This window comes from Oncorhynchus mykiss, chromosome 5 (assembly GCF_013265735.2).
Source record: "Oncorhynchus mykiss isolate Arlee chromosome 5, USDA_OmykA_1.1, whole genome shotgun sequence".
Classification (NCBI taxonomy): domain Eukaryota; kingdom Metazoa; phylum Chordata; class Actinopteri; order Salmoniformes; family Salmonidae; genus Oncorhynchus; species Oncorhynchus mykiss.
The window spans coordinates 37,656,222-37,728,310 of NC_048569.1; the positions used below are offsets into that span (position 1 = coordinate 37,656,222).

Genomic DNA, 72,089 nt, shown 5'->3' on the forward strand with positions numbered 1-72,089 from the left:
GTTCGGAATTTAATATAGGCTTATAAAATCGGGGAGGTGTTCACACACTACCGCTGGGAGGCGTCTCTATCTTAATTTAGAATAGTCTGACAGCGAGATCTCAACCACGAACCACCTATTACGAATATCATATAAGACCTTAGTTTTCTATGTCATTTTCTTTGTTATGTTAAAATTATATGGGTCGATATAAATCAAGAGCACACTGCCAATGCCTATCACTAAATAATCAGAAACAATATGTTATGCTGTTCATCACATAACGTGCCTGAACTGCGCATTATCGTTTGTTGTTGGGATCATCCGTTCTATGTGGTTGTTGTCCCATGATGTGGGTTCTGACCAAAGAGTGCAGAGAAGTTCAGGAGCACTATGACCTCAGTTACCTTCTCACGTTCACTAAGAACACGACCGCGCGCGCATGCAGCTCCCTCTGCCCTGTCTTGTTCTATGCTGATAGAGAGGCGCATATCTTTGGATCCCCACCCTCACAAGCCAACCGGCAGTGCACTCATCTAGGATAACTCTACGTTGGAAACTAAACGAAGGACGGTTGGATATATGCCTTTTCCTAACCGTGGATTGCGTTGTGACTGCTGATGGTTTTAATTTTGTAGCCTATTGCCGTTTGGATTGCTGCCACCCGTGCGTTTATGTGGTCCATTTGGAGACGTTCCTTTGGGTTGCCTGTATTCGAATGTAAAAAAAAAAAGGTTTTGTTTCCCGCGCATCTCTCAAATGACTGAGCGCGGCGTGAAGAGGGGACCGCGTTCTCCACCTCAGTTCTATGTTAAAACCTTGGGCTAAAGTTTTCATGGACGGTGCCCTGGATTTTCCACTGCCATCTCTTTGACCGGGGTCTTTGTTTTTCAATCAGAGAACGAGTATTTTACCACGCACACAAGGGGTGCCTTTTGGATTCTATTTCCAAAATGAAGTCCGTTTTTATCCGAGGTATGTATGTATGGGCTACGTTTACATCAGATCCAAATGTGTTGTTTGTGTGTTTGCTTGCTTGTTTGTCTTTTACATAATGATTTTACATAATGTGATCCATTTGCGCAGTATTTTATGGTTATTTGGAGATTTTTTTTTTAGACCTGTCAGTGTTTACTACTGTAATAATATATAACATGTACCATTTAGCAGATGCTTTAATCCAACGCATTTTAAGGTCACGCATGCATACATTTTACGTATGGGTGGCCCTGGGAATCGAACCCACGACCCTGGCGGTGCCATCCTCTACCAACTGAGCCAATTTACTGACGTATATACATCTACTTGATTTACAGTTTTCTTGTTCAATGTGTTTTCTATTAGGTGCCATACTTTAACATGTCAATGTATTTTTTTTTTACATTGATCTTTTAAATAGGCTTATATTATCTTGTAATGTTACATAATAGTTACTTGGAACACATAAAACATGCATGGTTAACATGTCATGTTGTTTTATAGGTAAAGCCTGAGTTATTCCAGTTTACTCATGTGAGATTCCAAGGGTTCAATTTCTCAGATTTCTCAAAAAAGGGGTTCTGCGCAACGTTTGTTTTCCCTCTCTTTGCCAGAAACTTTAAGAATATTGTCCACCATGAGCAATCACCCTTGTCATGCTAAGCGGTTTTGATGGACACCAGAGCTCATGAAATGTATTTATCCACTGCACTGTTCACTGCTCATGTTGTAAGTCAAATTGGATCTAGTCACGCAATGGGGAGTTGGGGATTGGGCAGGGCATGTGTATTACCTGATAGCACAACCTGGTCTCAGAGCATTTTGTATTATTATGTATGTTAATCCAAGACACTCCATTTAGTATGATATGTTATGTTTCATATGGTATTTTATGTATTAATTTGTAGATGTCCATCACCCATTTCGTATGATATGCTACAAATTACAATTCTTATTATATTTTAAGAATTTGCAAAACGTTCAATATGTTATGAATTTGCAAAACGTACAATGTTACCAATTTGCAAAATGTTCAATTTGTTACGATTTTGCTAAACGTATGATATGTTACAAATTCTAGCTTGGTGCTGAGGTGGCTAACGTTAGCTAGGCTAGGGGTTAGGGTTAAGGTTAGAGTTAAGTTTAGGAGTTAGGTTAAAGAGTTAAGGTTAGGGTAGGAGAAGGTTTAGCTAAAAAGGTTAGGGGAAGGGTTAGCTAAAACGGTTAAGGTTAGGGGAAGGGGTAGCTAAATGGGTTAAGATTAGGGGAAGGGTTAGCTAAAAGGGTTAAGATTAGGGGAAAGGTTAGCTAAAAGGGTTAGGGTTAGGGGAAGGGTTAGCTAAAAGGGTTAGGGTTAGGGGAAGGGTTAGCTAAAAGGGTTAAGGCTAGGTGAAGGGTTAGCTAAAAGGGTTCATGTTAAGGGAAGGGTTAGCTAAAAGGGTTAAGGTGAGGGTTAGGTGAAGGGTTAGCTAAAAGGGTTAAGGTGAGGGTTAGGTGAAGGATGAGCTAAAATGGTTGAGGTGAGGGTTAGGTGAAGGTTTAGCTAAAATGATTAAGATGAGGGTTAGGTGAAGGGTTAACCAACATTTTAAGTAGTTGCAATGGAGCTAAAAAGTTAGTTGTCAAGTTGCTAATTAGCTAAAGTTGTCAATGGTGAGATTCAAACTCGCAACCTTTGGGTATGGGAAGGGTTAGCTAACATGCTAAGTAGTTGCAAAGTAGCTATAATGCTAAAGTCGTCTGTGATGAGATTTGAACTCTCAACCTTTGGGTTGCCAGACATTTATATGTCTACCCATCCAACCCAACCAATCACCCTACTTTCATTTTTGCCTTAATTAACCATCTGTCTTATGTAACCATGCCAAATGAATCATAAACTAATTTGAGTGTCTTGGATCTATGTTTACTATGTTACATTTACTTTATGAGACCAGGTTGTGTTGCTTGTTTTGTATGAGTGATTACATGCCTACTTTTACCTTGTCTGTCCATCTGTGATGCCACTGTACGCCTCCAAAATATGAATTTAATATACATGAAGTATGATTATACATAAAGTATGATTCACCACCAGGCCCAGGGAGTGAGGCTGGACCCCTGTCTATCACACCAGGTAGAAGAGTAGAGAAGAACAGACCTGAATAATTAATAATAATCCTAACCAAATGCCCAGTGTGCTGAAAATACATCAAACGATCCATAGCTCAAAGGAAGCAGAGAGAGAGGGAGAGCAGAGAGAGAGGGAGAGCAGAGAGAGAGGGAGAGCAGAGAGAGAGGGAGAGCAGAGAGAGAGGGAGTGCAGAGAGAGAGGGAGTGCAGAGAGAGAGAGAGAGAGAGAGAGAGGGAGAGAGAGAGAAGGACAGCAGAGAGAGTGGGAGAGAGCAGAGGTTGGAAGTATCTAAGTGTGTGCTAGAAATCTAGGCAGCGAGAAACCAGGGTGCAAAGTGTGCGTGAGTGTGAGAGAGAGACATTTAAAGTTTATTCTCCACATGCACAGAATAAAACATCTATATAATAATACAGAAAAAAAGCATAGAATTATAAAAAATGTAGTACACTATAATGAGTTGAAGAAACAAGAAATGCTAGTAAATACAGGTCAGTACCAGTACCTTATTCAATATGCAGGGGTACTAGAGTGGTTGAGGTAGGTTTATACATACAAAGTGACTGGTAGTAGAATACATTATACATGTAAACAGGGCTGAAAAGTGACGGGTAGCAGGAATATATCAATATTTATGGTAATATACTTTTGTTTTTATTTAACCTTTATTTAACTAGGCAAGTCAGTTAAGAACAAATTCTTATTTACAATGACGGCCTACCCAAATGCATAAGGCCTCCTGCGGTGACGGGGGATTAAAAATATATAAATAAATACAATATAGGACAAAACACACATCACAACAAGAGAGACACCCAAACACTACATAAAGTGAGACATAAGACAACCACATAACATGGCAACAACCACATAGCATGGCAATGGCATACTAATGGTAATATATACATGTAATATATTTTAGCTAACCCTTCCCATGACCCAAATACAGTAGATACTCATGGTAATTGCAATCAACAATCAATGAACAGCAGCGTAGGTTTGACGAGCTGTGTGCGTGTGGGTTTAAGTGTGTGGCTTCAGTAATGAGTGTGTGAGTGAGGGTGTGTGTGAGTGTGTGTATGTGAGTACGTGTGTGTGCGTATGAGTAAGAGTGTCAGTGAAGGTGTGTGTGTCTGAGTTGGTAGAGTCCTGTAGATTGGCGTGGATAGTTAGCGTGGATAGTCTATGGGAGAGGGAGAATAGTCATTTTTAACAGTGACATGGCCAGGGAGTCTGAGCCTTGATGAAACGGCACCACATGTCAGACAGGAGCATGGAGAACTGTCCATGTCTCGGGTGGCTGGAGTCTTGGCAATTTTTCAAGGCTTTCTCGGACACTGCCTGGCATGTACATCCTGGATGGCTGGGAGCTTGCCCCCAGTAATGGGTTGGGCTGTTTGCACCACCCATTGTAGGGCTTTCCTGTCGAGGGCGTTGCAGTTGCCATACCAGACGGTGATACAACCAGTCAGGATGCGTTCGATGGTGCAACTGTAAATGTTCCTGAGGATCTGAGGGACCATACCAAATAATTTCAGCCTCCTGATGGAGAAGAGGTGCTGTCATGCCTTCTTTACGACTGTTCTGGTGTGAGAGGACCATGTTAAGACCTCAATAATGTGGACACTGAGGAACTTGAAGCCCGCACCCCTGTTTCCTGTAGTCCACGATCAGCTCCTTGGTCTTGCTAACGTTGTGGGAGAGGTTGTTTTCCTGGCATTGTCCTGACATTGCCATGTCTCTGACCTCCTCCCTTTAGGATGTCTCATCGCCGTTGGTGGTCAGTCCTAGCACCGTCGTGTCGTCAGCAAACAGAGATCACTCAGTCCAGTGGGACGGTGGAGGCCCTCTTGCATGGCTCGGTGTTGTTTTTGTTGAAGTGTGCATGAAATGCATTGAGTTTGTCTGATAGAGAAGCATTCATCATTGGGCAGATCACGGCTAAGTCTTCCTTTGTAATCCGTAATGGACTGGAGCCCCTGCCACATGCGTCGAGCGTCAGAGCTTGTGTAATAAGATTACACCTTGTTCCTATATTGTCCTTTTGCCTGTTTGATAGCTCTGCGGAGGTCGTAGCGGGACTTCTTGCACGCGATCGTCTCCTCAGTTGTAACATTGTGGTTGGCTGTGATGTGTGCGGTAGCTCTGTCCTTTAGCTTAGCGTGTACCGCTGTGCTGCAAGGTCCACTTACTTCTCTAACAACAATGACTGCCACAGTAAGAACTCCCGGACTCTCTTCTCCACTGTCAGCAAACTACTTCAGCCCCATGATGACACCATCTCTACTCCCTCCACTGAGCTGTGCAACTAATTTCTTCAGTTTTTCAAGGACATGCTCACCAAAATAAACTCATCATTACTGACTGATCAATCTCCCTCAGCTGCCCCTCCCCCTGTCAACCTCCCAACCGTCACACCTGAAACCCGGCTCTCCGCATTTGTCTCCATTGACTCTCCCTACAGTATATCTCAAAACTCATCATGTTATCCAAGACTACAACTTGCTCCCTGGGTCCTTTCCCCAGTCTTCTCATCAAAGCCTGCCTGCCTTCCTGCCTACTCTCTGTCCATCACAAACATTGTCAACATCTCCCTCGACCACGGAACTGTCCCCTCCAACTACAAAACAGCTGCAGTCACCCCCATCATAATAAAACTGGACACCACCATCCTCAATAACTTCTGCCCCATTTCCAACCACCCCTTCCTTGCCAAGACTCTGGAACATACTGTTGCCTCCCAATTACAAACCCACCTGCTCATCAACAACGTGTCCGAACCCCTCCAGTTTGGTTCGTGTTGGGTCCCTTACTCTTCATTATCTACATCCTCCCTCTTGGTCAGATCCTCCATCACTTTATCCTTGACTTCCACTGCTATGCCGATGACACCCAGATCTACCTCAGCACCAAATCCCTCCTCAACCCGTCTATGACCCACATTGAATCCTGCCTCTCTGCAATAATAACATGGATGCAACAAAACTTTCTTAAGCTCAACAGTGATACAACGGAACTCTTCCCAAATCCACCCTCACCAAAGCTGGCAACCTCACCCTCCCATTGACGACACGACTGTTTCTCCCTCCCTTCATGCATGCAATCTTGCCATCATCTTGGACAAATCATAATTTTTCCACCACCGCAACATTGCCAAAGTCAGGTCCTCCCTCTCCCGTCCTGCTGCTGAAAACCTCATACATGCATTCATCTCCTCGCGTCTTGACTACTGCAACCCGACAACTCTCCAGCGTTAACCCAAGCTCCCTCCATAAGCGCCAGATGGTTCAAAACTCTGCAGCCCGACTTCTCACCCACACTTGGTCCTGACAGTGAACTGCACTGGCTCCCTGTCTCCCAACGCGTTGACTACAAGATCCTCTTTCTGACCTACAAAGCCCTTCACCATCTTGCCCCGATGTACCTCTCAGACCTTTTTTTCCCCCACCAACACACATGCACACTCCGATCCACCACAGCAGGTCATGCCCAGGTTGAAGCTCCATAGTTTCGGCGACATGGTCTTTTCCAGACTACCTCCTAGGCTCTGGAACTCCTTCCCTCCAGCCAGGCATTACTCTGACTCCATCACTATCTTTCAGTGCCTCCTAAAGCCCCACCTCTTTGACAAGTTCTGCCCTTAAGCTCCCCCTACCCAAATACACTCCTCTCTTCACCATACTGAACTGCACCTAAATCAAACCATTACCCTACCATTACCCTGAACCGGGTTCGTTTCCTAACCCCAATCACGCCTCTTACCCTATCCCTGGTTTGTATCCATATCCCAATCCCAGCCCTTACCCTAAACCGTGTTCGTATCCAGATCCCAACCCTTCCCTCCCCATACATCATACTCTTTCCATTCTTTGAGACTACTCTCTCTTTTGTTTATGTTTTGTTTAGTCTGATGTTTTGTTTTGACTACTGTTTTGCTGTTTTTCTTTTTAATTTCTACAATTGTAAAGCGACTTAGGGCCCTTGAAAAGCGCTGTATATTCGGAAAGTATTCAGACCCCTTCCCCTTTTCCACATTTTGTTAGGTTACAGCCTTAATCTAAAATGGATTGAAAAACATTTTTTCCTCATCAAGCTATACACAATACCCCATAATGACAAAGCGAAAAAAGGTTATTAGAAAAATAAAAACAGAAATACCTTATTTACATAAATATTCAGACCATTTGCTATGAGACTCTAAATTGAGCTCAGGTGCATCCTGTTTCCATTGATCATCCGGAGCTGTTTCTGATTGGGGTCCACCTGTGGTAAATTCTATTGATTGGACATGATTTGGAAAGGCACACACCTGTCTGATTAAAATACCAACAGTTGACAGTGCATTTCAAAGCAAAAACGTAGAGCTCCGAGGCAGGAAAGTGCCGAGGCAGATATCTGAGGAAGGGTACCAAAAAATGTATGCAGCACTGAAGGTTCCCAAGAACACAGTGGCCTCCATCACTCTTAAATGGAAGAAGCTTGGAACCACCAAGAATCTTCCTAGAGCTGGACGCCCTTCCACACTGAGCAATCGAGGGAGAAGAGCCTTGATCAGGGAGGTGACCAAGAACCCAATGGTCACTCTGAAAGAGCTCCAGAGTTCCTCTGTGGAGATGGGATAACGTTCCAGAAGGACAACCATCTCTGCAGCACTCCACCATTCAGGCCTTCATGGTAGTGGCCAGCTACTCTTCAGTAAAAGACACATGATAATCCCGCTTGGAGTTTGCCAAAAGACACCTAAAGACTCTCTGACCATAAGAAACAAGATTCTCTGGTCTGATGAAACCAAGATTGAACTATTTTGCCTGAATGCCAAGTGTCACATCTGGAGGAAACCTGGCACCATCCCTACGGTGAAGTATGGTGGTGGCAGCATCATGCTGTAGGGATGTTTTTCAGCGTCAGGGACTGGGAGACTAGGATCGAGGGAAAGATGAACGGCGCAAAGTACAGAAAGATCCTTGATGAAAATCTACTCCAGAGCACTCAGGACTTCAGACTGGGGCGAAGATTCACCTTCCAACAGGACAACGATCCTAAGCACACAGCCAAGACAATGCAGGAGTTGCTTGGGGACAAGTCTCAATGTCCTTGAGTGGCCCAGCCAGGTCCCGGACTTGAACCCGATCGAACATCTCTGGATCAACCTAAAAATAGCTGTGCAGCAATCCTCCCCATCCAACCTGACAGAGCTTGAGATGATCTGCAGAGAAGAATGGGAAAAACTACCCAAAGACAGGTGTGCCAAGCTTTTAGCATCATACCCAAGAATACTCGAGGCTGTAATCACTGCCAAAGGTGCTTCAACAAAGTACTGAATAAAGGATCTGAATACTTATGTAAATATGATATTTCCACCTTTTTCTGTTGGTACATTTGCAAAAAAATCTAGAAGTCTGTTTTTACTTTTCATTATGGGTATTGTGTGTAGATTAATGAGGAATAAAAACAATTTAATCCATTTTACAATAAGGCTGTAAAGTAACAAAATGTGGAAAAAGTCAAGGGGTATGAATACTGCACTCTCAGTCCCATGTACACTATATACAAAAGTATGTGGACAGCCCTTCAAATTAGTGGACTCTGTTATTTTAGCCACACCCGTTGCTGACAGGTGTATAAAATCAAGTACACACTCACGCAATCTCCATAGCCAAATATTGGCACTAGAATGGCCATACAGAAGAGCATACGATGCCTCCTTTCCAAAAAGTCAGTTCATCAAATTTCTGCCCCGCTAGAGCTGCCCCGGTCAACGGTAAGTGCTGTTATTGTGAAGTGGAAATATCTAGGAGCAACAACGGCTCAGACAAGAAGTGGTAGGCCACACAAGCTCACAGAACGGGACCGCCGAGTGCTGAAGCGTGTAAAGATCGTCTGTCCTCGGTTGCAACACTCACTACCGAGTTCCACACTGCCTCTGGAAGCAATGTCAGCACAAGAGCTGTTCTTTGGGAGCTCAGTGAAATGGGTTTCCATGGCCGAGCATCCGCACTCAAGCCAAAGATCACCATGCGGAATGCCAAGCTTCGGCTGGAGTGGTGTAAAGCTCACCGCCATTGGACACTGGAGCAGTGGAAATGCGTTATCTGGAGTGATGAATCACGCTTCACAGTTTGGCAGTCCAATGAACAAAGCTGGGATTGGCAGATGCCAGGAGAATGCTACCTGCCCCCATGCATAGTACCAATTGTAAAGTTTGGTAGAGGAGAAATAATGGTCTGCGGCTGTTTTTCATGGTTTGTGCTAGGTCCCTTAGTTCCAGTAAAGGGAAATCCTAATGCTACAGCATAAAATGACATTCTAGATGATTCTTTGTTTCCAACTTTGTGGCAACAGTTTGGGGAAGGCCTTTTCCTGTTTCAGCATGACAATGCCCCCTTGCACAAAGAGAGGTCCATACAGAAATGCTTTGTCGAGATCGGTGTGGAAGAACTTGACTGGCCTGCACATGGCTCAATGGAAGTGAGTCCCTGAAGCAATGTTCCAACATCTAGTGGAACGCCTTCCCAGAAGAGTGGAGGTTGTTATGACAGCGAAGGGGGGACCAACTCCATATTACGGCCCATGATTTTGGAATGAGATGTTCGACAAGCAGTTGTCCACATACTTTTGGTAATGTAGTGTGTTATTATTATTATTATAATTATTGTATGCTTGCTTGTGGGTTGAGTAAGTGGTCTAGGACTCTTTCGCCCCTAGTGACAAAGGAGACGTGTTGATAGAAGTTGGGCATTATGTGTCTTACATGCTGACCACACCACCTGTGTCTCGTGAAGAGACATCCCCATTCCTCACTGGATTTCCCTGAATCCAATGTCTTGTCCGTTCGGTAAATGGAGAATCTTTCGAGTTGGAGAGTCATGGGGGTTATCTTGTACGAAAGCCATCCTTCAGAAAAACAGAGAATATTGTAGTTATGAGTCTCGTTGGTAGCAAATCCACGATTGGAGGTCATCCATCTTTTTATCAAGTGACTGGCCAATACAATAGAATAGAGAGAAGTGGTAGCCGGTTATACCTTAACCTTATTCTCATCAGGATGCCCACTCTTCTGCCTCAGCATTTCCTATTGGTTAGTCCAAAGATTGGGTCGAAGGTACACATAGAGCCCAGGGCAGATGAGTCGAAGTTGAAGCCGGAATTTAGGTTATTGTTGATCATAAAAAATGATAGCGGACACATTTTGTGCAAAAACAGTCAAGATAAACACCAAAAGGATAACACAATATTTAAATTGGGTCAGAGCTTGCAAGAGGGCAACCATACAGTACGTCGCCATCTTCAGAGAGAGAGAGAGAGAGAGAGAGAGAGAGTGAGAGCGAGAGAGAGAGAGAGAATGTAAGAGAGAGAGAGAGAGAATGTGAGAGAGAATGTGTGAGAGAGAGAGAATCTGAGAGAGAATGTGAGAGATTGCTTACAGGGTGTTGGGATTAGAGGCATGTAGAATACTTGAGAGCAGATATTGAAAACCATGTTATGAAGTAAGAGCAAAGATGAGACAAGAGACAGAGGATTGAGGAAGAATGGATATCTGGAGTTATCTACAGTTTGTTGTGTATAAAAAGTGTCTGAGGCATTTTGCAATATGACAAGCATGACAGGTATAGCTAGTCTTAGTTCCCTATAGTGTGCACAGTTACACTTTGGTCTGTAGGAAGAGAGAGAGTAATTATCTGGTCTCCACTGACAATTGTTATAAATCGTATAAGTAGTCTTGTTCATTCTTATCTATTGGAGGGAAGACCTTGAGAACAGTCTGCACTGTAAATATAGCATTTTTTGCTAGTGAGAACAAAGCATGAATCCTTTCCTATCCAAGAAAATAATCCGAATTCCTTTGTTATGGCTCTGCTGTGTTTGTTCAGCTTTAAAGATCAGTCAGATGCTCTTACGATTTGTTATGTTTGTTATGTTGAGTGGAAACATCAGTGTTTTAACACCAGGAATGTAGCCAGCAGCTTAAAGGTAAATCCTTCCCTAAACCTATCACCTCTAAAAGGTTGAGCCGGTGGTCATAACACTCAGCAGAGCATGATATTCCTATAGGAGAAACACCTACGGACACGTTCACAGATCCTCCTGCTATAGTGCTCCTGTACGTCAACCACTCTCCCTCTACAGCTCAGCACACATAAATCAACATCCAAATTGTCTGGGGCAGCCAGCCTCATTTATTGAAATCCATTAGCTACGCCTTTGGCCTTAGCTAAGACGTAATTGAAGAAGGGTTAGATCCATTCCTGTGTGTGAGCATGGTGTGGGTGGGCCCCTTTCATTAGCTCGCTGGAGATTTTATGGTTCAATTAGTTGTGGACATGGAGGGGGCGGGATCTACCATTAAAAGGGGTGGGAAGGTGGATGGTTAGGTGGTGGTTTATTGGTGGAAGGCATGTGCTGCTCATTATTCTGCGTGTTGTAGAGGATGGGAACAATGGCTTGGTTGATTGATAATTGAGCCAGATGGAGGCAGCCATTTTAGAGAGGAAAAATGTGTGGCAGATGTGCATCTTCAACTAGATCACACAGACCTGCATGGGTAAACTTGCATTTTCCTTTGCTTGGATATTGTAGCGTAAAGCCACAGATCATTGTCTGTGCTGTAAATGGTTTCCTCATACACTGAACAGTGTGGATCAATGGATATTGAATGACACCGATGGGATTTACTGTGGTTAGAACTCATTTTGGTTCATGGTACATCCATGTTAATACAGGCAGAGCTCTGTGATGCAATGAGGCGTTTTGGGAGAGTAAACTGGTCTATGAGAGTGTTATGATGATTATGCCGTGATGATGATGATGCTGATGATGACATAGACGCATGTGCCAGTAAGCCAATAATCAGTGTTTCAATAAATAAGTAACGCAGCATTGAGACTAGCGTTCAAACTTGTAAGTGGCTTGCGAAAATATTAACCCCTTTGGCATTTTTCCTATTTTGTTGCCTTACAACCTGGAATTAAAATATGTTTTTTGAGGGTTTGTATAGTTTGATTTACATAACATGCTTACCACTTTGGAGATGCAAAGACAAAAAAACAGAAAACTTGAGCTTGTATAACTATTCACCCCCCCCCCCCCCCCCCCCCAAAGTCAATACTTTGTAGAGCCACCCTTTGCAGCAATTACAGCTGCAAGTCTCATGGGGTATGTCTCTATAAGCTTGGCACATCTAGTCACTGGGATTTTTGCCCATTCTTCAACATTTAAATGTTTCCCTTTAAACCACTCAAGTGTTGTTTTAGCAGTATGCTTAGGGTCGTTGTCCTGCTGGAAGTTGAACCTCTGCCCCAGTCTCAAATCTCTTGAAGACAAACAGATTTCCCTCAAGAATTTCCCTGTATTTAGCACCATCCATCATTCCTTCAATTCTGACCAGATCCCCATCCCTGCCGATGAAAAACATACCCACAGAATGATGCTGCCACCACCATGCTTCACTCGGGGTGATGAGAGGTGTTGGGTTTGCGCCAGACATAGCATTTCCTTGATGGCCAAAAACCTCTATTTTAGTCTCATCTAACCAGAGTACCTTCTTCCATATGTTTGGGGAGTCTCTCACATGCCTTTTGATGAATACCAAATGTGTTTCCTTGTTTTTTTCTTTAAGCAATGGCTTTTTTCTGGCCATTCTTCCGTAAAGCCCAGCTTTATGGAGTGTACGGCTTAAAGTGGTCCTATGGACAGGTACTCCATTCTCAGCTGTGGAGCATTGCAGCTCCCTCAGTGTTATCTTTGGTGTCTTTGTTGCCTCTCTGATTACTGTCCTCCTTGCCTGGTGTGTGAGTTTTGGTGGGTGGCCTTCTCTTGGCAGGTTTGTTGTGGTGCCATATTTTAAATGTTTTAATAATGGTGCTCTGTGGGATGTTCAAAGTTTCTGATATTTTTTTATAACCCAACCCAACTTCTCCACGACTTTGTCCCTGACCTGTTTGGAGAACTCCTAGGTCTTCATGGTGCCGCTTGCTTGGTGGTGCCGCTTGCTTAGTGGTGTTACAGACACTGGGGCCTTTCAGAACAGGTGTATATATACTGAGATCATGTGAAAGATCATGTGACACTTAGATTGCACACAGGTGGAATTTATTTAACTAATTATGTGACTTCTGAAGGTAATTGGTTGCACCAGATTGTATTTAGGGGCTTCATAGCAAAGGGGGTGAATATATACAGTATGCACGCACCACTTTCATTTGACTTCACCAATTTGGACTATTTTGTTTATGTCCATTACATGAAATCCAAATAAAAAAATCTATATAAATTACATACAGGTTGTAATGCAACAAAATAGGAAAAACGCCAAAGGGGATGAATACTTTTGCAAGGCACTGTATCCTTACTGATAGCAGAATAAAAGAATGCAATACTTTCCCACGTAAGATACGTTATAATGTCAGCTGAGAATATTTTATTTTCTGAGGAAAGGCACAGACTTCCAGGTTGCAACACTACTATCCACATTGTTTTTCTGACATGATGGGATTTTGAGAACAGCTTGAAGGTGATGGTTCATACCTCTCCTTGGGCATCATAAATGCATCGCCTGAAACATCCCACTGCAGAGTACTATATGTATCATACATGCCATGTGTTCTTACTCATGCCAGTAAGAACACTCGGTTGCATCAACCAGCATCCATACATTACATTCTCCCCCAAAAAATATCTCCCACATATTTCCAATGTATTTAACATGAATGACAACTACTCTCAGAATTTTCGCTTCACAATTAACATTACAATGATGGTGTGATTGGTGCAAACAAAGTGCAATTCTTGTTCAATAATTGCAAGCAGTACTGTAGACTACAAGCATTAAGAAAATTAGGATCCTGTCGGCGTGACTGTAGACATTCCATAGAATTGATCGATATAGAGACAATGCAGAGATTCAGCAATATTTCAGTGTTTTTTTTCCCTCAGTCTAGTTCATAACACCCTCAGCAAGTCAAACCTGTAGTTAAAGGGGAAATCTGTGATTGATACATCATTTTTTTAAACTTTTAAATAAATTGTATATAGCCATTAATTATTGAATAATGTAACTTATAAATGCTGCAAGAGCTTAGTTCAGCTGTCAGAATCCAAAATATAGGCTTGTTTAACCCAATGTTGGTAAACAATGTAAATGTGAACAGACAGTGTATAGCCTCAAAACATGGTTAAAACTAGAATGTTGGTGGTCAGTACTTGAATCCATGGCTCCGTCTTTGAAATTGGTTACATTCCTCCGGCCCCACCCCTCGGCTTTTAACCAAAACAGTGGCGGAGTGTTATTGATTGAACTGCAGATTGCCATTTTAAAGCAATCATGAGCTTTTTTAAATAAAGCCAATAACTATTGACTAGGTGTGAAAAAAAAGATACAATAGAAAAGTTATTATAAAAACAATAAAGAACTGGAGCTTGTACGTTATCGTGATTATTGTCCTGGCTGTGCATGTTGACGGTATTCAGGGATTGGAGCACAACCGACAATCATCATAATCAAAACACACACCCCCTCGAGTGCCTTATTGCTGTATTAACAGATTGCACTAATCCATCACACATTATGGGCGCATTGGCATAGTTTGCCTCCTACTTCCATATGAACAGATGGCGCCCATGCTGTTGGTGGACAATGTGAGTACAAGCAAGAAGACTGGAGCCAGAGCTCTTGTGTGGAGATATAATGTCCCATGAAAGTGCTCCTAAATCTTTCAAAGGTAAAAAAAAAAATGATGACCATCCCACTGGTCTCATCATTATATGCTGCAGTCCTTTACAACATATGGAGAGAAGGGAGAAGGGAATGAGAAGCAGATGAGTTAACGAACAGAGCTAAGAACAGTTAACTGTTTCACTGACATGGATCCAGTCAGAGTGCACCAAGCATTGCATACCCACTTACTATGGTAGAAAAGTATCCTTAATTTGATTAACTTAAAAAGAGAATAAAAACAAAGGTTTATAGCGATCAGTTTCACAACATTAAACTTGCACTTTTAAACAAGTGCAATAAAGTGTTGAGTTTCTTTGAATAATAACAAGTGAATACATTAATTCAGCGAGAGAAGTGAGTCTGTGAAAAGCCTGCACACGGACCGTCAGGTTGTGAGATTGTGCTGTATTGAGGCATGAAAAAAAGATGGCGTAGCCTTTCCTGAACAGCCGCATAGGCACGGGTAGGCCCACCTACCCACCCACCCACTGGGGAGCCAGGCCCACCTACCCACCCACCCGCTGGGGAGCCAGGCCCACCTACCCACCCACCCACTGGGGAGCCAGGCCCACCTACCCACCCACCCACTGGGGAGCCAGGCCCACCTACCCACCCACCCGCTGGGGAGCCAGGCCCACCTACCCACCCACCCACTGGGGAGCCAGGCCCACCTACCCACCCACCCTGACAAGGCCCACCCAAGCAAAAAGAAATACCCTCTCTACTTGTCAGTGTTCCAAACGGGACATTATTTGTATTTTTACCTAAACATGCAAACACCATCAGATAGAATTCATAGCAAGCAGTGCACTGGAACGACATTCACTCTCATGGGATTGGTGGCCAAAAATAACTAATTGTAAGCCCCACCCCCAATAAACCACAAATATGACCAATTGAGGCAAATTGTGCTTCTTTGGCTATATGCACCATGCCACTGCCTACTTAATATGTTCATTTAGCAAACAAGACAGCTCATAATCCATTGCCTTTATCACAGTTAACGCACCTACAGTATATTTTAGCTTTAATTAGCTTTAAAAATGCAACATGTTCTCTCAGCCTCATGGCAAAATGTGTAGAATAGCATGAGATTAGCTATAAAACGGCACATTTTCCTCTCTGCCCCATGGCAAAATGTGTGTTTGTTTTAATTTTTTTGGCCTACCCAAATTCCTGCTGGCCCACAAGCCAATGAATCTCTGGCTACGCTACTGCTGGCTATGCTACTGCTCCTGATAATACATTGGTGGCCTAACTGGCTAAACACAATAGAGCAGTAAGGCCACAAATATGGTTCATTCCTACGCCGTGATGATTCGTTAGCACACCAATAAGTTACCCAGGATTTTCATGCAGTGTACTCTATGTTAATGCAAGTATGAAGAAACTACAGAATGTCTAGTGGGAAAAGAAAAGGTTAGTAATCTTTTGCTTTTATCTCCATTAATGTAATAACTTCTACTAGACTTCTCCCCTGGAACTGAATCGGGGCTCCCGTTTCCAACCCTATTCATTTCCCAACCCCATGCAGAAGGAGCCCTACCAGAGAGTTCTGACAGGGCATGTTATAAATAATGCCAGAGCTTTTGTTTTTGAATTTAAAATGAATTTCCCCTTAAAGATACTGCACAAACGCACATCGAATGAGAGACTGGTGGGACATCTCAGGCCTCTCGGGAAGACAGGGAAATTTGGACGACTAGAGAACAGAGGATTCTCAAAAGCGCTCTCTCAAAAGGGAAATTCTGAAGAAGAAGAAAGGTAATAGAATATTGATGCCCCTCTCTTCATGCAGCCCACACTTTTAGCCTGGCTTTAACAAAAGCTGCAACTTACCATGACGGTTTAGAGGACAGAATGGAAACATCTCGAGATTTCAGCTTGCCTTTATAATAGCATAGTTTCAGTGATATCTATCCCTTAAATGCTGGCCGCTATACAGGCCAGGGTTGTGTCCCTGTCTATCATAGCTGTCTAGGTTAGGCTCAGCAGGCCTAGCAGGGACGACAGCGTATTAGGTCTTTGTGATGTCCTCTCTGTGGTCTGATTGAGGGTTTGAATCAAATCAAATTGTATTTCTCACATGCTTCGTAAACAACAAGTGTGGACTAATAGTGAAATGCTTACTTAAGGGCCCTTCCCAACTATGCAGAGAGAAAAATGTAGAAAAATAACACAAGGAATAAATACACAATGAGCAACGATAACTTGGCTATATGCATGGGGTACCAGTACCGAGTCGATGTGCAGAGGTACGAGATAATTGAGGTAGATACTGTATGTACATATATCTAGGAATAAAGTGACTGGGCAACAGGATATATCATAAACAGTAGCAGCAGCGTACAGTGGCAAGGAAAAGTATGTGAACCCATTGGAATTACCTGCATTTCTGCATAAATTGGTCATAAAATTTGATCGGATCTTCATCTAAGTCCAACCAGAAATCCAGGTAATTCCAAAGGGTTCACATACTTTTCCTTGCCACTGTACATCATTTTTCCATTGAGCATGAAAAGCCTGGATGCTCAAGAGTCCTGCTAAAGTGTGTACATGTGTACACCAACCAGCATTGGATTTTCTAACCTTCATCTTCCTCAGTAAAACATTTTCCATATATGAAATACAGCAAGCTGCAGTGAATCACTGTTACTGCCCTCTCCAAAATCACTGCTCTGTAAGATAATTTTTGTGGAATTGTGGATTAGGTCAGATATTATGAGATTTCCTACAAAGCACTCTACTGTATGTTAGCAGGCCCTATGGTAAACGTGATATCATGATAGTGATATCGCTGCTCACTTCTCAGTCAGGAACACTGAGATTGGATGGGGAAGAATTTGAGTTTCCAATGGAGTTCCAATAACTTTTAAAGTTAATTAATTACCTGGTAATCCAATAGACTGTGTTGATTGGGAGGAGCCCAGTATGGAGCACATGGATATGGTCAAGATATATCTGACTGGCAACAAGATCAATTTCACTTTACAGTGGAACTGGCTGCATTCTGCTCCTCTATTTATCCATACTGCCTATAGGACTCAAACCCCATCTTCAGCAAATCCTTTCTCATGGAAGGACAAGTCATCCAAACACAACCAATCTGCTTTGCATGTGGATTAATGCCACACAAAGGAATACATTTCTAAAGAATTTCAAGTCATTGTTTGTTTACTCCTTCCTCCTTTTGGGTTCAGTTTAAAAATAGGCATTCATCTCCTAAATTCTTCTTTTTTTGCAGTTTCCCTTCAGTGTCTTTTAGAAAGGTGCAAAAGCTACAAAGGGTTGATACGAGTTTGGACAGGCATTATCACCTGTAAATGTCAGATGATAGTTTGTAGGATTCATCTGTGTCGTGAGGATTTATTTTCTGGCTTTCCTTTTAGATAGTTATGGACTTTTTGTGTTTTGCTGACTGAGAATTATTTTTGCCGACTAACTGATCTTATTCTGACATCAGCTGTCATTAATGACTGTTTATGTCATGGTTATAACTGTGTTATGTAGGCCATCCTTTGTTGTACAATTCTGTCATCAGTACTCTGCTTGCTTTTTAAGCCTGGTAGTTTCAAGTGGCTTTTTTACTACGAACTCTGTATCTCTTCACACACACTCTTATTTCTCTCTCCATTTTAGTGGGATGACCCATTTGCTCTGCCAAGTGGAGCACAATGGCATTACTAAGTGAGTTTGAACTGCCAGGCAGGTCTGCCAGTGTTGTTTCAGGTCCCACTCACAAATCACTTGAGGAACAAAGACACCAGGTCACCCACAAATGAACAGAATCAAACATTATGATAGTGTAGCTTAATAAAGCAGATAGTGTTATTAATCCAATTTGCCCTTATCCACAGTCAGAAGCTTCTCTGGGGATTTTATTTTCCAAAAGTATTACCTACTCACTTTGATGGTTTCCCATACTATGGTTTAGAACTTCAGCCTCTGTATTTCAGTCTTTGCGAGAGACAGATCAACTGTATTTGAAGAGTTTCATTCCAAAATGATATATATCAGGAGGGGGTAGGGCAGATGATCGATGCTAGGTCAATGTGGGTGGGAATGAGAGAGCGAGCGTGAGAGATGCAAGGTAGAGACGACTTACAAAGGTAAGAAACAGAGGGTGTGAAAGACAAAGAGGGATGGAGAGAAGCAGGGAGAAATGGAGAGTGTGATGCTTATTAAGTTGATTCATTGATACAATTTAAATTCAAGCTGCCAAAGTACATAAAGGATTGTGTACAGACAGACAGCTTATTCATATCTGAAAATAATGCTGTTTGATCAGTATAACTGTACGATCGAACACCGGCATTCCTATTTGTGTGTGCACATGTGACAAAACACACAAGATATTTGAGATATTCAAATAGGCTAAGCCATATAATGCACTGTATGGATGATCTATGGCAGATATGCCAGGTTTTTATGAGGGCCATTAGGATGCAACATCACACAGCCCTTTTTTTCCCCCTGGCTGTCTTTGGCATGTGCTCTCTCCATGGTCTGCTTGCTGTGGCACTTAAATACGTCAGGTTGGATATCCGCTGTCATTTGACAGCCTGGTCACTATGCTAGCCAGTCACACCAGCAGGGAGGCTTGTGCTAACACTAGAGGGCATGCTAATGCTTTTCGCATCATTCGCCCACTCAAGGACCACCACACAGTCATGAACCAAAGCAGTAGCGACACAAAGTGTGACTCCCATACAAATCTAACTCTATTAGTAATGACAACATGTTGCTGAAGGCCCAGCGCAGTCAAAAACATGATTTCCTGCGTATACCTAAAATTCAGAACACCTTCCTAATATTGAGTTGACTGCACTGTGCAAGGCACTTTTGTCTTGCCCATTCACCCTCTGAATGGCACACATACACAATCCATGTGTCAATTGTCTCAAGGCTTAAAAATCCTTCTTTAACCTGTCTCCTCACCTTCATCTACCCCGATTGAAGTGGATTTAACAAGTGACATCAATAAGGGATCATAGCTTTCACCTGGATTCACCTGGTCAGTCTATGTCATGGAAATGTTTTCTATACTCTGGGTCCTGTGTGGCTTAGTTGGTAGAGCATGTGGCTTGCAATGCCATGGTTGTGGGTTTGATTCCCATGGGGGACCAGTATGAAGGAGATGTATGAACTCACTATTGTAAGTTGCTCTGGATAAGAGTGTCTGCAAAATTAGCTAAAATGTATTTCCACACTATGAGGTTGGAATAATACTATGAAATTATGATGATGCCCTTTTACTTTAAGAGCTGTTTGTTTGCCTGAAATTTCAGCCTGTTGTAGTGGGATGGAGTTTTGGCCTGCCTGGTTACATCAATGACCAATAAGAAAGAGAGTTCCGAACCTCTCTGCCAATAACTGCTAGTTTTCAATTTTCCCCTTCCCAGTCAGACCACTCTCAGACAGTCCTAGCTAAATTCTTGCTTGAGAAATTGCTCTTTGCTATGAAGCTATTTTTGTTTCTTTTTGAACAATTTAATTCAAAACAATCACAGTAAGGTTTTGTTACCCAGAAATGATTTGATATTGAGATAAAAAAAAAACTGCTGCATTGGAACGTTAAAGCATTTTGATAGAAAGCTGATGTAACAGGGATTTTTTTCTCCCATTTATGATTATAGGTATATGGGAAGGAGCTGTTGCTGTCACCGTTTGTGTCTACATCGCTTCGCAGTTTCTACTTCAATTGGCATAATTTGCCATGTTGGCCTGTTTCTGTGAAATTACTCAGGTTTGGCAGGGCTTTCATCCTTTGTTACTTCTGAGATGTTCTCTTTTATTGATAAAGATTACAGAGCAGGAACCTGCCTTTCACTGTGGATGGATTGGAAAGGCAAGCTCCACTTTTCTTGTGAAACATTGCTGCATAATGGATGCAATGTGAGACTATTTGCAGTACAGGTGAAGAAGACTGGTGCTGTATAACTCAACCTTTCAGCCTCCATGAAAAAAATATACATTTTGAGCTTTGTTCTATTATCAATGGGAGGATGGTGAGGTGAGAACTGGTTTGGCTTTCAAGCAGACTGACATGGGACCCAATACAATCAAACTCGTTTTGAAGTCTTCATGATATTCATGCTGGAGAGTGTACCCATTGAAAACGTCCAAAATAGGATGAATTCAAGGTGGCTCCTCCTTTTAACAAACAAAATTCCAGGTTGGGCTTACATAATCATAGGCTTAATTCCAAACGTATGAGTATTGGCACAGGAGTCACACATAGAGCCTTCCATATTTCAGAAGAAAGCCAGTGTGCGTGCACTGGCACTGTTGTAAAATATAAGCTGCTACATAAATATTGCTATGGCAAGTTTTAGGCAGCTGATTAATACTGTAGGCACAGTATTAAACTCCCGGAAATGGCCAAAAAGAGTAGAACCAGCTCACCTGTTTTTACACTATAATTTGACTATTAGATGTTCAATGTTGATTTTGGAAGAAATATTTTAAAAGGAATAAAGCAAGAGTTCAATTCCAGTAACAGGGTTGACCTTAAAATGAGGGACAGACGTACATGAATCACAAGAAATAAACAATCATCTTCAGAAAGAACTTTCTCAAAGTCACCTAAATAACTAGGGCTTTACAGTGATGGTGGAAACATGGAGTATTTTGGAGGTTTAATGGGTTAATATCTTCTTAGAGGGGGCATGGAGGGACATGTCAAAATGCTACATTTTTGCACTTTACCAAGTCGGTATTCCTATTGAAAATCAGATTTATTGATTTCTCCAAATCAAATCACATTTTATTTGTCACATGCGCATACGGGTTTACTGTGAAATACTTGCTTACGAGCCCTTCCCATTGATGCAGATTTAAAAAAATACAATAAATAAAAGTAACTCTATAAGAGGAATAAAATGCACAAGAACGAAGCTATATACAGGGAGTACCAGTACCAGATCAAATACGAGGTATTTGAGGTAGATATGTACATAGAGGCAGGGTAAAGTGACTAGGCATCAGAATAAATACGAATAAGAGTAAGAATAAAAAACAGAGTAGCAGCTGCATATGTTGAGTGTGAAAGTGTATGTGTGTGTCTTCAGGAAGTATTCAGGAAGTATTCATACCCTTTAACTTGTTTTGTTGTTACAGACGGAATGAAAAATGTATTAAATAGATTTTCTTTCCAACTACACACTATACCCCATAATGACAAAGTGAAAACATGTTTTTAGAAATGTTAGCAAATGTATAATAAATGAAATCCCACTTGCTGGCCAAGAGATTTGTTCGTGGAGTTTTCATTCACTTCATTTCATTTCATTTCAGTGCACTTATCTTAAGCCATCCCTTTAAATACGGTACACCTTTTAGTTAGAATGTTGTATATCGATCTTGTATAAATGAGGTATAAATATATGCATATTCGTCTCCATTTCAGCACCAATTGGTAGATTGAAAAATCCTCTGATCTTGTCGATTATTTAGGTTTAGGAAAGTATTTATGAACCATAAAAAAACAGGTTTGGAGAGCCTTTATGAACAAATGGAAGAAAACGGTGGTTTGATTCATTCTGAAAGTTGTCACATTTAGTTCTTCAACCCATGGTAATGTTGGAAGACTAGTGTCCATACTGTACAGTGCCTTCAGGAAGTATTCATACCCTTTAACTTATTTCACATTTTGTTGTGTTACAGACTGAATACAATTTTTATTAAATGCATGTTTTTCTCTCATCCATCTACACATAATACCCCTTAATGACAAAGTGAAAACATGTTTTTAGAAATGTTTGCAAATGTATTGAAAATGAAATAAAGATATATATAATTTACATACGTATTCACACCCCTGAGTCAATACATGTTAGAATCCTCTTTGGCTGCGGTGACAGCTGTGAGTCTTTCTGGTTAAGTCTCTAAGAGCTTTGCATACCTGGATTGTACAATATTTCCACTAATTCTTTAAGCTCCATCAAGTTGGTTGTTGATCATCTCCCAGTGTCTGTTGGAAAGCAGACTGAAGCAAGTTTTCCTCTAGGATTTTGCCTGTGCTTAGCTCTATTCCATTTCTTTCTATCCTAAAAAAAAAAACACTGTAGTCCTTCCCGATGACAAGTATACCCATAACTTCATGCAGCCACCACCATGCTGTAAAATATGAAGAGTGGTACTCAGTGATGTGTTGTGTTGGATTTACCCCAAACATAACGCTTTTGTATTCAGGACATGAACATAATATCTTAGCCAAATTGTTTACAGTTTTACTCTAGTGTCTTATTGCAAACAGGATGCATGTTTGCCATATTTTTTTTATTCTGTACAGGATTCCTTATTTTCATTCTGTAATTTAGGTTAGTATTGTGGAGTATTGTTGATCCATCCTCAGTTTTCACAAATCACAGCCATTAAACTATGTAACTGTTTTAATGTCACCGTTGGCCTCATGGGGACATCCCTGAACGGTAATCCCTGAACAGTATTATGTGTGAGGTACAGAGAGGAGGTACAGTAGTCATTCAAAAATCACGTTAAACACTATTATTGCACATAGAGTGAGTCTATTCAACTTATTAACTTATTACATTTTTCATCATGAACTTATTTAGGCTTGCCATAACAAAGTGGTTGAATAGTTATTAACTCAATATATTTCAGCTTTTCATTCGTAATTCATTTGTAAAAATGTCTCTAAATATATTACACTTTGACATTATGGTATTGTGTGTAGGCCAGTGACACAAAATCTCAATTTAACAAAATGTGGAAAAAGTCAAGGGGTATGAATACTTTCTGAAGGCACCGTATGTATGTGTCGGTATGCGTGTGTGTGTTATGTGTGTAGTGTTCGTATGTAGTGTATGTGAATTTGTGTGGGTTTTGTGTGAGAGTGTCAGTGAAGTGTGTGAGTGAGTGTATATATAGTCTTGTGAGTCAGTGCAAGATAGGGTCAATGCAGATAATTCAATGGTTACATGGACTATTTAGCAGTCTTATAGCTATTTAGCAGTCTTATAGCTATTTAGCAGTCTTATAGCTATTTAGCGGTCTTATAGCTATTTAGCGGTCTTATAGCTATTTAGCGGTCTTATAGCTATTTAGCGGTCTTATAGCTATTTAGCGGTCTTATAGCTATTTAGCGGTCTTATAGCTATTTAGCAGTCTTATAGCTATTTAGCGGTCTTATAGCTATTTAGCAGTCTTACACTGTAAAAAAGAAAACACCCATAAATGTAGTTAATAACTAACTTATTAAAAACTGGTTCCGCAGCCATTTTGTTTTGTTTGCTAAACTTTTCATTCCAAGTGTTACCTTTACTACCATAGCCAATATAAATGCACTGACTAACACATTCATAAATGGCAAAAAAGACAGTAACAAAAACAAAAAAACATAAAGAATTAGGTTTTAAAGTGTCTGTCCTATATCTTGGAGACCAGAAAATTCAGGAAATATTTTCATTTTTTTTTGGACACATATTTAACCCCTTATTTTTGTTGCCACAAAACTACCGTGATACTTCCATTCGTTTGTATGGGTTACCTTCAGATGAGTCCCGTCACATTCGTGAGGGTCGTAGAGCAAAACGGAGAACACACTCATGTTCGTTAGTCTCCCCTTTACATAGAGTGACAATGCTCTCATCAAGTCAATGCTCTCATTAAGTTTGTTTGTTTATTTGTCATATGCACATGAAAGTTATGGAGTCACTACATGACCCTTAATGTACAGTATCATGTTCTTTTAACAAAATATATTGTAGCGGTGGCAGTCAATTAGAAGACTTGGAGGAGAGGTTAAAGGTCTAAGTCTAAGGCACTGCATCACAGTGCTTGTGGTACAGACCCGGGTTCAATCCTGGACTGTATCACAAACGGCCTTACTGGGAGTCCCATAGGGTGGTGCACAGTTGGGTTTAGGGGAGGTTTGGCCGAGGGGGGGGCTTTACTTGGCTCATTGCGCTATAGCAATTCCTTGTGGCGGCCCGGGTGCAGTTAACCAGTGTTTCCTCTGACACATTGGTTAAGCGGACGGGTGTTAACCTCTATTGGATCGGTATCCCCCCACGGCACTGTTGAGCTAATGTGAAAAATAAGCCATATCTCAGACTGGCAAATAAAAAATACAATATTTAGAACACAGACACTGGACAGAGATACGGCTTTTCATTTGCAACTCTGCCTAGAAGGCCAGCACCCCGGAGTTGCCTCTTCACTGTTGACGTGCCCGCAAAACTGGGGTTTTGCGGGTACTATTTAATAAAGCTGACAGTTGAGGAATTGTGAGGCGTCTGTTTCTCAAACTAGACACTCTAATGTACTTGTCCTCTTGCTCAGTTGTGCACCGGGGCCTCCCACTCCTCCCACTCCTCTTTCTATTCTGGCTAGAGCCAGTTTGCTGTGTTCTGTGTAGGGAGTAGTACTCAGCGTTGTACGAGATCTTCAGTTTCTTGGCAATTTCCCGCATGGAATAGCCTTCATTTCTAAGAACAAGAATAGACTGACAAGTTTCAGAAGAAAGTGATTTGTTTCTTGCCATTTTGAGCCTGTAATTGGACCCACAAATGCTGATGCTCCAGATACTCAACTAGTCAAAAGATGTCCAGTTTTATAGCTTCTTTAATCCTTAACAACAGTTTTCAGCTGTGCTAACATAATTTCTAAATGGTTTTCAAATTATCAATTAGCCTTTTACAATTATAAACTTGGATTAGCTAACACAAGGTGCCATTGGAACACAGGAGTGATGGTTGCTGATAATGGGCCTCTGTACGCCTATGAAGATATTCCATAAAAAATCTGCCGTTTCCAGCTACGATAGTCATTTACATCATTAACAATGTCTACACTGTATTTCTGATCAATTTGATGTTATTTTAATGGGCAAAAAAGTAGATTTTCTTTCAAAAACAAGAACATTTCTAAGTGATCCCAAACTTTTGAACAGTAGTGAATATTTATAATTATTACAAATACATTTAAATGGGTGTTGTATTTGGAAATATTTGACAAAACATTTCCAAAGACATTTTTTTCAAATATATTGATCAAATATTGATCAATATGTGAAACCATATTCTAAAATACATTATTTCATGTTTTTCAGAATATATTTTGAAATAGGTTTAATTCACTTTCCAATCCATTTCACAAATAGTGTGATATACATTTTTACATACATGTGTGTATATATACAGTACATTTGAAATACATTTCGTAATATGTGTGGGAATGTATTTAACATGTATTAGATACTTTTCATATACAGTATATACATTATTTGGCCAATTGTAAATATTTTACATGTATCCTATATTTTCTTATTAAAAAACTATATTTTATATGTTTTCTTTTCCGTATGAGTACAGCAGTACCAAGGCAGCTCAGACTCTGTCAGTGACAGGCAAGAGGACGGTGGGCTCAGTCTCTCCTTCTCTTCTACTCTGTGACAGCATTAACAGTGGAGGCAGCAGATAGGGGTCCTTACAGCTGTGCAATCCTCCACCATCACGGTTGCCCTCAAACACAGCCTCTTATCAGAACGCTGTCTTCAGCTTGCTCAACACCTCCTACCCCTATATTCAGGGCCAAGTCGAGTGAGGTACACAAACTAATTTCACGTCAGCTTACATTTTGGTTGTTGTTCAGCAAAAGCGAGATAAGAGGATGAGAAAATAAAGGGAACAAGACCAACAGGGATGCCTGGCTAGGCTGGCCAGCAGGGGTGCTGTGCTGTGGAGGGTAGGGAACGGTAGGGCTTAGACTGGACAGCTCACTAAATGAAAAGGTGATGGATCAATAAAGGGCTGTGGCTGAGAATCTCTTATCAGCTGTGCAATGAGAAACTCCAGTGCCTGGCCATGCGATGATCTAGAGGCACCGGGGTTCAGTGGCCTTGTGCCTTATCGCTCCTCGTTACTGCAGAAACCATTTTCCACCACGAGGGCTTAGTGTACCCAGGCACCCCCGAACAGGAGCAGCTAGTCAATAATGCAGGACCTTTTCCTCCGCCATAGGATATTCAGCACAACACATGCCTGGATGAAGAAAACCTTTTAGAACACCGTCAAACTTTAGTTGAGTTTTTTTTGTGATGGGTTGAAGCATCCTATCTCTCTTGCCTCTTGGTGCAAAAAATATATATATGTCTTTGCTTTTTTCTGATGACGTGCACGTCACAGTCAGAGAAACACTTGTCAAACTGTTTCATGACACATTAAAGAGGTTTTTAAAAAGCACCAGTCTGTCATGAATGTAGATGATGCACAAGGATACACCTATTGCTATGCACATATGCACACCGGTGCACTTAATACCTATTCGTTCATTGGGAATAATCTTGCGGTATATTTTTTACAAAAATATCTGCTAGTTGGTTTAACCAGGGACATATTGATTTTGCAATATGCTGCCAGATCTGCAATTACAGTATTAGTTTATATCTGGAATTCATTTATACTGGAATTCATTCTAACTGATTCATTTGATTTAAAAATCTGATTCAAATCTGAAACAAATTATTTTGTTCAAATACCGATGTAGGATCGTAATTTGATCACTCTTTTGTTGCTGAGAATTTTCCTGCACAGAACGAAATGCACATTTATGGTGTATTTTAGGTTTATAATGGTTTCTAAAGTTTTCAGAAAAATATCCATTAATTACATATAATCCACATAAATGTTTGCATTTCCTGTTGCTAGAGGATTCTTTTCCTGCTGTAGCAAATTGGCTCAAATGAAGATCCTTCATCTTTACTGATACAGTTTGCTGGGTTGTGTGGTTTTAACCTGTCGAGTTGACTTCATGGATATTTACTGCAAACACTTCTTCCCGAGCTGACCTCAACGCTCTGCAGTTTTAATAGCTTGTTGTGACTGTCTGTACTGTGGCATCCTGTCTAGCAAGCATCAGCTTTTTCTTCTCGCATTGCTTGGTGCTGAAAGCTATGCTTTTTTCTCCCTCTGAAAGTACCACTGGGATGGCTGCCACATATAATAGCCATAGACTTCCAAGCAGTGCAAAGATTGGTTTTATATGAAAAAGTATGTCATAGTCCGCTGTCTCTTGAGAATTGTGCTGGGAGGAGGCAATCTAATAGAGATCTAGGATCTTAATTTGAGCCAGTTTGCTACAGCAGGAAAATAATCTTGCAGCAAAAAGGAAATGTTAATTATTATGTGGATTATAATTAATAAACATGTTTGCACCTGCAACCTGGGTGATCAAATTAAAATCCTACATCTGTAGCTGTATTTTTATAGGTCCTTTCTCAATGGTGCAAAGTGATTGCAAGATATCTGTACAATGGCTAAGGTTGGATTCCATTGGCTTCCAAATAATGGGGGTCCTGTAAATCTTTACACCCTGTTAAGACATTTGATGATACGTTGCTGTGAATTTACTGTAAACACATTATGAGTTGTTCCACCTTAGAAAGAGGATTTCAACACCCACCATCTTAGATTGTTCTGAAATTGGTTATGTAGTTAGTAACTGATACAATAAGCATTCCTGCAACTTTATTTTTTTGAAAATAATTAAGCTAATTGTTTGCACCCAAATTGGCCATTTTCATTTATCTGACTTTTATTGGCCATTTTAATTTATAGGAATTTATAGGATAATATTCAATAAATATAGTACCCAACATCTGATTTGGACCGAACTTCTTCCTACTAATGAGTAAAACATGGAAAATCTCTAAAATCTCCCCCAAAAAATCTACGGACCCCCTCACCCCACGCCAATCCCACCCCAACAACCAGTATAAGTTTCAAGTCTCTATGTTTGACAAGTAGTATGAAGCTGTAGTTTTGTATTGATTTTCCATACTATGTAATGTATTCCCTGTGAATCTGGTGATGTCCCCCCCCCCCCCCCCCCCCGTTCAGAGAAATGAGTTGTTTACCGTGAAGTAGTGTTTTGACCATTAGATGCTGCTGTTCCTGCTATACCGCCTCACTATTTCATCCACTTCTCTGGTCTCTTGTGTTTATTAAACAGATCACAACATTTCCTTTGCAACTTTGGGAAGAAAACCAATCGATTTGGCTCATGAAGAAAATACATTGTGTGGTCAGCCTCACAATTCAAGTCCTCCGTGAAAGCAATTCAGGTCTTCTCTTACGCTTCATCTGTGTCCAAGAAACGGCCCCTTTGTGTATGGTTTATTCCCTTCACAAAAGGTCTAGATTAGTTACTGTTAGACCATTCCAGTTGAACAAGCAAATGATTAGGCTACAGCAGTTCTAATAGATTCAGTATTATGGTCTTCAATGGTAAAAGTCCCAAACACACACTGTGAAGTGTTTGGTAATGGTATTAGGTTGGGTTGGTTGGTCAATGCCACTAATCACAATACATATAGCGATATTTCCTGATATTTTTGTTGTAGTTGACAAAGTTGCAAAGGAAATGCTGTGATCTATTTAATAAACATAAGAGACGAGCAAAATTGAGACTTCAATGACTAATTTCTCTGAACAGTGGTGGAAAAAAACATCACCAGATCCACAGGGAATGCATTACATAGTTTGACAAAGCCATGCAATATATTGCATTATATTATTGTATTAGTGTTGTCACAACATTTTAGTCCCCTATCCCATTTCTCCATCAACGTTTATGGGCTTGTAGGAAAAGTCTTCATATTATAATTGCACCATAGGGATAGCCCTTTCAGAGAGCTGTCACTTGTGGACTATTTAAGGATTGTTGGGTGGAAGCATTATGTTTCTAAGAGAAGGACAAACTGAATTGCTTTCACAGAGGACTGGCTTGAACTATGAGGATGACCACACTATTTTATCTTTATTTAACTAGGCAAGTCAGTTACGAATAAATTCTTATTTTCAATGACAGCCTAGGAACAGTGGGTTAACTGCCTTGTTCAGGGGTAGAACAACAGATTTTTACATTGACAGCTCAGGGATTCGATCTTTCAACCATTTGGTTATTAGTCCAACGCTTCAACCACTAGGCTACATGCCGCCCTCATGTTTTCATCATGAGCACAATCTATTGGTTTTCTTCCCAAAGTTGCAAAGGAAATGTTGTGATCTATTTAATAAACCCAAGAGACAAGCAAAATGGAGAAAATAGTGAGGCGGTATAGCAGGAACAGCAGCAACTAATGCTCCAAATATGGTACTTCCACACTACTTGATGGTAATCAATGCAAGCGACTTCAATTACTAATTTCTCTGAATAGTGGTGGAAAAAAACATCACCAGATTCACAGGGAATACAGGGAAACTGCTTATACTACATAAACATAAATAATTTATACAGTATACTGGTTGTTGGGATGGGATTGTTGTGTGGAGTGGGGGGTCTGTGGGGGGCTTTAAACCTTTTCTTATTCCTAATGTCTTACTCATTGGTAGGAAAATGTTTTGTCCAGATCGAATTTTGGGTACTACAGAATATTTATTGAATATTGTCTAAATCCTATAAATGACATTTAAAATCGCCAATTTGGGTGCAATCAATATATTAATTTCTCAAAAATCAGGAATGCCAATCTTACCTGTTTCTAACTACAGAAACGATTTCAGAACAATCGGAGATGGTGGTTGTCATGGCTTGCTGAAATGACATGAAATGACTCTTATGTCAATACTTACCTACATCTTTGAGTGCATTGTACAGTTTTAGCTTTCAATTTATGGTCCGAAAATGCACACATTCTGTTTAGTTCTTACAGTGTCCAAATACAGTACTCATTTGGGAACCACCGCTTAGTGCCTGAAATTATGATGGCTTAATTTACATAATAATTAGCCGTGGGGACTTTTACGATAGAGAAAATAATGCTGGAGCTGTGAGCATTTCTTCGGAGAGGTCTAATAGTCCCAAAACTAGCATCTGTGCCAGGGGATTTTTCAATTTAGGTGACTAAGGCCTGCTTCTGAGTCCGGTGGGCAATGCCCACATCCCAGAACATATCGGGCAATGCTAATAATATGACTGTCTAGTTGGAATTGCTCTGATGAAATGACTAGAATACAAATAGATTATATTGTGTGAATTAGCGTTATCTATTGTTTTGTTCACAAGCATCATTCTCTCGCTCTCTCTCTATTCATCTATGTGTCAGTCAGTTGCTGGTTCTTTGGCTTTGGAGTCATGATTTGTCTGTTATTTAAAAGCCATCTGGTTTGAAGATGCTTTGTCTACAAATTATCACTCCTTCTGTTTAAAAAAAAAACTGTGCCCTATTAGACTCCAGTCTCACTGTTGCCGGTCTGACAGCCTTCACAAGCCTCACAAATTCTAAATTGCTCATAGCCATTATTACAACCATTTTATATTCCTCTTGTTTCCATGAATTAACTGCACATATCAACAGGCAAATACCTGTAGTCCATAAAATGTGTTGGTGAAGCACTTAGTAACGCAATGTAAAACCTTTGAGGATAATGGCACGTTTTAAAGGCAATGAAAGCAAATACGTTGGTTCTATAAAATTGGGGTATCCTTTTACGATAAGAGAGACTTACAGTGTAGTAACCGTAGGAGGAAAGCACATCCTGCACTGGAGACGAGTTCTGTCTGATCTCATCTGCAGTAGGCATTCCACAAGGTTACATGTGATGTCAGCACTGGCATGAGAGACCTGTGTCAATTGCCCTTTCAAGCATGCAAATCCACTCTGAGATCTCTAGCACAGGCCGAGTGGCAATTCCCAGGTGTCCTCATATGTGATTAGTTCCATTTGTTCTGTTAGTGTGGAGGATTTTTTGCTCAACCCACCAATGTTTTATTAATTTGTGAAATAGTCCAACCCCCACCCCCACTCTCTCGTTTCCTCCCTCCCTCCATCGTTTTCCTTCCTCTTCCTCTCTCTGGTCTGTGCTTCCAGAAAAGGATTGAAACTGAACTGGTAAAAAGCTAGCCAATTTGAGATAAATCTCCAGCTGGTGTGTAATCCAGCTGCTCTCCACTTTTAGATTAGTAAAGTGTGCTTTACTCATAGGGGGAAATGCAGAGTTTTTGATGTAAATTGACTGAGTGTCATAAGTGCATTATATCCATTTCACTTAATAAATATTGGTTTCTGTGGGGCTGTATAATCCCTTTGGCGTTTGCCCTGATGTCTTTGAATTCCGTTTTTCATTCAAATACATGAAGAAAAGAGAATGTCACCGTTCTTATTCAGTTAGATGTCTGAACAGAGATGAAATGTTATGGCACAGCCAGCGAAAACTAAACCAGGATCTTCTACACTGTTATGACTTGCAAAACTGATTCATTTTAAGGTTTGCAAATATGGCCACGGCCATTTTATGGAAGGTAGTGTGTTGCTGCCTCATTCCATAAAATCATAAAATCTAAAGAACACTACATTTAAATATGTAACATCAAAATATTCTCGCATAAAATTAATTCCACAATTCTACTTGTATTATTTTATTTTCCATTATTTTTAGGTGCTAGCTTTTATAGAAACTGTGAGTAATTTTAAGGGACTGTTTAAATGTGCTACAGTATGCTAAATGATAGCACCTTATTTATTTTGGATTATTTTTTTCTGTGAACTCCAACAAACTCTCATTATCCACTCGTGTCTTTCTCATTTGCAGTTGGCGAACTCTACATTCTGATCCTCTGGCTTCAATTAGTGCCTCCGATAGAGGGTCGAGTGGAGGGCTGCCCAGCGCCATGCATATGCCACAGCGAGCCACGGCCCACCCTGGCCTGCCAGCAGCAGGGCCTCTACTCCATCCCCACAGAGATCCCGGTCCACAGCCAACGAATTTTCCTCCAGAACAACAAGCTAACTGTGGTGCGCTCCACCAGCTTCAGCCCCTGCAGGAACCTTACCGTCCTCTGGCTCTACTCCAACAACATCAGCCACATTGAGGCCGGGGCCTTTTACGGCCTGGAGAGGCTGGAGGAGCTGGACATAGGGGACAATGATTTAAGGATCATCAGCCCCACAGCTTTCAGAGGCCTCTCCAGACTGCACACCCTGCATCTGCACAGGTGTGGCTTGTCTGAGCTGCCTGTGGGTGTGTTTAGGGGACTCTTTTCCCTGCAGCACCTCTATCTCCAGGACAACAGTTTACTAACTCTGCATGACGATACGTTTCTGGACCTGGCTAACCTGACCTACCTGTTCCTCCACAACAACAAGATAAAGACTGTGACGGATCACATGCTGCGCGGCTTGGTAAGCCTGGATCGCTTGCTTCTCCATCAGAATCTAGTGACCTTTGTCCAGCGCAAGGCATTTCATGACCTGCGCAAGCTGACCACTTTGTTTCTGTTCTTCAATAATTTAACAGTGTTGACAGGGGAGACCATGGACCCATTGGTGTCCCTCCAGTACCTGCGTCTGAATGGGAACCAGTGGATCTGTGACTGCCGGGCCAGGACCCTGTGGGACTGGTTCAAGGGCTTCAAAGGGTCTAGCTCAGAGCTTGAGTGCCATGTTCCAGCTAGACTGGCTGGGAAAGACCTGAAACGACTAAAGAACCCTGACCTGGAGGGTTGTTATGAGAGCTCTCAACATACTTGGGTTAGTGTGTTCAGTTCTAAGGCTCGCTCTGGAAAACTCACCACGGAGAGTCCACTTAGGGCTGGTATTCCTAGGTGCTGCCTCTCAGACAACGACAAGTCCTCCATCATCTCCAGTAAGGGTCTTCCAGATCAGTCCTCCTACAACAGCAGACAAATCACCAACAATCCTCTGAAGGAGAAGGAAAACATCTCCAAAACTAAGCTTATGGAAGCTGACCCCAACGAACCCCAGAACAAAGAGAGCCTGAACGATGGGCCAGGAGGAACATTATCTAACAATCTGGACCATTCATCAGAGGATCTAGATCCCTCCAATGACCCTGAAAAAAAGAAAATGTGTACAAAGGAGAACATGTCAGACTCTCTGTGTCTCAAGTCCCACGGATCTACAATCGGAGCATGGAGGCTTATCATTCTTCTTTTGTTTTGGCTATCCTTAGACTTCTGTTAGGAATTACAATCACAGAGGGATAATATGGGCCAGTGTAAGGCCAGTACAGGAGGCCCTGCTAAGTACCAGTGGTGGGAAGGGGGAAATCTTTCATAGATCTAAAGATATGAATCTGAAAAGAGAAATGGAAGCGCTAAAAAAACACACATCAACAAATGGATGCCTTTCTACAGTATGTCAATTCCAAATGTATATATTTAATGGATTTGTGCCCAGTTGATACTGTATGTTTTGCTCAGCTATGAAAATGACTTCTTCAGGGAGGTCCTATCGTCTCTAAGCTTACTCTGCCAATGGTGGTGACTGGTTATTACAAAGACAATGAAACAGTGCTACTGTTTAAAATCCAGAACCTTTCGAGGTTTCCTTCATAACAACCCCAAAGATGTGACAGATCTTACTCCATGTATTTTTGTTAATCCTTTTTTTTTTAGAGTGAAACATTGATTTAAATGCTATTTTTATGTTCATAAGTGTAAACGCACAAATGCTTTGGTCTCGATTCAATCCGTCTCGCCAAAGTTCAGCCTTAGCCAGATTGAGCTGACACATGCAGCGTTTACCGTGAATGCAGTCTCCTCGAACGTAGGAACATTGCCTTTACGTTTCAAACAGGTTGTCATGCTGACATTCAGTACTACAGATTGAACCGAGACCTTGATATTTCTGGGTTTAGTTTTCTTGTCACGCTGTGGTTACAGTTAGCATTCTCAAAAGAGTGCTTTCTTTTCATTCACTCTTCATTCATATGCATTTTATTTTACTTGTGTAAAAGTATAAATATATTACAAATAAAGTATTCTCTTTCTTACATTTGTTATGTTATCTATTCAAGCAAATGAATAATGTATAGTTAATCACCAGCTTGCTTTGTATGAGTAGGAAAAATAGCCTCTGTTCCTGGTTATCAACTCCACAGAAGGGAAAGCATTGTCAATAGTGATTGTCTTGTCTCTGGCAGCTTAGTAACGTAATAACATTTTATATTTGGATAAATACAATGTTTAACCTCCTGAGAAACCAACATTTTTTTCTTGATTACGCTGGAATGTATCATGAAGATGTAATTATTGCGAAACCCAAGAGTGGAGACCTGCTGAAAACAACATTGAAACAGACATAAATCAATGCGGGGTTGCCGATGCACCGGCACGCTGTGAATTCAAGGCCAATCTCAAGGATATTGGAAATACATTAAGTGTAATAATGCTTTCCTACCACTGAATATCTAATAGGTCATAGAAGGGTGTGACTGACTCCTTTCATTTAAATGAAAAGACTTTCAAATTCATATTGTTCGTCCAATTGTTGCGGGATTTCAAACTAATTGAATTGAATCCCACCACTCCCAGTAGTACTAGCCAATATACAGTGCATTCGGAAAGTATTCAGACCCTTTTTACGTTACAGACTTATTCTAAATGTAACGATGTTCGTCTGAAGAAGGTATGGACCAAAGCGCAGCGTGGTAAGTGTTCATGTTATTTTTATTTTAACTGAACACAAAACAAAATAACAAAGAGAATGAACGAAAACGTAAACAAGGTGCAGAAACACAAAACAGAAAACAATTACCCACAAATCATAGTGGGAAAACAGGCTGCCTAAGTATGGTTCCCAATCAGAGACAACGATAAACAACTGCCTCTGATTGGGAACCATACCAGGCCAAACACAGAAATACAAAAACATAGAACAACACATAGAATGCCCACCCCAACTCACGCCCTGACCAAATTAAAATAGGGACATAAAAAGGAACTAAGGTCAGGACGTGACAGTAAAATTGATTTTTTTTTTACACACAATACACCATAATGACACACCGAAAACAGGTTTTTCAATTTTTTTTGCTAATTTATAAAATTTAAAAACAGAAATACCTTATTTACATAAGTATGACACTCAGAATTGAGCTCAGGTAAATCCTGTCACCAATTAAATTGATTGGACATGATTTGGAAAGGCACACACCTGTCTATATAAGGTCCCACAGTTGACAGTGCATGTCAGAGCAAAAACCAAGCCATGAGGTAGAAGGAATTGTCCATAGAGCTCTGAGACAGGATTGTGTCAAGGCACAGATCTGGGGAAGGGTACCAAAAAAATTCTGCAGCATTGAAGGTCCCCAAGTACACCGTGGCCTCCATCATTCTTAAATGGAAGAAGTTTGGAACCGCCAAGACTCTTCTTAGAGCTGGCAGCCAGGCAAAACTGAGCAATCTGAGGGAGAAGGGCCTTGGTCAGGGAGGTGACTAAGAACCCGATGGTCACTCTGACAGAGCCCCAGAGTTCCTCTGCAGAGATGGGAGAACCTTCCAGAAGGACAACCATCTCTGCAGTACTCCACCAATCAGGCCTATATGGTAGAGTGGCCAGACAGAAGCCACTCATCAGAAAAGGGCACATGAAAGACAGCTTGGAGTTTGCCGAAAATTCATCTAAAAGAATCTCAGACCATGAGAAACAAGATTGCCAAGCGTCACGTCTGGAAGGAACCTGACACCATCTCTACAGTTAAGTATGGTGGTGGAAGCATCATGCTGTGGGGACGTTTTTCAGTGGCAGGGACTGGGAGACTAGTCAGGATCGAGAGAAAGATGAACAGAGCAAAGCACAGAGATCCTTGATGAAACCTGCTCCAGAATGCTCAGGACTTCAGAATGGCGTGAAGGTTCACCTTCTAACAGGACAATGCAGGATGGGCTTCAAGACAGGTCTCTGAATGTCCTTGAGTGGCCCAGCCCAAGCCCGGACTTGAACCCGATCGAACATCTCTGGAGAGACCTGAAAATAGCTGTGAAGCGATGCTCCACATCCAACCTGACAGAGCCTGAGAGGATCTGATGAGAGAATGGGAGAAACTCTCTAAATACAGGTGTGCCAAGCTTTTAGCGACATACCCAAAGGTGCTTCAACAAAGTACTGAGTAAAGGATCTAAATACTTACAGTACCAGTCAAGTTATAGAATAACACTGAAGACATACAAAATACATACAAAATATACAAAATATGAAATAACACATATGGAATCATGTAGTAACCAAAAAAAGTGTTTAACAAATCAAAATGTATTTTAAATTTGACATTTTTTGAAGTAGCCACCCTTTGCCTTAATGACAGCTTTGCACACTCTTGGCATTCTCTCAACCAGCTTCATGAGTAAGAAGATAGCCCTATTTGGTAAAAGACCAAATCCATATCATTGCAAGAACATCTCAAATAAGCTTTAAGTCGTGAATGTCAGTCAATCCGGAAAACTTCAAGAAGTTTATTCAAGTGCAGTCGCAAAAAACATAAAGCGCTATGATGAAACTGGCTCTCATGAGGAGCACCACAGGAAAGGAAGACCGAGAGTTACTTCTGCTGCAGAGGATAAGTTCATCAGAGTTAACTTCACCTCAGATTGCAGGCCAAATAAATGCTTCACGGAGTTCAAGTAACAGACACATCTCAACATCAACTGTTCAGAGGAGACTGCATGAATTATTCCTTCATTGTTGAATTGCTGCAAAGAAACCACTACTAAAAAACACGAATAAGAAGAAGAGACTTTCTTGGGCCAAGGAACACGAGCAATGGACATTAGACCAGTGGAAATATGTCCTTTGGTCTGATGACTCGAAATTTGAGATTTTTGGTTACAACTACCGTGTCTTTGTGAGATGCAGAGTAGGTGAACGGATGATCTGTGCATTTGTGGTTCCCAGCATAAAGCATGGAGGAGGAGGTGTGACGGTGTGGGGGTTCTTTGCTGGTGACACTGTCTGTGATTAATTTAGAATTCAAGGCACACTTAACCAACATGGCTACCACAACATTCTGCAGCGATATGCCATCCCATCTGGTTTTCTTAGTGGGATTATCATTTTTTTTTCAACAGGACAATGACCCAACACACCTCTAGGCTGTGTAAGGGCTATTTGGCCAAGAAGGAGAGTGATTGAGTGTTGCATCAGATGACCTGGCCTCCACAATCACCCAACCTCAACCTAATTGAGATGGTTTGGGACGAGTTGGACCACAGAGTGAAGGAAAAGCAGGCAACACGTGCTCAGCATATGTGGGAACTCATTCAAGACTGTAGGAAAAGCATTCCTCATGAAGCAGATTGAGAGAATGCCAAGAGTGTGCAAAGCTGTCATCAAGGCAAGGTTGTCTACTTTGAAGAATCTCAAATATAAAATGTATTTTGATTTGTTTAACACTTTTTTTGGTAATGATTCCATATGTGTTATTTCATAGTTTTGACGTCTTCATTATTATTCTACAATGTAGAAAATGGTGTCAAAACTTTGGACTGGTACTGTATGTAAATTAAATATTTCCTAATTTTAATTATTTTGTTTTAGCAAAAAAAATCTTAAAACCTGTTTTTGCTTCGTCATTGTGGGGTATTTTGTGAAGATTGTTGAGGGGAAAAAAACTATTAAATACATTTTAGAATAAGGCTGAAATGTAACAAAATATGGAAAAAGTCAAGGGGTCTGAATACTTTCCAAATGTACTGTAAAAGCAATAACAATACTTTGTAAAGAAAATATGAATGAAATAATGGCAATAGAATCACTTCAATAGTGAAAATTCTCATTTACATTCTGCTGTTTTACTGAAGGAATTTGTTGCAGTCCTCTTTTGACAGTTTCTAGGCAGCATTGAACCTATGGGACTTTGCATTATATGCTTAAGGCATCTGTCAGCCCATTTCAACGAAAGGCAGTAATGTAATGGGAAATGTGCCTCCTGCACAGAGTTCCTTTCCAAATAGTATCATCCAAACTATCATTGACTTAACTTTCAGGGGAATATGGTCTTTTAGATTCCTCCACACATGTATTGGCATAATGTACAGTAGGTAAAATAGTTAAATAGGTGCAAATCATTGTTTTGGAGAAATATCTATATTTTTAAAGACAATAGTTTTTCCAGACAATCATACAGTCATTCAAGGTTAACTTTCTAATAGGAATATTTAATAAATTCAATATTTAACCAGAAACAATATTTCCACTGGACCTCATGGACTAAACTTTTTGAGTGAAAGGGTTGTTAATACTTGTATAACGAGCACTAGTACTTTTATCTCAGCATTTAAACATAGATCCCATTTGTATTCCATAGGCAATTTCCATAACACATGAATCATTCAGGAACACAAACATGCTCAGGATCGATACTGTAAGGGCCCAAGGCAACATCACAGGACCCCATCACAGGCGCTTGGGTTTTATTGGCATTACTCAAAAGAGACCTGCTCGATAGTTTGCGGATGCCAACTCCTGATAAATTACAGCACTTCTCTTCTGTTCCACTTGGACTTTTTGTTTCGATAAATACCTTTGATTGTTCTTGAGTCACTGACAGTAGCTAGATATGAATGGTGGCAAATAGGAACGATTGATTACCGCAGCTCATCTATCTTGGTCAAGTAAAATTAGTGTTTCACACACAGAGATGTGAAACATAGTTCATAATTTTCAATTGGCCCCTAAGACCCTCACAAACTTCTGCAGATGCACCATTGAGAGCATCCTGTCGGAAATGTAATTAGCATAACAAAAACAATCTCCATAAAAATCTATCAGTTTAAGCGAGATATATCTGTTCTTTGCATTGATTGCGTGTCTATCCACTGCATCCCCCGATGTTGTACTTCCACGTCTGCAGTGAACGGTGATAGAGCTAGAGCAGTATTTGTCAGATCATGAGACATCCCAAAAATTGGTTTTCTCACAAAATTGTCTGTAGCGTCCGAATGGTTTGGCCTACATTATGACCCCTCTATCGTAAGGTGACACTCTAACGAACACATACATGTCAGTTGTTTTGCTCTCGTCTGAAGGTCCCCCGGTACCAGTTGAAAAAAATGTATGGATGTAAGTATGGAGACTGTTTAGTGCCAATATAAAGGGTTAAATAGGTGTAAAAACAATGAATGAAAATGTTTCCAGATCTTTCTTATATCTCTCAAATATAGGACACACACTTCAGAACAAACTTCCTTTTTATTTTATTTTTGGGACTTATGTTCCATGTAGTGAATCCGTTATTCAATGCGTTTGTATAGGCCAAATAAAAGATTTCAACATAATGATTTTCAAATATATTTTTTGATACTATCAAATAGCTAAATGATATGACCTTCTTAAAACAAATCCACGGCATGGCTACGGCATCTCAAAATGGACAAACAGTACTGTTAATGATTTTTCTATTTTTTCAAGGGAGTATGCGGGCACACTCGTTCGGTTCGGCTGGCTGGGCGCCAGCCGAACTGAAGCATGCTGACGCCTTTAGACTGTACAGGCCCTCATTTGCTCCAGGGGCGCCATACTACTCTGGCTGACCCTGTAAAACAACACATTTCACTGCACCTATCTGGTGTATGTGACAATAAAACACATCATTTTATTATTATCCTTATTATTACTACTGTGAATGATGGGATTAAATAAAATGTGTTTGAAATCTAGCAACAATTGGACTAACAATACGAATTTGAAAGTCTTTCGGGCTTCTAATTACTCATTCGTTCCCTCATTCATTCAACAAGACAAACTTCAAAACCGGTTATCAGTTCAAAGCAAAAAGCAAAAACAATCATATATAATGTATGAATAAATAATATACTCATATAGGGCCCGATTCAGACTTCGCACATTTACGCCTTTCTTATGCACGCCTTACTTGCTCGCGGTTAATAAATGTAATTCAACCACTGAACACCCTCCCACTTGCTGGCCAACAGATTTCTCGTGGAGTTTTCATTCAATAGGGTTTTCTGAACATTTATCTAATTGTGTGTACCTTTAATTAGACTTTTCTCGAGAGACACTAGAATATATGGAGAGAACAGTTAGAGGTCAAGGAAAGAAAGCCATGTAGACCTAAGTACACACATATTCGTCGACTTTCAGCAACAATTGGTTGATTTAAAAATACTCTGATCTTTTATATTATGTAGGGTCATTCATGAATAATACAAAAAAATATTTTGGAGAGCCTTCACGCTCAAAATATATTGGTGAATTAAAAAACAATACAGTGGTTTCATCCTGAAAGATGACATATTCAATTGTTCAAACCATAAAATATTGTAAGGTGGGAAAAGTGTACATTAGGGGTTCAACAGTAGTCCTATAAATCTACCCAAATAATCCTCACTAATCATGGAACTGTGATGACAACGGTCCAGTCGTCATGAACCATGCGTCAGGCTCCAGGTTTACACTGATACCTATGGTCTACGTTCCATAATGATTCAAATAGGCTACATGTCCCAAATGATTACACAACTTATAATAAGTTAGCTTAATATGATCGACTATTGCTAGCAATCCTCAGGAACAACCACGCAAACATGACAGAGGAAAGAAAGGTAAACCAACTATGTAATGGAATGATGCAAAATGTAAGAAAACTGACACTAATGTGACAGTGATAAATGTATGTGGGTACAATTGACGGTGGCTACTGATAGTGGCTAATATTTAACATGATACAAATTGTAAAAAAGTACAGCGAAAGTCAGAGCACAATTTTTTGATTGGTTTTATTAGGATCCCCATTAGCCAATGCCAACGTCTACAGCTTAGACTTTACAATTTACATACATTTAAAAACCTTAATATAGACATGACATGATTAAATAAAAAAAAAACTACAACTAAAGACACACAAATTTACACAAATTTAATAAAAGAAACAACACAACCAAAGAACAATAATATGTGGGTATGTAGAGTGTGTATTAGAGATTGTGCGGGAGAGGCGATGTGCCATGAGGTGTTGCTTTATTTGTTTTTTGAAACCAGGTTTGCTGTTCCAATTTGTTCCTGACCTGGGTACTGTGCAAAGACCCTTGGCGTCATGTCTGTGGTGTAAGTTTGTGTGTCAGTGATGTGAGTAAGTTGACTATGCAAACAATTTGAAATGAATGTTTCTTATAAAAACAAGAAGTGATGCAGTCAGTCTCTCATAAACTGTTAGCCAAGAAAGACTGGCATGCATAGTATTGATATTAGCCCTCAGATTACAGAGAAGAGCAAAATGTGCTGCTCTGTTCTGGGCAATCATTATATTCAGCGCCTGACCATATGACTGGACAATAATCAATATAAGTTCAAACTAGAGCCTGCAGTGGAGTGCAGTGTCAAAAAAGCAGAGCATAATTAGAACATTCTAGAAATCACAAGTCAACTCTGTAGGTTTGGTGCTGTACTGTCATTTGCCCATGGCTACAGAAGTCTATAACTTGGGTCTCCAAATTTCTTTATTGCAAGTTATAAGGCCAGCGTTTCATAAATTTGGAAAAGGGGATGTGTTGATATGCTTCAGTTTGCTGCATATGACTGGTTTCACATTTGTCTCCAGGGATCACAAGGTAAAATATATTTAAAACAAATAATTTATTTAAAAAAAAATCTATATTTAGAATCACCTTATGGAAATGCCTTACTCATTTACTTAGCTCTTATCAATAGTTCATATCAATGTGTAAATTACAGTGCATGGAGAATGGTGTTATTTCTATCTGAAAAAATAATGTTGTTTATGTTCCATTTACTCTGTTTTTTCACACTCAACAGTTTCCTGTGTGCATCAAGAATGGTCCACCACCTAAAGAACATCCAGCCGACTTGACTCAAACGTGGGAAGCATTGGAGTCAACATGGGCCAGTTTCCCTGTGGAATGCTTTCGACACCTTCTCGAGTTCATGCCCTGACAAATTGAGGCTGTTCTAAGGGCAAAAGTGGGGGTACAAGTTGAGATTACTTGTTGTTGAGATACAACAAAGATGTGTACCTTCCGGAAGGTTAAGGACACCAGGGATGAATAGTACACCCCAAGTATAAGTAAGACAAGCACATTCTTATGGGAATAGCATAGTGTACAAGTGAATCCCAAGTGAGTTTTAGATGGGTTACTCCTCACCATCGCTTCAGCTATCCCAACTGTACTGCAATGGCTCAAAGAATAATTAAACCCCCATGAGGTACACTGTAAATCAGCTGAACACTTACAATCAATCATCTACTGTTATTGCTGTCAGTGCATTTTCAATGTTCTCAAGGTGTGAAATGACATTTAAAAAGACTATGACTATGACCAGACGTCTGACCCCTTCATTGATAAGGTCCTCACTGTAGAGCATTGATGATCTAGCTGGATGATCTAGCCTCCCAATCACTGCCATTAGTCAAACATGAACATTAGATAATACTCATGTTCATGGGTATAATCATTCACTTCCTGTTTGGGGACAGGAATATGCTGGGAACCGAATGTTAGGTCCCAGTGTTCTTGAAACAAAGAGGCCTAAGCACTGCAGTAATAGTGTTATACATTTCAATTAACAGTAGCTGGATATGTATCACCAAGGGCAACACATTCTTCATCCATATCAATTCATTCACTGTTAGGTCACTTGGCCTGAAATGATGATAGGCCACACAAACTAGTGATCATATTGTCCATTGGGGTTGTTAAAAACGCATTAGTGTACTGCAAATAATTATTCCAATAATGAGTTAGAGACCATCATTTGTCAATCCATGAAAATCAAGCATTTTTCTCCTCTGGAGTCTAATTTACGTTGCCGAAAGAAACTGCAGTGAGTATGTAGAGGATAAGAACCTTTGCAAAAACTTCACCTTTATTTAACCAGGTAGGCTAGTCTCAATTACAACTGCGACCTGGCCAAGATAAAGCAAAGCAGTGCGACACAAACATCAACACAGAGTTACACATGGAATAAACAAATGTACAGTCAATAACACGATAGAAAAAGTCTATATACAGTGTGTGCAAATGGCGTGAGGAGGTAAGGCAATACATAGGCCATGGTAGCGAAGTAATTACAATTTAACAAATTAACACTGGACTGATAGATGTGTAGATGATGATGTGCAAGTAGAAATACTGGTGGGCAAAAGAGCAAAAAAGTAAATTAAAACAATATCGGGATGAGGTAGGTAGACTGAATGGGCTATTTACAGATGGGCTGTGTACAGCTGCGGTGATCGGTAAGCAGCTCAGATAGCTGATGCTTAAAGTTAGTGAGAGAGATATGTCTGCAACTTCAGCGATTTTTGCAATTCGTTCCAGTCATTGGCAGCAGAGAACTGGAAGGAAAGGAGGCCAAAGGAGGTGTTGGCTTTGGGATGACCAGTGAGATATACCTGATGGAGCGCGTGCTACGTGTGGGTGTTGTTATGGTGACCAGTGAGCTGAGATAAGGCAGAGCTTTACCTAGCAGACGTATAGATGACCTGGAGCCAGTGGCTCTGGTGACAAATATGTAGCGATGGCCAGCTGACGAGAGCTTACAGGTCGCAGTGGTGGGTGGTATATGGGGCTTTGGTGACAAAATGGATGGCACTGTGATAAACTGCATCCAGTTAGGTGAGTAAAGTGTTGGAGGCTATTTTTTAATGACATCGCCGAAGTCGAGGATTGGTAGGATAGTCAGTTTTATGAGGGTATGTTTGGCAGCATGAGTGAAGGAGGCTTTGTTGCGAAATAGGAAACCAATTCTAGATTTAATTTTGGATTGGAGATGTGTAATATGAGTCTGGAAGGAGAGTTGACAGTCTAGCCAGACACCTAGGTATGTATAGTTCTCCACATATTCTAAGTCAGAACCGTCCAGAGTAGTGATACTAGACGGGTGGGCAGGTGCGGGCAGCGATCGGTTGAAGAGCATGCATTTAGTTTTACTAGCGTTTAAGAGCAGTTGGAGGCCACAGTGTTGTATGGCACTGAAGCTTGTTTGGAGGTTTGTTAACACAGTGTCCAAAGAAGGACCAGATGTATACAGAATGGTGCCGTCTGCGTAGAGGTGGATCAGGGAATCACCAGCAGCAAGAGCGACATCGTTGATATATACAGAGAAAAGAGTCAGCCCGAGAATTGCACCCTGTTGTACCCCCATAGAGACTCCCAGAGGTCCGGACAACAGGCCCTCCGATTTGACACACTGAACTCTATCTGAGAAGTAGTTGGTGAACCAGGCGAGGTAGTCATTTGAGATACCAAGTCTGTTGAGTCTGCCGATAAGAATACGGTGATTGACGGTGTCGAAAACCTTGGCCAGCTGGATAATTTTAGAAAGAGAGGGTCCAGATTGTCTAGCCCAGCTGATTTGTACAGGTCCAGCTTTTTCAGCTTTTTCAGAACATCTGCTATCTGGATTTTGGTGAAGGAGAAGCGGGGGAGGCTTGGGCAAGTAGCTGCGGGGGGTGCGGAGCTGTTGTCCGGGGTTGGGGTAGCCAGGAGGAAAGCATGGCCAGCCGTAGAGAAATGCTTTTTGAAATTCTTGATTATCGTGGATTTATCGGTGGTGACAGTGTTTCCTAGCCTCAGTACAGTGGGCAGCTGGGAGGAGGTGCTCTTATTTTCCATGGACTTTACAGTGTCCCAATTTTTGGGGGAGTTAGATCTCCAGGATGCAAATTTCTGTTTGAAAAAGCTAGCCTTTGCTTTCCTAACTGACTGTGTGTATTGGTTCCTGACTTTCCTGCAACATTCCATATCACGGGGACTATTCGATGCTAATGCAGTCCGCCACAGGATATTTTTGGTCTGGTCGAGGGCAGTCAGGTCTGGAGTGAACCAAGGGCTACATCTGTTAGTTAGTTCAATTTTTTTTGAAAGGGGCATACTTATTTAAGATGGTGAGGAAATGACTTTTAAAGAACAACCAGGCATTCTCTACTGACGGGATGAGGTCAATATCCTTCCAGGATACCCGGCAAGGTCGATTAGAAAGGCCTGCTCTCTGAAGTGTTTTAGAGTGCGTTTGACAGTGATGAGGGTGGTCATTTGACCGCGGACCCATAGTGGATTTGGGCAATGAGACAGTGATCGCTGAGATCCTGATTGAAAACAGCAGAGGTATATTTGGAGGGCAAGTTGAATCTAGCCATCTAGCAAAGTCAGATTTTTAAAATGCTTTTCGGCAAAAGCATGAGAAGCTATTATCTGATAGCATGCAACACCCCAATATACCTGAAGGGGACGTAAACAAAAGAATTAGCGTAGCCGGCGCTACACAAAAACGCAGAAATAAAATATAAAACATTCATTACCTTTGATGATATTCTTTGTTGGCACTCCTATATGTTCCATAAACATCACAAATTGGTCTTTTTCCTGATTAAATATGTCCATGTATGCCCAAAATATCCATTTGTATAGCCTTTCTGGTTCAGGAAAAAAGCTCTCTTCCAACGCAACGTCATTTTTAAAAATTATATAAGTTGCCTATATTCTTTGACAAAACACTTCAACCTACTTTTGTAACCCAACTTTAGGTATTTGTAAACGTTAATAAGCGATCAAATTGATCACTGGGCGATCTGTATTCAATAGCAGCTACTCAAGAAAACAATGTCCATTTTTCAATCTTCCAAAATCGATTGTTGTAGGCTGGATGGAATGATGGATCTATTGGTCATGTCTCAAAGGATTTTTGTCAATGAAAATGACGTTTTTGGCGACATCGTGTGGAAACTGTAGGAATTGCATCCGTGTCCATATTTAATTTGGTGTCCTTTAAACAATACATGAAAGTGGCGCATGGATACTTTTTTCAGCTTTCAGTGACCAGTTTTTCTTGCGCTTTTTGATGAAACACACGCTCTGTTATAGTCACAGCTGTGATTTAACCAGTTTTAGAAACTTCAGAGTGTTTTCTATCCACACATACTAATCATATGCATATACTATATTCCCTGGCATGAGTAGCAGGACGCTGAAATGTTGCGCGATTTTTAACAGAATGTTTGAAAAAGGAGGGGGTAGAATGAAGAGGTTTAAGCACATCTCAGTTTAGGTCACCTAACAGAACGAACTCTTTTCGGGAGCTGAGGGGGGTCTTTAACAGGCGGCAACAGTAAGACTTATTTCTGGAGAGATTATTTTTTTTAATTAGAAGATCGAACTGTTTGTGCATAGATCTGGAAAGTATGACAGAACTTTGCAAGCTATCTCTGCAGTAGAACTCTGCCTTTGGCAGTTCTATCTTGATGGAAAATGTTGTAGTTGGGGATGAAAATCTCATAATTTTCGGTGGCCTTCCTAAACCAGGATTCAGACACGGCTAGGACATCAGGATTAGCGGAGTGTGCTAAAGCAGTGAAAAAAACAAACTTAGGGAGGAGGTTTCTGATGTTAACATGCATGAAACCAAGGCTTTTACGGTTACAGAAGTCAACAAATGAGAGCAGGGCCTGGGTTAACCTCCACATCACCCGAGGAACAGAGGAGGAGTAGGATGAGGGTATGGCTAAAGGCTAGCAAAACTGGTCGTCTAGTGTGTTGGGGACAGAGAATAAAAGGAACAGATTTCTGGGTGTGGTAGGATAGATTCGGGGCATAATGTACAGACAGAGGTATGGTAGGGTGCGGGTACAGTGGAGGTAAACCTAGGCATTGAGTGACGATAAGAGAGGATGCATCTCTGGACCCACCCGCCATGTAGAGGATAAGAACCTTTGTAAACCAGTAGTGAGTATGTACAGGATAAGAATCTTTGTTAGGGCCTGATGGCCTTGTCTTCAGGTGGTCTGTTCACACAGGAACTTTTACACAACCATGCATTGCTTATATCATAATATGTTTTTTCCCCCTCTAATTACCTGCTGCGAGACTTCTTTGAATAATGCATCTGACTGGTTTTTGTTGACATAATGCGTGCAGATTTTTAACATGACCGGCTTGCCACAATCTCTCACCCATTCAATATTCAGAACAACATGAAACCTTGCAGAAGTGATCTCGTCTCACTAAGATGACTGCTTTGTGCATAGCCTGTCATGTATTAATACTAACATGCCAACTTTTCAAGCTGAGGGACTTTTCTCTCCTTTGTATTTCTGACTTTTTGACTTTTAATGGAATAAAGTAACGCGGTTAGTCTTGCTCCATAGAGGATCTATTTTGAAACCTGACTTCTGCCCCAGTCCATTAATCTCAGCATAACCTTTCAACTCTAGTACTCTCTCTTTGTTATTTATTTTTATTTTTTTTTATTTCACCTTTATTTAACCAGGTAGGCTAGTTGAGAACAAGTTCTCATTTGCAACTGCGACCTGGCCAAGATAAAGCATAGCAGTATGAGCAGACAACACAGAGTTACACATGGAGTAAACAATTAACAAGTCAATAACACAGTAGAAAACAAAGGGGGAGTCTATATACAATGTGTGCAAAAGGCATGAGGTAGGCGAATAATTACAATTTTGCAGATTAACACTGGAGTGATAAATGATCAGATGGTCATGTACAGGTAGAGATATTGGTGTGCAAAAGAGCAGAAAAATAAATAAATAAAAACAGTATGGGATGAGGTAGGTGAAAATGGGTGGGCTATTTACCAATAGACTATGTACAGCTGCAGCGATCGGTTAGCTGCTCAGATAGCTGATGTTTGAAGTTGGTGAGGGAGATAAAAGTCTCCAACTTCAGCGATTTTTGCAATTCGTTCCAGTCACAGGCAGCAGAGTACTGGAACGAAAGGCGGCCAAATGAGGTGTTGGCTTTAGGGATGATCAGTGAGATACACCTGCTGGAGCGCGTGCTACGGGTGGGTGTTGCCATCGTGACCAGTGAGCTGAGATAAGGCGGAGCTTTACCTAGCATGGACTTGTAGATAACCTGGAGCCAGTGGGTCTGGCGACGAATATGTAGCGAGGGCCAGCCGACTAGAGCATACAAGTCGCAGTGGTGGGTGGTATAAGGTGCTTTAGTGACAAAACGGATGGCACTGTGATAGACTGCATCCAGTTTGCTGAGTAGAGTGTTGGAAGCCATTTTGTAGATGACATCGCCGAAGTCGAGGATCGGTAGGATAGTCAGTTTTACTAGGGTAAGCTTGGCGGCGTGAGTGAAGGAGGCTTTGTTGCGGAATAGAAAGCCGACTCTTGATTTGATTTTCGATTGGAGATGTTTGATATGAGTCTGGAAGGAGAGTTTGCAGTCTAGCCAGACACCTAGGTACTTATAGATGTCCACATATTCTAGGTCGGAACCATCCAGGGTGGTGATGCTAGGCGGGGATGCGGGTGCAGGCAGCGATCGGTTGAAAAGCATGCATTTGGTTTTACTAGCGTTTAAGAGCAGTCGGAGGCCACGGAAGGAGTGTTGTATGGCATTGAAGCTTGTTTGGAGGTTAGATAGCACAGTGTCCAATGACGGGCCGAAAGTATATAAAATGGTGTCGTCTGCGTAGAGGTGGATCAGGGAATCGCCCGCAGCAAGAGCAACATCATTGATGTATACAGAGAAAAGAGTCGGCCCGAGAATTGAACCCTGTGGCACCCCCATAGAGACTGCCAGAGGACCGGACAGCATGCCCTCCGATTTGACACACTGAACTCTGTCTGCAAAGTAATTGGTGAACCAGGCAAGGCAGTCATCCGAAAAACCGAGGCTACTGAGTCTGCCGATAAGAATATGGTGATTGACAGAGTCGAAAGCCTTGGCAAGGTCGATGAAGACGGCTGCACAGTACTGTCTTTTATCAATGGCGGTTATGATATCGTTTAGTACCTTGAGTGTGGCTGAGGTGCACCCGTGACCGGCTCGGAAACCAGATTGCACAGCGGAGAAGGTACAGTGGGATTCAAGATGGTCAGTGACCTGTTTGTTGACTTGGCTTTCGAAGACCTTAGATAGGCAGGGCAGGATGGATATAGGTCTGTAACAGTTTGGGTCCAGGGTGTCTCCCCCTTTGAAGAGGGGGATAACTGCGGCAGCTTTCCAATCCTTGGGGATCTCAGACGATATGAAAGAGAGGTTGAACAGGCTGGTAATAGGGGTTGCGACAATGGTGGCGGATAGTTTCAGAAATAGAGGGTCCAGATTGTCAAGCCCAGCTGATTTGTACGGGTCCAGGTTTTGCAGCTCTTTCAGAACATCTGCTATCTGGATTTGGGTAAAGGAGAACCTGGAGAGGCTTGGGCGAGGAGCAGCGGGGGGGGCGGGGCTGTAGGCCGAGGTTGAAGTAGCCAGGCGGAAGGCATGGCCAGCCGTTGAGAAATGCTCATTGAAGTTTTCGATAATCATGGATTTATCGGTGGTGACCGTGTTACCTAGCCTCAGTGCAGTGGGCAGCTGGGAGGAGGTGCTCTTGTTCTCCATTGACTTCACAGTGTCCCAGAACTTTTTGGAGTTGGAGCTACAGGATGCAAACTTCTGCCTGAAGAAGCTGGCCTTAGCTTTCCTGACTGACTGCGTGTATTGGTTCCGGACTTCCCTGAACAGTTGCATATCACGGGGACTATTCGATGCTATTGCAGTCCGCCACAGGATGTTTTTGTGCTGGTCGAGGGCAGTCAGGTCTGGGGTGAACCAAGGGCTGTATCTGTTCTTAGTTCTGCATTTTTTGAACGGAGCATGCTTATCTAAAATGGTGAGGAAGTTACTTTTAAAGAATGACCAGGCATCCTCAACTGACGGGATGAGGTCAATGTCCTTCCAGGATACCTGGGCCAGGTCGATTAGGAAGGCCTGCTCACAGAAGTGTTTTAGGGAGCGTTTGACAGTGATGAGGGGTGGTCGTTTGACTGCGGCTCCGTAGCGGATACAGGCAATGAGGCAGTGATCGCTGAGATCCTGGTTGAAGACAGCGGAGGTGTATTTGGAGGGCCAGTTGGTCAGGATGACGTCTATGAGGGTGCCCTTGTTTACAGAGTTAGGGTTGTACCTGGTGGGTTCCTTGATGATTTGTGTGAGATTGAGGGCATCTAGCTTAGATTGTAGGACTGCCGGGGTGTTAAGCATATCCCAGTTTAGGTCACCTAACAGAACAAACTCTGAAGCTAGATGGGGGGCGATCAATTCACAAATGGTGTCCAGGGCACAGCTGGGAGCTGAGGGAGGTCGGTAGCAGGCGGCAACAGTGAGGGACTTATTTCTGGAGAGAGTAATTTTCAAAATTAGTAGTTCGAACTGTTTGGGTATGGACCTGGAAAGTATGACATTACTTTGCAGGCTATCTCTGCAGTAGACTGCAACTCCCCCCCCCTTTGGCAGTTCTATCTTGACGGAAGATGTTATAGTTGGGTATGGAAATCTCTGAATTTTTGGTGGCCTTCCTGAGCCAGGATTCAGACACAGCAAGGACATCAGGGTTAGCAGAGTGTGCTAGAGCAGTGAGTAAAACAAACTTAGGGAGGAGGCTTCTGATGTTGACATGCATGAAACCAAGGCTTTTTCGATCACAGAAGTCAACAAATGAGGGTGCCTGGGGACATGCAGGGCCTGGGTTTACCTCCACATCACCCGCGGAACAGAGAAGGAGTAGTATGAGAGTGCGGCTAAAGGCTATCAAAACTGGTCGCCTAGAGCGTTGGGGACAGAGAATAAGAGGAGCAGGTTTCTGGGCATGGTAGAATATATTCAGGGCATAATGCGCAGACAGGGGTATGGTGGGGTGCGGGTACAGCGGAGGTAAGCCCAGGCACTGGGTGATGATGAGAGAGGTTGTATCTCTGGACATGCTGGTTGTAATGGGTGAGGTCACCGCATGTGTGGGAGGTGGGACAAAGGAGTTATCAGGGGTATGAAGAGTGGAACTAGGGGCTCCATTGTGAACTAAAACAATGATAACTAACCTGAACAACAGTATACAAGGCATATTGACACTTGAGAGAGACATACAGCGAGGCTGTTATGCTCTATATGCTCTCGGATAAAAGGTTATTACAGTAAAATCGTAATATTAAAGTAGAAAACCTGTGAACAATTTGTTGTAAAGTTCACACTTAGCTTTGACAAGACTTTTACCATAGTTGTGCTTCAATTGACAAAACTTTCAGTTCATATCATACTTTATAATTATAAACATTAACATTAGACAACAGAGACATACGGTCAACATATTTGGAAGACTTTGAAACTTTACTGTATTAGGTGCAAAGTTTCCTTGTGAAATTACTCTTAACTTCATTGCTTCTCGAACATGGTCTGAAGATAACAAATAATGGTTCAAGTTAATGGTCAATATGAGAATGAAACTGAGGGACACAGATGACACATTCCTCACTTAAGAAGTGAAGCCTTTGATTAGGAAATTATTTTTTAATCAGAGAGTTCAAACAGCGCTCAGAACCATTCTGCTGGGGAGAGACAGAGAGCAGCTTCAATTATGTAACAGCGGTAATTGCATTCAGAAACCTACTACAGTAGTTTCCAGTGGAACTTCACAGCAAATTCCAGGTGCGAGAGGAACCATGTCAGATGGTCCAACATACTATAGTATGAAAACCAACAAACCAATTGTTAGAGAATGAGAATTCATGTACACGTTTTATACAACTTCCGATTAATCCTCCTCACTGAATCTTCAAGTCTTGGTAAGCATTCTTGTTACCAAGTCATTTTTCAGACCATTATCGAATGTAAGCTATTACAGCAACATTTGTTAGAGGAAGAACAACGTTTATTTAATCCTAACAAAAATATACCCTGAAGTTTTACCACTCAGAATGGAAAGGGCTGTTAATTCTATATTTATGGTCATTTAATTGCAGCATCCTCAATCATCATTGACTTCTCCAACCCTCTCAGTATCAGAGCCACTGTGACTCATCTCAAGGGCAGGAGTAGGAGCAGGAGAGGAAGAGCCTCACTGGATTTCACTCATGGGGCTTCCAGCAGCCGTCTCTTCAAGAAATAAAAGCATTCAAAATGTCATGCTGTGGCATTTTTCACGCTAGGAGCGCCGTTATAGGCTTCCAGACCACAAGCGTTGAAGCAATTCCTTTTTAATGTATTCTCGCTGAAGGGGACAGGGCGACCAACCTCTATCTGGTGCCCAAACTCAAAGGTAAGGAATTACTTATGGCATTGTATCTTGCTGCACTTGCCAGGGCTCAAGGCGAGTTTTGTCTGAAACACTATCTGCGAGGTTGGAGGAAAATACAATACTTGTGAAATCCTTGTTGGAATCTTGCAATGTGAATAGGATCTATTTCAGGTCAAAGTGCAGGGGTAAGGAGGTCCTGCCTTGGGTGGGCCTCATGCTATGTGTCATAGTTGGGGGGGAAGGGGTCTATCTGCCAAAATTGCTCCACTACTTTTGCAAAGTTGAAAAGAGGAAATATCATGCAAACTGCCTATGGGCCTCCACACCTTTTAAATAAATCACACGTGTTTTCCTATGCAACCCTGTAATGTCTTACTAATGTTACATAACACATACAGTTGAAATCGGAAGTTTACATACACCTTGGCCAAATACATCTAAACAGTTTTTTTTGCAAATTCCTGACATTTAATCAGAGTAAAAATTCCCTGTCTTAGGCCAGTTAGGATCACCACTTTATTTTAAGAATGTGAAATGTCAGAATAATAGCAGAGAGAATGATTTATTTCAGCTTTTATTTCTTTCATCACATTCCCAGTAGGTCAGAAGTTTACATACACTCAATTAGTATTTGGTAGCATTGCCTTTACATTGTTTAACGTTTTGGGTAGCCTTCCACAAGCTTCCCACAATAAGTTGGGTGAATTTTGGCAGATTCCTCCTGACAGAGCTGGTGTAACTGAGTCAGGTTTGTAGGCCTCCTTGCTCGCACACGCTTTTTCAGTTCTGCCCACAAATTTTCTATAGGATTGAGGTCAAGGCTTTGTGATGGCCATTCCAATACCTTGACTTTGTCCTTAAGCCATTTTGCCACAACTTTGGAAGTATGCTTGGGGTCATTGTCCATTTGGAAGACCCATTTGCAACCAAGCTTTAACTTCCTGACTGATGTCTTGAGATGTTGCTTCAATATATCAACATAATTTTCCATCCTCATGACGCCATCTACTTTGTGAAGTGCACCAGTCCCTCCTGCAGCAAAGCACCCCCACAACATGATGCTGCCACCCCCGTGATTCATGATTGGGGTGGTGTTCTTCGGCTTGCAAGCCTTCTACTTTTTCCTCCAAAAATAACAATGGTCAATATGGCCAAACAGTTCCATTTTTTGTTTCATCAGACCGGAGGACATTTGCATAACAAGTATGATCTTTGTCCCCATGTGTATTGGCAAACCGTAGTCTGACTTTTTTATGAGGTTTTGGAGAAGTGGCTTCTTCCTTGCTGAGCGGACTTTCAGGTTATGTCGATATAGGACTTGTTTTACTGTGGATATAAATACCTTTGTACCTGTTTCCTTCAGCATCTTCACAAGGTCCTTTGCTGTTGTTCTGGGATTGATTTGCACTTTTCGCACCAAAGTACGTTCATCTCTAGGAGACAGAATGCGTCTCCTTCCCGAGCGGTATGACAGCTGTGTGGCCCCATGGTGTTTATACTTGCATACTATTGGTTGTACAGATGAACGCGGTACCATCAGGTGTTTGAAAATTGCTCCCAAGGATGAACCAGACTTGTGGAGGTCTACAATTTTGGCTGATTTCTTTTGATTTTCCCATGATGTCAAGCAACGAGGCACTGAGTTTGAAGGTAGGCCTTGAAATACATCCACAGGTACACCTTCAATTGACTCAAATGATGATTTGAGGAATTGATTTTCTGGAATTTTTTCAAGCTATTTAAAGGCACAGTCAACTTAGTGCATGTAAACTTCTGACCCACTGCAACTGTGATACAGTGAATTATAAGTGAAATATTCTGCCTGTAAACAGTTGTTGGAAAAATGACTTGTGTCATGGACAAAGTAGATGTCTTAAACTACTTGCCAAAACTAAAGTTTGTTAAAAAGACATTTGTGGAGTGGTTGAAAACAAGTTTAATGACTCCAACCTAACTGTATGTAAACTTCTGACTTCAACTGTACGTCTTTCATAGAATAAGTGTCATTTTATTTCACGTGAAGGCTGGCTGTGTCTTTGTGTTCAGATCTTCAATGCTTCCATCCTTGTAGTTGTTTTCATGGCCAGGTTCATGTGGAGGAGGACTGTGTGATAGTGCTCTCTCTAGCTCTCTTCTTTTGAGCAGTGTGAGATTCAGCTAGCACAGCTGGAAAATAGAAGGTCCCCAGGTGGGACTGAATAAGAAACACCTTGTCCTTCTTAACAAGGCCACAAGAGAGAGAGAGAAAGAAACATGCGGGTAATTAGCATCAGCCCCTTAGTCTTAAGACTAACTGGTCTTCTGTGGTATGCTCTATCTGGTATTTCACAGATCCTTGTTTAATCGATTGACATGACTCATTCAATATTTACTTGATTTGTACAGTATATCTTTGTGCCAGGAGCATAGTCTTGATTGAGACGAATGATCTATTTTCACAAAAACTGTGAATTGTCCTCCTCAGGCTTCCCTAAGCTGAGAACATTGTGTAGAGGTCGTTTTGAAGTCTGTGGGAGCTGGTAATGTACTGTATATCTACAGCCTAGTCCGAGTGCTTTAGATAGAAGAAAATGTTTGTTTTTAACCCTAGAAGCACCGACATGTTTTGACATTGGAAATCATGTCAAAAATACACTTTCTGTATAATGCAATGCATTACATTTTGGGTAATGCATTACAGTATTACTATGTAACTTTTTACCTGTAGCGGCAGGTATGGTAGGTAGCCTGGCGGGTAGGAGCGAATCCCTGAGCTGACAAGGTAAAAATCAATTGTCCTGCCCCTGAGCAAGGCAGTTAAACCACTGTTCCCCTGGCGCCTATGGCGTGGACGTCGTTTAAGGCAGCCCCCCGCACCTCTCTGAAGCAGAGGGTTTGGGTTGAATGCGGAAGACACATTTCAGTTGAATGCATTCAGATGTACAACTGACTAGGTATCCCCCTTTCCCTTTCCTTTAGTAGTTACATAGATGTTACTATGTAATTACATGATAATAAGGGTCTAGTGCTATCAGTTATTGGAACAAGGAATACGTAATTGCACATCCACATTAATGCATATACTACTACGTAACTAAATTAGCATAATAAAAAAATACCCATAAAAAAACGTCAGTTTAAGCTAGAGATATCTGTTTTGCATTGGATGCCTCTCAATCGACCGCATCCACCAATGTCCCACTTCCACATTTGTGGTGAAAGGTGACAGAGCTAGAGCTGTGTTTGTCAGACCATGAGACATCTCGAAAATCGGTCTTCTCACAAAATCATCTGTAGCGACCAAGCTATTATGACCCCTCTATGGAAAGTTGAGACTCTCACTGTGTTCACCTGATACTCTCTGATCTCTCAGACATAGGACAGACACTTCAAAACAAATTTCCGTTAGATTGTTTTGTGGTACTATCTGTTGTTTCTTAATGCTAATAGCATTAAGGCCAAATAAAAAATGTCATCAAATAGTTGTTTTAAATATATTTTTGATACTTCAAGGGGTCTTAAAATGTTTAATCAAATAGCAAAATGATCCTTGGTATTATTTCTTAAAACAATTCCATATAGCTTAGTAATTTTGCGCACACATTTTTTATCATCCCTGTTAGTGAGCATTTCTCCTTTGCCAAGATAATTCATCCACCTGACAGGTGTGACATATCAAGAAGTTGATTAAACAGCATGATCATTAAACAGGTGCACCTTGTGCTGGGGTCAATAAAGGGACACTCTAAAATGTGCAGTTTTGTCACACAACACAATCCCACAGATGTCTCAAGTTTTGAGGGAGCGTGCAATTGGTGTGTTGACTGCAGAAATGCCCACCAGAGCTGTTGCCAGAGAATTGAATTTTAATTTCCTTACCATAAGCTGACTCCAACATCGTTTTAGACAATTTGGCAGTACGTCCAACTGGCTTCACAACCGCAGACCACGTGTGGGCGAGAGGTTAGCTGATGTTAACGTTGTGAAAAGAGCACCCCATGGTGGTGGTATGGTATGGGCAGGCATAAGCTACAGACAACGAGCACAATTGCATTTTATCAATGGCAATATGAATGCACAGAGATGGCATGACGAGATCCTGAGGCCCATTGTCGTGCCATTCATCTGCCGCCATCACCTCATGTTTCAGCATGACAATGCAGGCCCAATGGGTCTGTACACAATTCCTGCAAGCTGAAAATGTCCCAGTTCTTCTATGGCCTGCATACTCACCATATATGTTACCCATTGACCATGCTTGGGATACTCTGGATCGACATGTATGACAGCGTGTTCCAGTTCCCGCCAATATCAATCAACTTCGCACAGCCATTGAAGAGGAGTGGGACAACATTACACAGGCCACAATCAACAGCCTGATCAACTCTATGCGAAGAAGATTAGTCAAGGCAGCATGAGACAAAAGGTGGTCACACCAGATACTGACTGGTTTTCTGATCCATGTCCCTATTTTGTGAAATCCATAGATTAGGGCACAATTCCTTTATATCAATTGACTGATTTCCTTATATGAACTGTAACTCACTCAAATCTTTGAAATTGTGGCATGTTGTGTTTGTATCTTTGTTCAGTATATTTATTCTGAGTGGTACATGCATTCACACAGTCTTGATTTATGGGATCCTTCCCACTGTATGATTGATATGTCAAGTGATAAAGTTTATGTAAAAAAATGCACTTGTCCTCATGTTAAAATGACAGTTTATTAAATATTCTACATCTGTAATGGCATCAATCAAATCAAACTTGATTGGTAATGCACATTTCTTACAACAAGTGCATTTCAAGGTGTTCAAACTCATGTATTGAAAGACATGGCATTTAGGCATCCTTCCTCTTGGCAGGTCTCTACCACATGCAGATGACCCCGTGCAGCTCATAAGTGTAGCTATGCAGCTGTTTTTGTGATTCACGATATTGGCTGTACAGATGTGTAATGCGAGTGGAGGAAGCCAGCTGTGCCCGACCAGGTGCAGTCAGTGGAGGACCTGTACCCGGTCGAAGACTACAACCCTCTGACCCGAGAGCCCACAGAAGAGGATCTTCAGTGGCTAAGGAACCGTCTCTGGGGAGGTTCAGTGGAATGACATGGCTCCTTGAACCTGAGCCAGAACAACTGCTATCCTCTCTGTCATCCCCATGCAGGCATCCTGGCTGGCATGGCGCTGTCGGTGGAGCAGCAGGAGGCTATACAACAGTCAACAGTTGGATAGCACACCACCCCCAACTGGCACACCATGAGGAGCGAGAGGTTGACGGCCAGGTTAGGGCAAAGAACATTACACCGTCGCTGCTAAAAAGGGTCCTCAGATCACAGTCATTGGATGGGATGTTGTCTGTAAAGTGGGGCACAGATATTTTAATAAATTTTTTATTTCACCTTTATTTAACCAGGTAGGCTAGTTGAGAGCAAATTCTCATTTACAACTGCGACCTGGCCAAGATAAAGCAAAGCAGTGTGACACAAACAACAACACAGAGTTACACACGGAATAAACAAACATACAGTCAATAACACAATAGAAAAAAAGAAAGTCTATATACAGTGTGTGCAAATGGCATGAGGAGGTAAGGCAATACATAGGCCATAGTAGCGAAGTAATTACAATTTAGCAAATTGACACTGGAGTGATAGATGTGCAGATGATGATGTGCAAGTAGAAATACAGTTGTGCAAAAGAGCAGAAAAGTAAATAAAAACAATATGGGGATGAGGTAGGTAGATTGAATGGGCTATTTACAGATGGGCTGTGTACAGCTGCAGCGATTGGTTAGCTCCTCAGATAGCTGATGTTTAAAGTTAGTGAGGGAAATATGTCTCCAGCGATTTTTGCAATTCGTTCCAGTCATTGGCAGCAGAGAACTGGAAGGAATGGAGGCCAAAGGAGGTGTTTGCTTTGTGGATGACCAGTGAGATATACCTGCTGGAGCGAGTGCTACGGGTGGGTGTTGTTATGGTGACCAGTGAGCTGAGATAAGGCGGAGCTTTACCTAGCAGACTTATAGATGACCTGGAGCCAGTGGGTCTGGCAACGAATATGTAGCGATGGCCAGCTGACGAGAGCATACAGGTCGCAGTGGTGGGTGGTGTATGGGGCTTTGGTGACAAAACGGATGGCACTGTGATAGACTGCATCCAGTTTGCAGAGTACAGTGTTGGAGGCTATTTTGTAGATGACATCGCCAAAGTCAAGGATCGGTAGGATAGTCAGTTTTACGAGGGTATGTTTGGCAGCATGAGTGAAGGAGGCTTTGTTGTGATTTAGGAAGCCGATTCAATATTTAATTTTGGATTGGAGATGTGTAATATGAGTCTGGAAGGATAGTTTACAGTCTAGCCAGACACCTAGGTTTTTCTAGTTCTCCACATATTCTAAGTCGGAACCGTCCAGAGTAGTGATGCTAGTTGGGTGGGCGGGTGCGGGCAGCAAACGGTTGAAAAGCATGCATTTAGTTTTACTAGCGTTTAAGAGCAGTTGGAGGCCACGGAAGGAGTGTTGTATGGCACTGAAGCTTGTTTGGAGGTTTGTTAACACAGTGTCCAAAGAAGGGCCAGATGTATACAGAATGGTATCGTCTGTGTAGAGGTTGATCAGGGAATCACCCGCAGCAAGAGCGACATCGTTGATATACACAGAGAAAAGGGTCGGCCCGATAACCAAGAAGAGCACATCAAGCCATTCAAAATGGCTACAGGGATTGATGTGCAGCAGTCAGGGCTTTCGGTCACGGGGTCTGGGATCCTGGCTGCCCCACCGGATAGTGGGGCACCACAGCAGTGTTGGAGGTCAAGTGTCCCTATGGTGCAAGGGACCTTACCATTGAAGAGGCAGTCAAGTTGAAGGATATCTTCCTGGATATTCTATATCCAGGAAGAGACAGGGTCTTACCGCCTCCGTGACGACCATCCCCACTGGCACCAGGTCCAAGGGCAGCTCCACATCACTGGAAGGGAGACTTGCTTCTTCGTTGTGTGGACTACCAAAGTCTCCATCACCAGTGTGACGACATCTGGCAGAATCCTATTGCTGGACTAGAGGGGTTTTTCAAGCACCACATGCTCCCAAAATTGGCACTGCAACAGTGAACATATGCAAATATATTGTAAATAGTTTTTGCACACAAATTAGTTTTTGTTTTATATCCAATTAGTGTTCTTTTTAGGGGGATGAGCGTTCTCGTTGCGTCTCCTGTCCACATAGTTCATACACACACACTAGGCTCTCAGAATAGGTTTTTATTACATACAAGTTTTGCTCAAATCAGCCAACTAAAGTAGTGTAGTTAACGGAGGTTCAATCACAAAGGCCGGTCTGAGTGCATCTCCTCACAGTTTCATTCAGTAGCCCGACACAATTCAAATTGTATTTTATCATGGGAACAGCGGGAATGTATATCTGTGATGTTTAAATCATTTATTTCCCCATTCATTGTGCGGAGCTTCTTTTTCTGGTAAATGCAGTGCCATTTTTCTTTCCCAATGGAAAATGGCATCTGTATTTGAAATAATGCAACGATTAATGTAGTTAGCAGATGTTTCAGTTAAGCTCATTTTGCTGTTATATCAGGTAATTTACAAATGTAACAGCACAGCATCATGTCACTCCTCCTCAAACTATCAATTAGCCAGGTCAATTTGTAGATATATCTGCACAGCATGTTTGTTTGTCAGCTAACTAGCCAGACAGTTTAAGTGGAATGATTAACTGACAATATTTCAAATTAACTGCCAACATCAAAGCAAGCAACATCAAAGCAAAGGGCTATGTGCTATCCCTGCATTTGGCATTTTACCTACTGGCATTCCAGCATCTTACCTACTACAGCCCTCATCCTACTCATACAATACCCGTTCTGCCAGTCACATTCTGTTAAAGGTCCCCAAAGCACACATCCCTGAGTCGCTCCTCTTCTCAGTTCGCTGCAGCAAACACTCAAACTGGACAGTTTTATCTCCATCGCTTCATTCAAAGACTCCAATATGGACACTCTTACTGACAGCTGTGGCTGCTTCACGTGATGTATTGTTGTATGTATGTGTATGTATTGTCTCTACCTTCTTGCCTTTTGTGCTGTTGTCTGTGCCCAGTAATGTTTGTACCATGTTTTGTGCTGCTACCATGTTGTCCTGCTGCCAAGTTGTGTTGCTACCATGTTGTTGTCATGTTGTGTTGCTACCATGCTGTGTTGTCATGTGTTGGTGCCATGCTATGTTGTTGTCTTAGATCTCTCTTTATGTAGTGTTGTCTCTCTTGTCGTGATATGTTTGGTGCTACATTTTTATTTAATGTTTTATACTTAATCCCAGCCCCCGTCCCCCCGCCTTTTGGTAGGCCGTCATTGTGAATAAGAATTTGTTCTTAACTGACTTGCCAAGTTAAATAAAAATAAGGAGGAAGTAGAGTTGGATTGGACACACCCTACAAAAATCATCTGGACTGCTTAACGAGAGAGAGAGAGAGAGAGAGAGAGAGAGAGAGAGAGAGAGAGAGAGAGAGAGAGAGAGAGAGAGAGAACATCTAAGGATGGGAGAGAAATCACTTTCAGCATATTTCCTTGCTGAGGGTGACGTTGATCATGCACTGCTTATCGTGGGGTGAGTCTGATGATCCGCATGTCACGCCTCATCTAAAACACGGGGGAAAGGATTCATAAAGTAAAGATGGTGATGCATCTACAAATTCATTGTTTTTCACAATATTGCATCATATTTGATGAGTTACTGACCTGTCCGTCCACAGGCTCGATGTGCTGTTGTCTCCACAACTGGAGACCCAACTGTAGTCTCCACACTGGTACAGGATGTCCATTCACCGGATGGTCTGAAGGATGCACTCCTGTTGGCCTGGAAAACAAAGAGACATTTGGTCAGTGATAGATCTTCTTCAATGCTGTATCACCGTCTTTATCTGGACAGAAAACACGTTGTTTATCGTAACATAAACACACCTTGGACAATGGGACAAGTAGTCCCTCAACACCCAATCGACATGCCTTATTGTCTGGCCTTGTTTCCCAATCAACAGCTACTTCTCTGATGAATGGGTCTTGGATGTTTACAAGTGCACAGCAAGTCTCCTCCAGCACATTACTATAACAACGCAGATGAGGTGGGGTGAATCTCAGGATTTTGAAATCTTTTGGTTGAGAATTTATCCTTTCAACATGGATTCTGTTTCTCGCTATGTCTTTTGTGAGATGTATCTCACTCTCTGTGAACCTTTTGTGGTTGTCAATGACCATCCTGCAGTTTCTGCTGGACCCCTGAAAGACGCAGGCATGCAAGTTTGTTTCTTCTCCCGACTTGGAACAATCTTCATGATGCTAATGATAAAAAGCTTGTGGATCACGTGAATGAAAGTGATGGCAACATTGCCAGGTGCAAGTCGGTGTAGCTGTGATGCAACTTCAAAAGAGCAATAGACAATTGATCCTCAAATTACAGCATCTCGACCCTCCACTTGGGAAATTAGACAACGCAGTCCTTGTAATATTCCAAGTAATCAACAACAATGTTGAACATGTCGTTGTCTGGAAGTCCTGTTTCCATCCTAACTACTTTATGAGACAGCTGTGGTGCTGAATAACTGTTACGGGTATACAGCTTATTCTCCAGCATTGAGCTGCGCTGTTTCCTCAAAATGCACCTCAGTGAGAACATTCTGTGACTATGCAGAGAGCAGCCTCCTACATTCTTCAGTGGCAGAGGAGCCTGGAACGTTATTGTCTGCCATGGTGGATGTGTCTGGATCTCCCTCTTCTGCCATGGTGGATGTGTCTGGATCTTCATCTTCTGCCATGGTGGATGTGTCTGGATCTCCCTCTTCTGCCATGGTGGATGTGTCTGGATCTCCCTCTTCTGCCATGGTGGATGTGTCTGGATCTCCCTCTTCTGCCATGGTGGATGTGTCTGGATCTCCCTCTTCTGCCATGGTGGATGTGTCTGGATCTTCATCTTCTGCAATGGTGGATGTGTCTGGATCTCCCTCTTCTGCCATGGTGGATGTGTCCGAATCTTCCTCTTCTCCCATGGTGGATGTGTCTGGATCCTCCTCTTCTGCCATGGTGGATGTGTCTGGATCCTCCTCTTCTGTCATGGTGGATGTGTCTGGATCTTCCTCTTCTGCCATGGTGGATGTGCTAACTTTTCTGGTAAATACAGGACCATTTCTCTTTCCCACAGGAAAATGGCAGCTGCAGACCTGAATGTTGTCACTGGGTTTCCGGTCCACCCTTTCTGAAAGACCAACAAAATAGTTAATTTTACTAGCTAGCTATGTTGATTACTAAAATGGTTACGTCTATATTCAAAAACTATAACCAACAGACTTGACTGTAGTAACAGTAAAATCCTACTATGCAGATGGGACATTTCTGCTGGAATGGAGGAATTATCTGGAACGCTCAACCAGAAGATCAGGACAGTCTAGGGTACTATATACTCGAAGAGGTGAAGTATTACGATGAGCTATACGGCTGTACTTATGGTTCTAGTTAGGAGAATTAAAACCCTCAGCCGTGAGGTCACTGAGGAGGACCAACATTGGTAGGGGGAATCGTCTGGAAGGGATGGACGTATGGATGGAACATAACAATGTTGGGCAATGAGCGATTGCGTCAAAGCTTGCAACAGGATGTGTAGTTCTGTACGGTAGCCGCATTAGCTGTTAATTTGCATTTCATATATATTGATAAATGTTACTTTGCCAGAAGAGATTTGTGTGGTTACAAAAACATAATGCCAGGGTAAGCCTAAATTAAATACAGACCTTATATGAAGTAGATGTAAAATCCCCTATGGAAAAATGAATGATGGAAAAACGATTGGAACCATTTCTGGGTTCTACAGCTAGGTTTTATGGGTATTATGACTCATACTGTGGTACTCAATTTAGGCTACTTCTAACTTCCATCATGTGCACATTCCGATAGGGGGTGGGCAGGTAGCCTAGTGGTTTGAGCGTTTGGGCTAGTAACCGAAAGGTTGGCAGATTTATTCCACGAGCTGACAAGGTAAAACTCTGTCGTTCTGCCCCTGAACAAGGCAGTTAACTCACTGTTCCTAGGCCGTCATTGTAAATAAGAATTTGTTCTTAACTGACTTACCTAGTTAAATAAAAAATAGCCTTGTCCTAATAGGCCTGCTATCCCTTCATATACAGTGCCTTGCGAAAGTATTCGGCCCCCTTGAACTTTGCGACCTTTTGCCACATTTCAGGCTTCAAACATAAAGATATAAAACTGTATTTTTTTGTGAAGAATCAACAACAAGTGGGACACAATCATGAAGTGGAACGACATTTATTGGATATTTAAAACTTTTTAACAAATCAAAAACTGAAAAATTGGGCGTGCAAAATTATTCAGCCCCCTTAAGTTAATACTTTGTAGCGCCACCTTTTGCTGCGATTACAGCTGTAAGTCGCTTGGGGTATGTCTCTATCAGTTTTGCACATCGAAAGACTGAATTTTTTTCCCATTCCTCCTTGCAAAACAGCTCGAGCTCAGTGAGGTTGGATGGAGAGCATTTGTGAAGAGCAGTTTTCAGTTCTTTCCACAGATTCTCGATTGGATTCAGGTCTGGACATTGACTTGGCCATTCAAACACCTGGATGTGTTTATTTTTGAACCATTCCACTGTAGATTTTGCTTTATGTTTTGGATCATTGTCTTGTTGGAAGACAAATCTCCGTCCCAGTCTCAGGTCTTTTGCAGACTCCATCAGGTTTTCTTCCAGAATGGTCCTGTATTTGGCTCCATCCATCTTCCCATCAATTCTAACCATCTTCCCTGTCCCTGCTGAAGAAAAGCAGGCCCAAACCATGATGCTGCCACCACCATGTTTGACAGTGGGGATGGTGTGTTCAGCTGTGTTGCTTTTACGCCAAACATAACGTTTTGCATTGTTGCCAAAAAGTTCAATTTTGGTTTCATCTGACCAGAGCACCTTCTTCCACATGTTTGGTGTGTCTCCCAGGTGGCTTGTGGCAAACTTTAAACAACACTTTTTATGGATATCTTTAAGAAATGGCTTTCTTCTTGCCACTCTTCCATAAAGGCCAGATTTGTGCAATATACGACTGATTGTTGTCCTATGGACAGAGTCTCCCACCTCAGCTGTAGATCTCTGCAGTTCATCCAGAGTGATCATGGGCCTCTTGGCTGCATCTCTGATCAGTCTTCTCCTTGTATGAGCTGAAAGTTTAGAGGGATGGCCAGGTCTTGGTAGATTTGCAGTGTTCTGATACTCCTTCCATTTCAATATTATCGCTTGCATAGTGCTCCTTGGGATGTTTAAAGCTTGGGAAATCTTTTTGCATCCAAATCCGGCTTTAAACTTCTTCACAACAGTATCTCGGACCTGCCTGGTGTGTTCCTTGTTCTTCATGATGCTCTCTGCGCTTTTAACGGACCTCTGAGACTATCACAGTGCAGGTGCATTTATACGGAGACTTGATTACACACAGGTGGATTGTATTTATCACCATTAGTCATTTAGGTCAACATTGGATCATTCAGAGATCCTCACTGAACTTCGGGAGAGAGTTTGCTGCACTGAAAGTAAAGGGGCTGAATAATTTTGCACGCCCAATTTTTCAGTTTTTAAATTTGTTAAAAAAGTTTGAAATATCCAATAAATGTCGTTCCACTTCATGATTGTGTCCCACTTGTTGTTGATTCTTCACAAAAAAATACAGTTTTATATCTTTATGTTTGAAGCCTGAAATGTGGCAAAAGGTCGCAAAGTTCAAGGGGGCCGAATACTTTCGCAAGGCACTGTATCTTAGCTGGCAGCATTGATATTGTGGTAGATTGTAACCAATGCCAGCAATAATTAGCCATATAGGCTATAACCCCTTGGCTACAGGTTAAAGAATTTACAGCTCCAATTTTCCCCCATTATAACTGTGTTTGAGGGTAAAATAACAGTGGATTCCTTGAAAAGGGGAGAATTTGAGCTTTACAAAAACGCTAGAAGAATTACTGTACTCCTAATATTCAACAAATAGCATTTGTTTTTCCCGACTTGCATTTGCAGACCGCGGCGCAAGAACTGCAACACAAATGAATGAATAACAGTGCACATGGGGAAATAGTGATTCTGATGTGATCAAGGCAAAAATAGCCTACATGAAAGTAAGAGATAGACTAAACATTGTTTCTAGTTATGGCTAGTTACAAGTGGCTTCGCATCAGTTCAAAAGTAACTGCCTGGGAGCTGTTTATTTATTTGTTCATTTGGATCCTCATTAGCTTTAGCAAAAGCAGCAGCTAATCTTCCTGGGGTCCACAAAAAAATACAAAGCATGACAAGTAACGAAACACAGATAGACTGATAGACAAGGACAGTCACACAAATGTAAAATACAATGACATGCAAACAATACAACAACAAAAGATAATACAAACAAAACAACAAAAAATTGTGATTTTTTATGTGTCTGTGTGAGTATGTGTTTGTGTGTGTGTCCCCTCATAGTCCCAGCTGTTACATGAGATGTTGTTTAATCTGTTTTTTTAAAGCTAATTCTGTTGTTTGCTAGAGTAATTAGAGGTGGAAGGGAGTTCCATGCGATCATGGCTCTGTATAATAATGTGCGTTGCCGTGAATTTGTTTTGGACTTGGGGACTGTGAAGAGACCCCCTGGTGGCTTGTCTTGTGGGGTACGTATGGGTGACTGTGCTGAATCTTATTTCTTGTGGGGTACGTATTATGGGTGACTGAGCTGAATGTTATTTCTTGTGGGGTACGTATGGGTGACTGAGCTGAATGTTATTTCTTGTGGGGTACGTATGGGTGACTGAGCTGAATGTTATTTATTGTGGGGTATGTATGGGTGACTGAGCTGAATGTTATTTATTGTGAGGTATGTATGGGTGACTGAGCTGAATGTTATTTATTGTGGGGTATGTATGGGTGACTGAGCTGAATGTTATTTATTGTGAGGTACGTATGGGTGACTGAGCTGAATGTTATTTATTGTGGGGTACGTATGGGTGACTGAGCTGAATGTTATTTCTTGTGGGGTACGTATGGGTGACTGAGCTGAATGTTATTTATTGTGGGGTATGTATGGGTGACTGAACTGAATGTTATTTATTGTGGGGTATGTATGGGTGACTGAGCTGAATGTTATTTATTGTGGGGTATGTATGGGTGACTGAGCTGAATGTTATTTATTGTGGGGTATGTATGGGTGACTGAGCTGAATGTTAATTATTGTGGGGTATGTATAGGCATCCGAGCTGAGTGTTATTTGATTAGGCAGACCATCTGCATTTTTCATAACTCTAATATTTCTCATAAATCTAGAAAATTTCTCTCATCTAACCCTCAACCAGGAAAGACTGTCATTCATGTTGTTGATGTTTGTTCTGTATGTGCAAATAAGGGCAAGGTATACTGCTCTGTTTTGAGCCAACTGCAGCTTTGCTAGATCTTTCTTTGCTGCACTTGAACATATTACCAGACAGTAATCAAGATGGTACAAGATTAAAGCCTGAACAACTAGTACAGTTTATTTTGGGGTAAAAAAAACACAGTTCATATTTTATAACAGACATACCTCTCCCCATCTTCACAACAACTTTGTCAATATGACTTGAACATGATAATTGACCGACCAATGTTATACCTAGGAGTTTAGCTTCCTCAACTTGCTCAATGGTCACAACCTGCGTGAAAAAGCCAGGCAGATCAGCTCAATCAAACCTTGGAATAGAAAAATGTCAATTCTACCAATGAGAGGATTACATAAAATATTCTGCTTGCATGCTTAGGCTTGAACAAAACAGATAATTGCAGAGTATTTTTCGTCATAGTTATTGTTGATGAAATTAACACTGAACACAGGATCAGGTACATGCAATGTCAGGTGACTTCAGAGGTATTCCTCACATGTATAACCTTTACAATACAAGGTCAATATGACCCTATTCAAAACAGTACAGGTTGCGTGAGACTTTGGTCCAAAAATGCCAAGGTCAGGGGTTAAGTAATCTCCTGTCATGCTTGAGAACCAAAAGCCATGACATGACAATACATGGTTTTTCAACACGGCCAGAATGAAATAGCCAGAGGTGTACAGATTTGGTGGCTCCCGGGGGATTTTACGAGATTTATAATTCATGGATAAGCAACACTTCTGTCAAAAGTACGATAAGTAGCTATGTCATGGCTTTTTTTAAGGCAGGTCTAATTTCTTCAAAGAGAGCTCACACTTCAAGGCTTTACCGTGCCTTTATGAGACAGAAAATCCAAAAGGATACGTATCGTTTAGTAAGCATTACATCAGAGGGACATAATGTTAAACTGCTGCTGCACCTTCTGTGACATCTACAGAACATTCCGGATGCCTTTTAATTATCTTACCTCATGCAATGTTCATTTTGAATGTTGCTTTCTCACCTCATTGAGATTGTCAGGTGCATGAATGCATTAGAGTCTAATCAATGGGACACAAACAATAAAGATTCCTTGTACCCCATTCATTTCCCCCATATGGATGAGCCATTATCTCTCCTCTTAGATGTCTTGTCAAAGGACACACAGGGTTAAGGGAATTAGACTGTGTCTGATAAGTGCTATGAAGATGCACGTAGGAGTTGAAATGGTCTTGAAAGCCTGTTTCTGCCAAGTCCGGACCACATGTTAGTCTAAGGAGTGCGCAAATGGCCCTCTAATCATGTAGCCTACCGTTTTCCGGTTTAGACCTTCTTGAACTATAGACTGCAGACAGATAGACAGTCTTTGTCTCTCTGAAATGCAGGGTTGGGGTGTAACAAAAAAAAAATGTAACTGTAATCCGTTACGTTTCCAGCAACAAAATGTGTAATCAGATTACAGAAAAAGTAGATGATTACTTATAGGATTACCTTTAAATTCAGAATGTGTATTTTTTATGTTTGCACAATACTTTTTTTTGACACCTTGCTCTTTTCTCAATGACATTCAAATCAGCAAAAAGGTGCAAGTTTAAGTTTGTTCCCCCTGACCACAAGTCAGAGACCACTATGATGACACCAAATGTGTTTGATGGATCGCGGGAAAAGAGCAGGAACAGGCTACAGTCCAAGATATGTTTTTATTTTTTTTTACCAGGTAAGTGGACTGAGAACATATTCTCATTTACAGCAAGAACCTGGGGAATAGTTACAGGGGAGAGGAGAGGGGATGAATGAGCCAATTGTAAACATAGGGATGATTAGGTGACCGTGATGATATGAGGGCCAGATTGGGAATTTAGCCAGGACACCAGGGTTAACACCTGTACTCTCACAATAAGTGCCATGGAATCTTTAGAGACCACAGAGAGTCAGGACACCCTTTCAACGTCCCATCCAAAAGACAGCACCCTACACAGGGCAATGTCACTACCCTGGGGCACAAGTATAATTGTTAGATAATTGGAAATGGTGCCTCTTACTGGCACTCCAACATCACTTCCAGCAGCATCTGGTCTCCCATTCAGGACCAACCCTGCTTAGCTTCAGAAGCAAGTCAGAATTGGGATGCAGGGTGGTATGCTGTTTTCCAATGGTTAGACTGCTGTTGACATCCAAAGATTATACATCCAATTTGAATAAACACAGAGTTAAGGACAACAGCAGTGGTGAAGCCTACGAGCAATTTGCATAGAAGCAATCTTTATTGTTTGTGTCCCATCCGCAACCGTAGGGCTTTCCAGCAGGTGGTGTAGTCAGCCCAACGCATCACCAGGGGTACACTGCCTGCCCGGACATCAACAGCACCTGGTGTCACAGGAAGGCCAAGAAGATTATCAAGGACCTCAGCCACCCGAGCCATGGACTGTTCACCCTTCTACCATCTAGAAGGCGAAGACAGTAGAGGTGCACCAAAGCTCGGACCAAGAAACTAAAAAACAGCTTCTGTCTCCAAATAGTCAGCACTAGCCAGCCTCTGCCCAGTATCCTGCCCTGAACTTTAGTCACTGTTACTTGCCGGCTACCACCTGGTACTCAACCCTGCACCTTAGAGACAGCTGCCCTGTGTACAAAGTCATAGAACACTGGTCAATTTAATAATGTTTACATACTGTTTTACCCACTTCATTTGTATATACTGTATTCTAGTCAAGGCCTATACGATTTAAATACTGCTGTACACCCCTTTTCTATCCGTTTACTGTCGATACTGTCTATACATCCCATCATCTATATTTATATATCGGACTCTGACATAGCTCGTACTAATATTTCTATACTTCTAAATTCCTTTCTTTTTATTTTTAGGATTTGTTTGTATTGTTTTTTATTGTTAGGTATTTCTGCACTGTTGGATCTAGGAACGTAAGCTTTTCGCATAAGCACCCTCATAAGCACCCTCATAAGCACCCGCTATAACATCTGCTAAATATGTGTACGCGACCAGTACAATTTCATTTGATATCACTTATTATTGATATCTAGGCCTACATAGCGCAATGATGTCAATCCCACTGCTGCTCTGTCGTTTAGCTATCTGCGCCTTACGGATTGTGGTTGTTGTGGATGGCTGTTCACAAATGTAAATGTGTATTTTAACCCAATAATGGTTGAATTGAAGAAGTTCAAGCTGCCTATAAATCATTGTTTTTGCGACCAGTGGACAGCCAGTGAAAAATATGATCTTGCAACAGCGGCAGAGTGCAGATCCCAGCCTATGGAACACAAGTTTGAGGGGGAGATCCTCCCTTCTGAACATCTCCGTGATATTGTGCTCCACATACTGTCAAAAAAAAAGTTTAATTTAAGAAGACCACGAGTGGGGCTTTTATAGCTCAATCGCATTCGTGTTGATAAAAAACAATGTCCATAGTCCTAATGAAAAACCGAAATAGTGTTAAACTGACACTATTCAAAGTGTTAATAAACTAACATCCCAAGAGTGTTGGGTCCCTAACATTATATTAGAGCTGATGCAGTTCCACTTTCTCAGCGTTAGGCAATTAACATCTGCTGTGTTACAGGAACTATTTTTGGGGAGTTGTTTTAACACTGTAGGGTGTAAAGCCTTATTTGCATATTTATTTCCCAGGGTTCTTTTTCGCTTGAATTTCAGAGGTACCTGTACCACCCATTACTGTGTTGGCTAGTGACAGAGACATGATTGGTGCATTCAATGGCTTTCACTCCTGTAGCCTTCACCAAGTAAATATTTTATCATAAAAACCAATTATTTATGACAATAAATATTATTTTTGACAATACCATACTTTGATAGTCTAGTTTACCCTAACATACTGTAGTAGTCTGAAACTCCTGGGTTGCAGGCCACGGCAAGTAATTATGCTGGCTTGCAAAGTGTTACATCATTCCTAATGGAATCCGACCAGAGTTAGGAGAGCCAACAATTGGAACTTTTAAAATCTCCTGCAATCTGCAGTAAGAATGATTGCCAAGGTAGGGACATGTATTAATGAGACTACCCAAATCATCTAAACTGAGAGTTGACGGAAATTCTGAGAGTTAACGGAAATTACAGTACAGTCATTTTAACAACAACACCACCTGGTTAACACTTACACATATTCACAGCAGGCGGTGTCAGTTTCAATCCCACTGGTGTTAACTCCACTAGACTCAACACTCAGATATAACACACACAACAATTTTTTTTTTTACCTCAACACCAAGATTTAACACCTGCAAATTTGCTGCGCATGCACCATCCGATGCATACGTGACCGTGATTTGTAGCCTTTGTACCTCGCACATCCTATGGTGCCCTGTGGATTAAATATTCAAGCTACTCAAGCGTTAGAGCACTACGTCCATCTGCTCACCCTGTACTGTACCGAGTGACAACACAAGTAATGATTTCATGTTAACTTGAGTATGAACATTAATATTTGATAAGGTATAACTCTGGAGTTTAGCCACCGCAACCGCAGGCTTATTATTGCAGGCAGAGACCACACCCTGTTCAGATGGATGGAAGTGGTGGTGTTGCCTACATTACTGCTGCTGCTAAAATATATTTGGTGTAGACGAATATGAAACATGGTTTCCTTGTAGCAATTAGATATGACATTGTTTCTCTCAAACAGATAAATAAAACATTTGACGTAAATTGAAAGCATCTAATTTCCTGGGCTGGAACACTATCCTCTTACTGTAAAATACAGTTCAGAATTCTTCAAAAATAATTGTTGAAAGCTCTGCATCTCCACCCAACTCTAAAAATCAAGTATTACATATCAGCATTTTTTTTTTGTAAATAAGTCAAATGGATTTCAAGGTTAAATCTCCACCCATGGCTAGCGGAAGCCTAAAGAACAACAAGCAGCTCCTAAGGTTGTGTCGCAAGCCAAGCGTGAACTGTCCAACTGTCGCCTCATTACACGGATCGAGGAAGCAAGGCCATGCAGAACTGTGTGTGTGTGTGTGTGTGTGTGTGTGTGTGTGTGTGTGTGTGTGTGTGTGTGTGGTGTGTGTGTGTGTGTGGTGTGTGTGTGTGGTGTGTGTGTGTGTGTGTGTGGTGTGTGTGTGGTGTGTGTGTGTGTGTGTGTGTGTGTGTGTGTGTGTGTGTGTGTGTGTGTGTGTGTGTA

General features: G+C 41.5%; 1 protein-coding gene across 1 annotated transcript; it reads left to right on the forward strand.

The window, feature by feature from the left end:
- Positions 1-368: 368 nt before the first annotated feature.
- On the forward strand, positions 369-34,539 carry LOC110523754 (reticulon-4 receptor-like). The gene is made up of 2 exons (XM_021602728.2): positions 369-954; positions 32,336-34,539. Exons 1-2 carry the CDS (start codon positions 933-935, stop codon positions 33,724-33,726), a joined length of 1,413 nt encoding a protein of 470 aa, XP_021458403.1. The 5' UTR covers positions 369-932; the 3' UTR covers positions 33,727-34,539.
- The last annotated feature ends 37,550 nt before the right edge of the window (positions 34,540-72,089 follow it).

What these genes read in the sequence shown, in the direction of transcription:
- LOC110523754 (XM_021602728.2), top strand. Translation starts at nt 933, where the DNA reads ATGAAGTCCGTTTTTATCCGAG. An exon ending in GAAGTCCGTTTTTATCCGAG is followed by an intron (nt 955 to 32,335) that starts GTATGTATGTAT and finishes TCTCATTTGCAG; the next exon opens with TTGGCGAACTCTACATTCTG.